At 28.2% G+C, this 72,089-nt stretch overlaps 1 protein-coding gene across 1 annotated transcript; it reads right to left on the reverse strand.

Annotated features, from left to right (window-relative positions):
- Positions 1-12,126: 12,126 nt before the first annotated feature.
- On the reverse strand, positions 12,127-48,558 carry beat-IIa (beaten path IIa). Its single transcript, XM_088188636.1, has 6 exons — positions 48,187-48,558; positions 23,330-23,538; positions 18,039-18,174; positions 16,505-16,638; positions 13,205-13,406; positions 12,127-13,131 (listed from the first exon to the last, which is right to left on the reverse strand). Exons 1-6 carry the CDS (start codon positions 48,236-48,238, stop codon positions 13,031-13,033), a joined length of 834 nt encoding a protein of 277 aa, XP_088044762.1. The 5' UTR covers positions 48,239-48,558; the 3' UTR covers positions 12,127-13,030.
- Positions 48,559-72,089: the final 23,531 nt, after the last annotated feature.

The following is a 72,089-nucleotide window of genomic DNA, read 5'->3' on the forward strand; positions in this document are numbered from 1 at the left end:
TTTATTTACCTTTGTATGTGTTTTATTTTGTATATTATGTATTTTGTATAATTTGTTTTTCTCATCTGCTTCATTCTTTTCCAAATTTTTTTTTGGATTTTTTAAATTTGTAAAAGGTTTTATGTATTTTTCCTTTAATTTAGTATATTCTCGTATAATTTATTATTCTTTTTATGTTATTGTATAACTTAACAATTTGTAAACAATGTAAATGGTTATGAACCAGTATTGTGCATTTAATATATCTGTATGCTATTTTACCTATGTCTATTTAAGAAATAAACTTTTATAAAAAATAAAAAATAAATAGTTGCAAAATTGTTTAAATTGTTTCTGTACTGGAAATGTTTAAAACGAATTTAGTAATTAAAGTAACATGGTTATTTATTAAATTTGGAACAGAATTTTGATATAATAAAAAAAAATGTTTCTGTTTAGCAATTTTGACATACATACGTAAATGTATAGTATATATATTCAATATTTTTTAAAATACAATTTTATTGGGATCAAAACACTGTATCAATTTATTGTTTCTTGGTAAAATATTACTGTGTTGTTCTAAGCAATACCATGGAAGCACTCATTATTGCTTGTTCGTTTTTTTCTATGAGTTTATTAAATATTCTAATACGTATTTAACCACGTACAGTTTTAATCACTTGAAAGTGTATTAAAACTGTTGAAAGTTAAAAGACTCAAAAGGTATTAGATTACAACTTCTCAATATGCATATAAAAACTGTAATATGATTACTGTGTTTTATGTTAGTGTGTTTACGCACTATGTATGCAAAAGCGCCGAGTTGGAAATACATACTTCTCGCATCGTATTTAGTTTCTGGTAATAAATTTTCCTGGTGAACACGACCGCCCGACAACTTTGCAATAGCGAGTGATAACAACAAAACTATGGGAACACGAGCATTCCAGTGCCCAGTCAGTGCAGTCGGATCCAGTTATAGCCTTGAGACATTGTTTCTGTTTACCCAATGTTTCCACAAATCGGCATACTCGACAAAATTCTGCAAAATACGGGACAAGTCGTTAGCTAAAAAATATGATCGGTAATCCTTTTTATAATATAGCAAAAAGGCAAATAATTATTAGCTGATCTAAAAGACCACAATTTAGATTAAATTTATAAAAACAATAAAACGCATGTTCATTACAAACACAATTACTTTTAAACACAAAATTTATTTATGCAAAAGGAATAGCCATCATTAGAACATACTAAATTAGATCAAAATCCCTCTGGTAATCTCGTAATTCATAACGGAAAACAACTAAATTGTTTAAAAATAAGCAAACGGAAATTTCACTGTTAAAAACTGTAGTATCAAAGCTAGCACAGATCATGACAAGGCTAAGATGCTAGTTGACGCTTTTTCTACATCATATGAGCTCAATATTATTTCAACAATCGTCCGCCATAGGTTACGAACTGTCTACGATCGCTCAAATAATTCAAGAATAACCAAGTTAAATCATCTAAGCAACCGAAGTCTGAGAACGTTTCATTAATAACTTATAACAAACCTTGTCGAAGACCTTTTAAAAATCGATATTTACGACATCAAATTGTATTCCTGCGTCACGAGATTTTGTCACTATTTTGATATAGTCATCAGAAGGTTAATCAAAGCGGATTATGCGAAAAGAAACAAATTACATTGGTTCAACAAAACCTACCGATATAGTATATTTTTTGTAAAATTATTAATCGTATTGAAATGGACGTTTTAGAAAAGATACATCTCTCTGTGGCCGTATTCGCCGTTATTTTCGTTACCATCTATCTTCAAAGTTCAGTATTAATTACAGCGTATTAAGAGCTAACCCCATACTCAAGCTAATACAAAGTATTTTAAGGACCTGGTAATGATAATGAGGCTTGAAGAGCCAAAAGTAGGCAACTCTAGACATTTCAAAGTTCATGTCAATTTACATCCTACTCAATGATGCCACAAAAAATAATTTCAGGTGCGCTATTTATTTTTGCTTATCCTTGACGATATTGACTCGCTACATTTTTACTACAAAAGCACAGTTATACAAACCTATTTATTTAAATTAGGGTATCACTTAATAGTACAACAGCATCACGCCACTCACTGGTTTTGCTACCAGAGTAAGTGACGCTAACTGGCGAGCTCGTTACCGAGGATGTGGATGAGTCTGCTGCCACCTACTGGCATGTCCAATTACCGAAGGCTTTCGGTCTAAACTGAGCTTTGCATGCTTTCGCGTACACTACCACCATTCTGCCGAAGTGTAAATCTAGAACTCAATAACGTATAAGGGTCAAAAATTCGTTGAATTATTTGCCTTTTCAAACCTACGTAATTTACATTATATTTACTTTGCCAAAAAAAATGAAATAGCTATCCAATTTTGTTTATATGACCTACGATTAAAGGCTATATTAACAAACTAAACACTGGCCTTAATCAATATAAAAGTCTATTGTATAATGTAATGTTGATCTAACCTGATTTATAATCTAATGGACAAATAATAAGCTAACAGTTCTTAAGTACTGTAAAAATACTATCACAAAACAAACTAACCCTCACTGTTGCTAGCTCAATTATACTGCTTTGAATTGCGACCCACGAAAACCGTTCAATATTACATACACAATAAAGATATATATTTATGATCAATACTGGCTACTGATGCCATCGCAATCTTACTTAAATGTAAGCGTCTGACTTTTCGAAGAGTCTGTCACTCTTCATCCTCAGAGACTAAGACTAAGAGTTAGTCTCTGAGGATGAAGAGTTAATGACTCTTCTTAATGTGTAATTATGTATGTGTGTATATATATATACATATATAAATAAATATATACACACTCATATGTATATATTACACACATTAATAAATTAAAATTGAGTATCACAGTTTTCATTTAAATCACCAGGTTCAAAGTAATGTTTATTTTTAATTATAACTTGAACTTTCTCAAAAGTACATGATTAATATAATAGGATCCCGTTGCGAAACTCTGACATTAGCAAAACTTTTTTGTCAAAGGGATGCATTATGAAATTATCCTTTGACGCAATACGAAAACATATAATAAATTTATAAAAAAATCATTTGAAATTCCCTATATCAAAGTAAAGTTTCATCAGCACACAACTAATAATTTTAAAATAAAACAAATAAATCTTTCCTTCGATAGATTTCATTCAAACCCTTGTTATCTAACGTTTTCATCCCGCCGCAGCTGTATTTTATAGGGACCATTAATTCGCATTGAATATCGCACCTGGTGATAATAAAGTGCCATATCCGAAACCGACCAAAACTGATATTAAATCATTAAAAAATATATTTTTTACTTATTAAAACTTAAAAATCGTTGAGTCGGCCGAGGATTTGTATAGAATTTTTATGTGACCAAACAACCCTCGCGGGTACTTAAATTTATAGCCGTGAAATGCATTCGAGCACTGAACACGACGATAAAACACAAACGTGACGCGTTTTCTCTTCGTTCTCTATTCTTGTTTTTTTTTATTTCCTTCTTCCTCCAGCCGTTCTCCTTGGCTTGCGGAGGAATTTTCTTATATTAGCATCTTTGCGATTTCCAACGACGGTCACGCACGGTACGCACATGTCTGTAAAGTCGGGATGATAGCTACCTATGAAAATTAATTATGCCTTTCCCCAAAAAATATCCAAAGAAATTTCTCAAGAGCGCACATCGTTTAAGTATATTTATTTATAAGGGTTGTCGAATAAGAAAACTGCAGGACAATATATTTTCATATATTTTCTTAAATTGGTTAAGAAAACACCTGAATGAAAAACTGTATTTACAATACCATATTATAATACATACACCAGCATTTCGCATATTTAATTATAGATTCTCAGAAAATGGAACAAATAATAATTTTCACAATAAATAACATATTGTAAACCGTCCTCAAAAATTATCATTGCTTTTAAAATGTTAGCGATTTATTTTAATGCACGTTTTTCGTTGTAAGATTATTTTTTTTTCAAGCGTTTAAGTACAATAAAAAGGCTAGAAATATGTAATTATACATCACGTTATGATACCTAGGTGCTTTAAATATAAAACTTAAATTTAAAAACCCTATTAATTTGTAGTTTAGTAGCTAGTAGAACTCAATGTAATGAACAACTTTTCTGAACGAAGTTTGTAATCGTTCAGAAATTGCGAATTTTATTGACCGATTTAATAGCTCCTAGGCTAATTTCAACGTCAATAATTACTGTCGCAAAATCGGACATATAAGATTGTTTTAAAGCAATGCTGGTAGAATTTAGTATATATAATAAACAAATCTGCCTAAGTATGCAATCATTCAGAAATTGCGAATTTTATTGACCCGCTTAAATAGTAGTTTTGCGGTAAATAGATTAAATTAAAAAAAAACTATTTCATTATGTAATAATATGAATCGAAAACAAAAAGCATTTTAATCCTTTTAGTTGTACATTAGGTATATTTAAAAAATGTTATAATCGGTGACTTTCTCCCTAAGCGTATGAATTTATTTCGCATCCCTTAGACCGTTATGGCCTCGGGTCGCTTTGTTGTATGTGTTTTTATCGCTTTCGGGCCGTATACTAAGATGCGAAAAATAATACCATTAGCGATTATTACGGTAAAATGCTAAAAATTTGGGAATCTAGAATCTAGAATGATACAAACGCGCGTTTTCGCATCATTCGGCTTTATAATCGCGTTGGAGGTTTATTTTTTATTACATCCCTATCGGGAACGTATATGTAGTTACCTTTTTCGTCCCTGAAATTGGCTTGTTGACAAGGAAACGTTAGAGGAAAAATATTGTCGTTGTAAATCACCGGGCGGAAATCCTTAACCGACTCATCACTTCCGGCCTATAGGGCCGTAGCGTCCTCGGCCCAAAATCTAAATACAATGAGCTATATGAATAGAGGGCCCCACCTGCCCGACCTGACCAAAGATTATCCGACTGGACTACGCGGAAATTTTCCGAAACCATACACAAGAAAATTACTTTGCGGAAAAACGTCAAAATTTCCATTCGAATCCGACCCTCTTCGAAACGTCAATGTATCGTGTAAACATCCGAAAAGGCAAAAGTGAATCATCCGTTAGTTCAAATAGGATGTTTGCAAAATACATCTGATACTATTTATAAAACATATTTATAAAATAACATAAATGATGGTCTTATGGAAATAGTACCTAATACAAATAATATATATTCCAATTTATATCCTTTCCAATTATGTACTATGCATGTAATAAGGTAATAAAAAATAGGAATATTTCTGTTTTTGTTAGTTTTATATGTATATATATATATACATTTAACAGTTTTCGTTTATATTATGATTCTTAATACGAGACACTATCTCATATTCTTACTAAGATAAGGTCTCATATTAAGCTTATCTTTGCTTTACGGATATTTGAAACAACATGACTTAGAACTTGCTTGTAACAATCTATATACTCGTGTCATTATGTTACAAATACAAAAGACTTTACGGTAGTGGATGTTTCTACCCCTTAATATGTTATACCTTCTAGTTTTACCTTAACTATACACAGGCCAAGTGGCACAACATCCGTGTATTTACGCCACGCTTTGGTCAAGCATTACAGGCTTATTTTTTTATTTCAATGCAGCGATTCTTAACCATTTTATCAAAAATAATATTCAAATTGTTTTTGTTTGTATAAAATATGGATCAGAATAACATTCAGTAAAACAATGCGATAAAAGAGATAATTGTGTAAATTGTTGTGGGGCAAATAAAACCTTATATTTAAATTTAAATGTTCACCATAATTCGATGGTTCGAAATTATTTCATATATAAAAAACTTGCACAAAATTATTATAACAAAATACAATACAATATACAGCAACTAAATAATTTAATTTTACATGAGAAACACAAGTCTGTAACCATGATAATAATTAATGCATAGGGCTATTTAACACATACAGAAGAGAGAATTACTTGTTTTCGAAACATAGACATAAGAATAATTTTGAAGTAATTAGAAAATATCACTTAAGATGTTTCAATAATTATTTTTAAAAAAAATGTCAAAAATATAAAATAATTTATGCGTATTCCTAAGAGAAAATAATACATAATGGGGTCTGAATTGGGACCATGGCTGTTTATATTATAAATGAATGATATAATCAATAATATAAAAAAATGTAAAGTACTTCTGTTTGCGGACGACACTTTAATATTATATATATACATATATTGCATAGGTGTATTAATAAATATTGCAAATATTAGTCAGAATGAAGGTAAGTTCATTTGAAATATAACCAAAATTAAAAAAAAAACATCCCTTATTTCCTTCTCTCGCCTTTCGATCTTAAGACCAGCTACCGCCGTCGGAGACGTGAAATATAATAATGAATAAAAAAGGCTGTGAAGTTTAATTAAAATCAAGTCTACAATATTGAAGCCGCGGTGGAGTCTGTAATTAAAATTCAGAGTAAATTATGAGCTAATAATAGGATGCAAATATGTAAGAGTGGAATTCTCTTTAATAATATATAAACATGAAAACCTGGAAGCTTTATTAAAAAAAACGTTAATTTCTTACTTAATAACTTTTTCAAATACTATCTGAAAAATCAAAATTATTATTTACAATGGATTGTGTTTTCTAAAATTTTACTGGGCTTTTTGAACATATTATACAATAATTTACTTGATTTGCACTAGTACACTATATTTTAAAGAATCACAATAGCACAATACTTAAAATTGTCTTTGTATTTCTATAAAGACACACAGGCTATTTTTACTTCTGTTTTTGCTAACGTTCGCATGACTGTGGTACAGTGTGTATTTAAAATGGTTGTGTAGATATTTTATCCCGCTAAGTTCAAACTTCTTTTAGCAATATGTTTTTATATATGTAACTGATATTTTAAACAGGCAAAATAGTGTGCAAAAAAATAAAGAAAATTGGAAATGGCTATTCGTTTTCACTAATGATTTCATAAAGATGTTTAAAAATAATTTGTTTTTATAAATTATTAGAATTAAAAAAATAAAATAAATGTTACTAAAAAATATATATATTACTATTTAGTATGATATAATTAATTAAATTAAATAATAGACTATCGGAAATAAACTTTTTAAGTATCAGTATAAGTATTATAAGCTAATCCTAAAATAAAATGCTGTTTAATGTGTTATGTACGTGAATTATTGCGCTCGTATGCTGAGAGGACTATTTTCAAAAGTTCCCTAATTCTCTCCAATTAAATAAATTCGTTCTCTTCTCTATTCCATTGTGGTCCAATTCAATAAAAAGTTGTTTCTTTCTCGGGGCATAATTTGAAACCGGCTCCTTGCGCTTGTCTCCTGTGCAATTTGTTGCACCTGGCGCGAGAAAAATCACCGCCAGATCTTAAATTCGTTTTCTACGTTCCAAACTCGTATTTACGTTTTGTTAAAGCGCTCAATTTAACAAGTTTCTAATATTTTACCCTCGTTTATCATAGCGAGCTTTGCCGACCTGGGTACGAAACGGAGCTTAAAGTTTCCATTGTAATGAAAATATCGAATCTCTGTTTTGCTAGCTGTAATATTGCAGTAAAGACTTTTTTATTAAAAACATGTATGCGTAAATTGTTTTATGAATTAGTTTTTATATATACCATACAACATACATAAATATAATTTTCTTTTATATTTAAATGCTTAATTGCTACTAGTGAAAAATAAAGTAGCGATATAAACATAAGGCCAAAACATAAGATATGTATGGTAGGACTTTTTTATTTATTAAATTTTTCACTACTGTGTATTGTCTATATCATTTTTTCTTAGCCTGGAATCTGTAGAAACTTTCTGGTTGAAGCAAATATTTGTTAAAACCTTTTTAATACCTTCTTGTTATATTTCCTCACCAATTTATTGTGTCATTATGCTGAAAATTTTTACCCCCTAATAAATGAAGATAAAGAAAAACAAAAACAGCCTTTAACCATTCTTTAACAACAAAGTCAGGAGAAGAGTAGTGAAGAACAAAACCAAAAAAATAAATATAAACATTGCTAAAAATTTATATAATGAAAAGTACTTCAAGTTTAATTTCGCTTTAGCTCCTGGATGTGAACTATCTTTAAGACCCTGTGCGTAATATGTTACGAAAACTCTATCTATCTATATGAAATCTTTAAACCTTTTCCTTTATGTAGAAACAGTCATATTATTATTTGTTCTTCATGAAATATTAATTTTGCTGAACGATTATTGTTCGAATAGCTGGAGATTTTCCAATGATGTAACCTTAGCGCTTGTATGTGCATTTGATTTAATTGTATTGGTAGTGTATTTTTTTATTTAGATTTATTAAAAAAACTAGTCGACAAACCTTTTCATTAACGAAATATCGAAAGAATAGTGTATATCTCTAAAATTAACAAGTTCAAAGATTGTGTTTTGTATTTTTAATTATAAAACTTTTATAGTAAAATATTGTTTATAAAAGAATGATGATACAGTATTTAGTAATAATGTGACTTTAACTTACAACACAAGCAGTGTTTTTATACAACAAACCCTTCAAAGTATGAGCTCGACCTTCTTAGAAAAACTTTACAGTGTGTCCTTATACCCGTACTAAAAGCTAAGAGGTAATCTCTTAAAGTATAACCTTTTTTGTTGCATTATAAAATCATTATCTAATTATTATTTACACATTCTTACACTGCACTTCCGTTGCTCTCTTGCGCCCCGTACAATTAGTAGGCGTTAAACATTAAAGCTAATGAACATTATTAAAAAATAAGTCTCGGCAAGATTCTCTAAATTTTACAGGTCGTTCGCGTTTCGGAAACTTGGCACTCAGCAAACTTTCGCGAAGCAGCAGTCACTTACTTTATACACGCGGCTTTTCCTTTAAAATTAACTGAATTCAGCCTTTCAGGATTATTTCATTCAGCCACGCCACTCGGTTTTGCATAACTCGCTTCGAACTCGAGCAGCCCAAATAAACGGTTCCCAAACTTGACCGCAAACTTCTTTACAAAGAGTCATTAGGTGGTTGGTGGCGAAAATTGAGTAAAATAACCGACGGAAGGTTTTAAGCGCAAAATAAAATTTCTTCCGGCTGTTTTTTTTTCTTTACTCCATCTCTTATCCTGGAGTAAGAAAAAAAGTTTCCCATTCAAATTACACGTAATCCTCATTTGAATAAACTTTAGAGGACTTTTTTGAAACGTCTGCGTTGGTGGATTTATTGCCGATTAAATTCAATTGATCGCTTCGACGAAAACCTACGTAAATTTGCCGAAATCAATCACGTTGTTTTATTTTAGGATTTCATTTTTTACCTTAATCAAACCTTCCATTTTCCAATAAAATAATAAAAATGTTCATATTTCTTACTTTTACCTGATATTACTATTAATTATTATTTACAATAAATATTACTGTTTTTCTTATTTGTGTAGCCAAAGAATTAATATATCATTGTGGATATTCAACAAAAATATAAAAAATCAAGAGGTAAAAATTGGCAAATCCAATACGTAAATCTCCCTAACTCCCACCCACTCAATAACCCGAAGTTAATGGATGGTGATTAGACCCATAAGTTTAGTTCAGGGATGACCACACTTTTGGGCTTCGCGGGCGACTCGCTATTGAAATTTGTGAAAGCCGTCTATTAGTAGCGAAATTTTTTGCACTAATTTTTAGATAAGCGTTACATTCTGTAAATAATATTATAAAAAAACTGTGCTTATTTATACACTTTAAAATATTAAATCATTATGATTTATTTTCCTGAAAAAAAATTACTGAATTTATACGATCTTGAGAAGTTTCTGGATCACGTATGTATTGACACTGATAATAGACTGCTGCTCCAAACGTCATAAAGCCGCAAATCATCTTAGTCTTCTATTAACTTATTTTTAATCCCTTATGACTGCTTGGGTCTAAATAGGACGCGAAGATCGATATCGGAATGCAGCCTAAGCCCGAATATTATTTTTAGTCTGGTTAATTGTCTTTTATATCTTAAATCTTACCTAGATATTTCTACTGTGTTTTTCTTTATTTGCATCCAGAGTTCCATTTGTAAAAAAACATGTTTACTCTGGCAGCTGGAATGCGTAGAGGTTATAATAACTAATACAATCCATTTGTCGGCGTCTTTTCAATTAAATTTGCTTAAGAATGTGCACTTGACAAAGTGACATTAACTGTTTGATTCAGATCGACGGTTTCTTCAATCTGTCTGTTTGATGTTTGTAGATAAATTTTTCTCATCTTTTGAGTGACTGTTAAATAATTTCTATAACTAAAACCTTTTTTTCATATTTTTTTTTGGGTTTTACATAAAAAATTAGATTGTGATTTTTCTTTTAAATGCTAATTTGTTAGTATGTTTCGAGAACATTTGAGATATTAAACGTAGACAGTATTAATTTTTTACCTTATATAAATTACTTTTTTTTTAATGAACTTTAGTGTTTTACGAAATCAGAAATTTTATTCAAATTAAAATCATTTTATTAAAAGAAACATATAATATTCATAGTCGGTTATCGTATTTAGACCATTTCAGAATAATATTATTACGTCAGACCTAAATAATATATATAATATGTGACCACTCAGAATAGGCCTAGACAAAACAGAAAATCATTGTTATGTAGCTTGCAGAATGCAAAATAGTGACAATATAACTATGACTAGCTTTCGCTCCTTCTTGTCTTCTACATAAGCCACAGCATCATACATTCACTATGATAATACAATGAAATTGTATGTTTAAAAACTTATCTTAAAAATTAAAACATGAAAAAAATTTGCATTGGGATATTTATCGAAAAACATATACACTTTTTATTTGATAAACATTTTTTTATTACCTGCAATACTATTTTATTTAGAACGTTATACATATTGTGCTATTCTGATGACACAATTGACTTACTTAATTATCGATAAATAAAATAAAGCCAACGCTAATCTTTTTTAATATTAGTTTTAGGTTATGTGATAAAATCTATTGTTTAATCTTTTAAAATCATGTGAGTTCGCCGAGGCGCGAGCTACGAGGCATGGTATCTAGGGGCGCAGACCTTCAGCGACGCGCCATCTAGATAGGTGTTTGGCGAGGCACGCTCTGGTTTCGTCGTCCCTATATCTCAAACTTATTTGGGCTTAATAGGCACCTGTAAAAACCGATTGCAGCTTTCAAAAGATCTTAAAACTCATTTTATGTTATGCAAAAGATATTAACTTTAAAATAAATACAAAATTCTAAAAACATTTTCTCACAACAAATTTTGTCCACATCTGTTTGCCTTCTATGGCTCCTTAATCGCACACTAAATTCTCCAGAGCCAGCATCGTCCACTGATATTCCTCTATTGCCTATTAGTGGGCGATATTACTCACCTTGAGAACCTATGCCATAGAAAGAAGTAGCGCGGATTCTTAGCATACCTTCAAAAGGAGCCTATTTGCAGATGCAACTCTGAAATTGCCGATGGACGTCCCTTTCTGGAGGATGCCTGACAGAACAAAGGTGAAGCTTCGAGATTAAGCCATCTGTGGGTTGTGTTTATTGGAATGGGGGCTAACCTACCATAGGAAAAAAACTCGGAGGCGGCAGCATCTATGCTATCCAATAAAGCAAAGACAAAAATGGCGTAGCCCTTCTCAAAAGGGCACGGTACTTCTATTGTCTGAAATGTGACTCAAATCTGTTGATATTTCTGGTATCTGGCGGAAAAGAGAAGTTTCTTGGGAGCAAGAAACAGACCAAATTTCTTACGAAAATCATGCTATATATCTTTCTTAGAAAGCAATTTCAATCTAGTTCCAATAAAGGTATAGAATCTTTCGTGTTGAGAAAACGCGTATACCTAGAAAAACATTACCACAAGCTTTAATAAAAGATTTTGCATAAGTTTTAGGTGACGTCTTTTATTATTTATTTTCTGTGTTCTATTTTATATTTTATTTTTCAAAATGTATACTTTTATTGTTTAATTTAATTTTTATATTCACATAACTATATATTTATTTATGCAATTAAATAGTATAATATGATGTATTAAATTGAAACACAAAAGTTGGCTTACATACATGGGTAACTTTATTGCGGTTTATTTCTTTACAATTTCAGGTAACATTATTTTTTGTACAAAAATATTCTAGTAACTTATCGATTAAAATAATAAATTCTATATCAACATTAAAATATGAATAAACGCACACGCGCATGAGAATATTACAATACAATATTTTTATAGTAATATGAAAAAAAATACATCTCAGCTTATTTATAGATTAAAATGGCGAATGCTTTCTTGTCCTTAAATAATTCGATCAGTACATTGAGTTTGTTTTACGTATTTATTATGAATTTAATATAATAATAAAATATTTTTGATCAATAAAAATAACTAGAAACATAATTTTGACATGATCATGTTATAATAAAATGAATGATTGCTTTAATTAATTATTAAATAATTAACCAAAAAATCATCCAAAATTAAATCACAACCGACCTTTGAAATTTCGTTCATAAATTCATCATCTTTCACTTTTTTAATATTCAGCTAAACTAATAATCTATTCGAACATGCTTATTGTTATTAATGCGGAATAAATACATATGTGTATATATTTATGTTTTTCATCATATTGACATTTAAAATATTGAGTTTTACTTATGTAAAAGTAATAATACGTCGTTCGGACAGTTATCCATTTTAATTACATATATTTATACTTCAGTTATTTATAACATCCTTCGATTCGATTTTATATAAAAATATTTTACAATTCAAATCAAAACAACACAATTGTATTAAACTAAAAACTTTAAAAATATTATATACATACGTTTCGACAGTAAACTGTAACATAGTTTAACATACATATTTCATTTATATTTTCTTATGTATCACTTTTTATTTACTTACGTCTAAATCACATAGAATATATATGTATATTATATATAGATTTATTTTATGTTACATATTCAATGTTGCATAAACGGAGTATAAATCCGACTATTATAATTATGGTATTTATATTCACAGAATTGATGCTACTGTTGTTCGATGTCACTGTAAGGAAATAAATCAATATTTATACACAAAATAGAATTAAATCCATTTAAAATTGTGATTAATAACTAACCTCTTCCGATCCTAGGAGGTCCGTCACTCTCCCTCAATGGAAGCTCAGCAATTTGATTGTAAAGATCTAAAACCCTGGCTAAGCACCTCAAAATTGGCGGACCATCAGCAAAATGCTCGTTCAATAGTAATAATGATATCGATAGTTCCGCCTTGTATAGGCCATCTTCGACCGGCTGATGCCTTAAAAGTCCTGGACTTATCTATAAAAAAATTTAATTGAATTTTAATATTTTTTATAGTCAATTAAATATTTATTCCAGTCTTAACGACTTTTCGGAATTTCTTTAATAATGCTTAAATTGTTTTCGTGAAAATTTAGAAAAGTGCTAAGGCAACTTTATGTAATCGTGTACAAATATGCGTTTTATATTTATATCTATACAAGATTTTTATATTTTAATTATAAATGTGAGAAATAATCGATTCATAAGAGGAGTTACAGTAGGAGTAAACCACTTTTCAATCAATTTATTTTTATTTTGTACACATATATTCTTGTCAAGCCTGATTTTTCATAATACTACAATAATTTATAAGAATGCTTTATTTTTTAATTAACTAAATTAAGCTCATTTCAAATTCTATAAAAAAAGAATATAAAATATATTTAACTATTATCTTTATTGTTAAGATACCTAAAATATTATTAAAATAGACGATTGATAAAGCCAAGCGAACAACGAATTTATAATGACAAGGACGCTGTTTTGTGATACCGGAAAATGTGGGGATGGAAGAATCAACCGGATGTCTTTAAATGGCGTAGCTGTTATATCTGGTAATCTAGAAGAACAAAGTAGGCATTTTTCTTTCCGAGAAAAGTAATAATAATGTCTTTGGATTCAACCTACTATTTTTTAACTGTAAACTGAAAAAATATTTTTTAATAAAGGTTTTATTAATAATATGTATGCTTTATTCGTACATTTCGTTTTCGTCGCTTTTTATTCTCGTTCTCATTGCTGTTAACAATTTCACGAAGACATTTCTTATTATATGTAAAAATTATGGGTAACCATTTTTCTTGGATTTTGCTTTAGGTGTTAAAAATATCCCTGTAGTATAAGTGCAACAGATGCTTAAGATAATCAATTGCACGTGCATGTGTTACTATTTGACATTTCAGCCTACTTGCTTTTTTTTAATAGTTGAAAAAGTGATAAATTCAATACCGGGTTCTTAATATAAATATCTCGATATTCCAAACACTTGTGGTATTTTTAAATTTTATTTTTAGCTACCTGAAATACTTAAATATTTTTTTTTAAATGTGTATTTTTTTGCCCAAGTCCATTTTTTTTGTAAACAGCGAGATTTAGAAATTTTAAATAAGGGTCTATTAAATCTAAATATTACAAATACAGATCAAAATGTGTATATTTTTATGGTGTCTTTGTAAAATATATTTGTTAAATGTAATCAAGTTATAAAAAATGCGCAAAATATATTTGAGTCTATATATTAAAAATCAGTACAAAGACGTTGCAAGTAAATATTGAAATATTGAGGTCTCTAAACAAAAAAGTTTGCAAGAATTTTTAATGTTTTATACCTGATCTTTGACTTACTTTTTGCTAAGGATTTAAATTTTATTATAAATAAATAACACATATTTTTTAATGTATTCTAAAATGGGAAACTAATGATTATGGTGATTTAATATAAGGAAATATATTAAAAGACAGATATTTTAATTTATTTTTACTTGATACATTATCGTTATTCTTTTTATTTTATAAATATATTTTATGATATTCTCTGTAAATTAAAGTAACTCATTATTAGGGAATTGATTATACCTTATATTTATGACCCATCAGGATATTTATCTGTGAGATTATGAAAATCTAAGAAAACCTAATGCAAATAAGGGTTTAATTCTTAATAACTTGACTCATCATATTAAGGTTTTCATCATGGGACTCAAAAATTACTTGAAAATTTTAAATCCATTAGTTTGGTATCCAGATATTATTTTAAAAGTGCCTAGTGATTCAAGATCTTAAGCAAATTTAAATTTATTTTATTTCAGGATAATAAAATCATTTTAAAATGCAAACAACAGATAAACAATTGTTTTAATACATATATGATATTCTTTATGAGCTGAAGTAGCTCAATATTGGACAATTTTTGATACCTATTATGTATGACCTAGATTTATTTAATCCTCACGAGAAATTTTTATCTTTTTTTTAATCCAAGAAAACTTAATCTATGTTGACATATAATTATATAATAATCACTAACTCATATCTTAGAGTTACGATAAAAATGTATAAAACACACAGGCTTATATAAGATTTGAAACCAGATCTTTCGGGTATGAGACGTTGACTATATCCCTGATCTATCGTACTTGTTGAACTATAAAGTTTTCAACTGAGCTTTATTGTATTAAATAATAAAAATCATAAAAAATTTAATTACTTGAAAAATAATTTTTAAAGAATACTATTTTACGAAATGTGGGAAGAACAAGTTTATTATCGAACTTACTCGTAGTTTCATCTTAAAACTTTAATAGTCGGTACTTCAAACCTAACACGGATCTTTTATCCAGTACAATATTTTTAATATCAGAATATTTTTTGAACCTTTTATGTTGGTATGATTAGATAGCTCTAGTGTGGTTTAGTTTTGAGGATACATGTAAGCAGACAAAGTAGGTAAATATTTTAATAAGGATTATATTTAGAAATCAATAAGGCATACAATAACAAATAATAAAAGGATTTGTATTTTAATTTAGCGAATCTTTGTTTTTATTAGTATATGACATTTCCAAAAAAAAATTGTCCGAAATCAATATTTATACCATTTTTTTTTTAATTTTGTATTAAATGTATGACTGAATATGTACTTGTCGTTTATAATATTTCGAGATATTGGTGTCACTAGTATTTTAACGTTACCTTACAAAATTAATAAATAGAATGTTTTAAAAACTGCTGTAAAAACCTTTTAAACTAGATGTTGAGCACCGATTATTTACATACACAAGTTGTAAGATTGCACTAACAAGTCAAGTCCTTTAAATTACTGACAACCAGCGGTAAAAGACAAATTGCCAAATTGTGTACACGTGCGGCTATTCCCATGACTATTCTTATATTTGCAAATAACAGTTTTTGGGAAAATACAACAGACAGAAACACTTATTTTATGTATGTGCTCTCTGTGATCTGACTTACAAAAACAACCTTGAAACTGAATTATTTTGAATACATATAAACATATTATGTATGTGTTTTACTCCCACCCGCATTTCATTACTTAACAATCTAGTAATACTTACTTGCATATTATTAATGTAAAATGTTAAATTGACTAATGGTCGAGATGGTGGCGCCGTACAATTTGCCTTCAATATCTCTGCGGCATCATATTGTGACTTTTCAGTCACAATAACAGGCTGGCCTTCAGGCAGAGCTGCAACAAGCAAATGTCAATATTACAATTAAAAATCGGTTGCCAAAATCAAGCCAACAGGTTACATGTAATAAGTTATGTATGCATCGTACTAAATATAAGCACATACGCCTACACTCTCCCTTAAACGAATTACGAGGGTGTAGCCCATCCCTAAAGTATGCCGAAAGTCATTTTCGCCAGGAATGCCCGTTGGGCTAGCAACATGGCGGCCAAATGTGTCAAACTAGACCGGCTTGTTAGTGGATAATTTGGTTAGGGGCCGCAATGTCTTAAGGTCTGCGTAGCAGGAAACGCTATTTGCTCAGATGGCTTCGCTGGCTGAGGCTTTAGGCAACTTCCTGTTTACCTGTCGTTATTTTCCTCAAGCGCTGCAGAGTAAAAATTACCTAAGGAGCAGAGTGGAGCGGTTCAAATTACAAGTTAGGCCCGGAAGTTTCTAAAATATGGGATCATATTATTCACAACAAAATAAAGATGCTCCACGAATATGGTCATACATAAAGGAATAATCATCCATGTATATTTTTAATAATTTGTTTCAGATACCAATAAACTTTTATAATGTAATCACTGTCATTAATTTGATTCGAATATTACTTAAGTAATATTTTTTTAATAAGTCGTATACTTTATGGAAACTGTGATATCAAATATAAACGGTCTATCCATAATATGATATATTAAAGTAAAAGGACAAACCAGGTATTATAAATATAGCCCCGAACTGCCTTGTGAACCATTTTTTTTAATTTAAAAAAAATTGTAATATTTCTCCCCTTTAAACTAGTTTATTTTAAATAGCTAATGCTATTAAAAATAAAAAAATATGCAAAAAAACACTTTCTGTCTTAAAAAATATAAGATATAGACCGATGAAAGGTAAAAAATCCACAATTTTGGTTGAGATAATATTATGGCCAGGTGCTGTAAATACCCTGATTCCCTTTATTTAGTCAGATTTAACACCAATATAATTTTAAACTGTAAGAGATACCATGGAGATTTTTTGTTGGTATTGTTGAATAAAATCCACGTAAAATAATAATAATAAACTCATATGCTAGGCTACTTTATAAATTTTCAATTATTATTGTACCTTGTGTTTGTATTGATTTGTTCCATCCTATTATTTTTACTAACTAATTAATTATTGAACAATAATTGCTGACTCACTTTTACATTTATATATACTTTACGTATACTCACAAATACATTCATACATTATATTATATTGTAACTATGAGAGTGATAAAGAGTTATGCATTGAAAACATTTATAGTATAACTGCGCATATTTTATAAATACAATAATTGTCATATATTATTCAGAATGTATTTTTTTAAAACTAAGCATGTTTATCTGGCAAAATTTAGATAAGAATCAATAAATTCACTCACCCACTACTTCCATGTGCGCTGAACCTACAGCAGTTGAAAATTTCGGTGCATCAGCTGAAACCTCGCAACTGAAGTTGCCCGATAAGGCGAAGCCAACTCTTTGCAGCATCACTTGAGTCGAATTGGATTCGGATAACTAAAGCGAAAGAGAAAAAAGAAACGTCGTTGAAATATAAAACAGCGGTTCGAATACACACGAGGGAAATGGCAACATTTATTATAATCTACGTTTGTGTATGTGGTATGTGTGCTATATGTATGTATATGTATGAATTCGTGTTTTCTACATCGGCATAATTTATTTGCTATGATAATTTCTTATCTAAAAAAATAATAGCGTAACCTTTAAATTTGCAGATCTCGGCATAAAATAATATAGCGAATAACTAACACAAACTTTATAAATTATAAATATTAAAAAAAAATATTTCACATATATTTTTAGTGTGCGTCGTTTTTCAATGGTTGTATATATCATATGTATCTATGTATATATGTGTATTTCAATATATAATATAATATGCATGCAAGTTTGTATACACACACATTCCATATGTATATGAAATGTGTGTGTAAATGTGATGTAATATAAATACTACATAGGTTATCATATTAATAAATAAATTACTACACACTCATTTATGTTATATGATGTTTACTATTTTCTTGTATTATTTTATTTTATCTTTATATACAACATACGTAAGTATTTTATTAAAGACTACAGCAAATATTACAGGCGTACATATTCATTTTATCGCTAAATATCTTAATCATAACTAAGGATATTTGGAAAAAATGAAAATGTTATGCCTTTAATTTGTTGATAATAACAATCAAGAGCATTTTAATGTATTTGTATTTATTTTAGCCTGAAATCTAGTTTAAATTGGGTACTAAATAAGTAACCTGTGTATTAAAAATGTTCGGATATTGAAAATCCTTACTTCTAATGCAGTCATAATATTTTTAATGTTTTTCCTTTATTTTAAAATGCATTTCCTATTTGTTGTATTTTCGTATGTTTTGATAGATTTTCGTTAGGGTTTCAATTAAATATAAAAAAATAAATTTCATAACCTTTGTTTAAATAAAATATTTTATTGCACTGTTTAAGTGTTACATTTACTGCTAAGCTGTATTATCAGATGCAGTTATTAAATAATCTGTGATTTTAAAAAGTAACGTAGATAAACATAAAAACTAGTTTAACTTACATTTATATTTCACAATAGATTTATTATTTTTATTACCCAACATTTTTTTGGTTATTACCTATATATTCAATTTTGGCATTTCGAGCTAAATACATATGAGTTTTAATAATTTCTTTTAAATAAAATTTAAGGCTAATGATTGTTAGACAAATATATTATTTAACCTAGCCCTCGACCAAAATTCGCGCTCATATAATACAAATTACATTTATTAAACCGCAGCGTACCATAAAACCGGAAAAGCAAAATTTCCCTCAGCATTTTCTAGCTCCTACATTATTAAGTCCCCAGTTCGGATCCGCGCTCCGACACACAGACCTTCGAAAGGGTCCCCAAAGTGACACAGTGGAGGGTCCATCGAGGCGACTCTCGCGATTTAATTCATAACGTTATCTCGTTACTTTGCTCAGACACCGTACAGGCCGCAAAACGAGCGTAAAGGTCTATTTTATTGCGCGCGTTTCGCACGCAGTCTCTTTGCGACAGATTTTCCCGCGAGGGGAACGATTTTCCGTCGTTCGGGGGAAAATGCGAAAATTATTCCCGGCCAAAAGTGTTCTTGTTTCGCCCGTGTAAACGATACGTAATGCGATGATGTGGCCGTATATCAAACGCGCGAGCACGTATTTTATGTACGTGTTAAAATACACTCCTGTGCCCCGAGGCGTGTAGGCGAAATTGTTTTATGCATCAATAAAACTGAATGTTTTATTACCTTTTTTATAAAACGCCTTGGAGTATGTGTGTGTGCGTTTGGGATATAATGAAAAAGCTCCGCTCCGCGGCGGCGAAGCGGTTAAGCCGTGGGATTTTTTATTCAGGTGCGCCGAGGGAGCAAAGAGCTATCGGGATATTTTTTATCTGACGGAATTTTGAGATTATGGAAATGTGCTTATAAACTGTTATTGTGGCTTGTGTTTACTGAGCTATATACAGAGTGATGCGATATTTATAAAGAACTGAAGAGTTTACTTTTATAAATACACGTGATCAAAGGTAATCATTTTCATATGTTGCGTAAAAAACTATTGTATTTGTCTTATCTGTAAACATTTGTCAATTTCTTAATTTTTTTTAAATTCTATCATATTAAAGATTTTATTATGGTATACAAAAATTAGGCTCTTAGTTTATGTAATAAATATTTATTTACATAAAACTTACCTCGAGATTCAAGATATGTATATAGACAAATTTAAATTTAATTGTACACCTAATTTGTTTTTATTTCAAAAAAATGTTCTTAAAAAAAAAACTGTAGAACCAAGTTTCAATAAATTAAAACTAAATTTTAAAACAGACATAACAACCGCTACAGATAGAGAAAAAGTATAGAAAACATTCTGATGCAAAATTATAAAATTCAATATGAGATTGGTCATTATAATGGAATCTCTTTTCTATTATTATCAATTTATTATTATTAATTACGAATTACAAAATCCATATCTAATTAACAATTGTAATGGTCAATTTAAAAATATTAAAAATCTAATAATAAAAACCTTAATTGATTCCAGCAATTACATATATCGATGTATCAACTAAAACTTCCCATCTGATTTTAAAATAATAAAGTAAATTTTAATTTATTGATTCTTTTTCTATATAATTTTAATGATTGATTTGCACTTAATATAGTAAACAAATAGCTAAAAAGAATTATTTAAAAAGCTCTTACTTTAACGTAAATTGTATTTAAAGCAGAGTTAGTCATTTATATTATTTATTAGTATTATAAAGGCTGTATTATTTAAATTACTATAATTGGTAAAATAATAAATATTATAGCAAAAATATCATTACTGATTTTTAATACTAATGAATACATTTCTAGATACCGTTAAAAATATCAATCAAAGAACTGTCGCTATGATTCTTTACATCAAGCCAAAAATATTTTTAATACAGTGATTTATGAATTATTTATGAAAGCCCTAAGTGAACAAATTTACCGACTGTTAAAAAGATACATTATATAATTCTTTGTCAAACTGTAGTTAGGTCAAAAAAAAAAAAAAAATATTTTTAAATATAAACAAAGCACAAAGTCTAATTTACACTAAAATAAAATCAAAATTTAAATGAAAAGATATTAAAGTAAAAATTAAATTAAAAACTATTTTTATTTGGTCAGTATTATTGCTTAATTTTGCACAGTAACTTAATCAAACAATCAGTAGTTTTAATAAATGATCAGTACCCTAGTGGTCAATATTAGACTGGTCTATCAGAAATGTTACTACTATAATATAATAAAAGGTCAGTTTTTATATTAAGTAATTAGTAATTAAAATAAAAGACTATAAAATGATTATAAACCAGTAGCTTGTACCAAATGTTACTGTAGATATTTTTTAGTATTCTTAATTTTGTGAAAAAAGTTTATATGTAAAAAAGACAAATAAAAGGAATATATATAATAAAATATAAAAAAACTCAATTAAATAACCGTTATGTAGAAAGAATATATTAAAATAATGATTAATATTTTCGAAAAATTAGTGATAAAAAAATCTTAAAATATGTTTTAAATGACTCCTCAAAAATCTTGGTTACAATAAAACAATTTATATCATTCGATTGAAAAATAAGATGTGAATATTAAAATGTATATTGATTACTACTCTCAAAAACATACATAAAATTAAATGTACATAACATCTAGTCATTGTATAATAAATAATAATAACAAAAAAATATTAAACAATAGTTAACAAAAATTAAATAAGGTAGATAAAAACTTATTAAAAATAATAAACATGTTTTTAGTTTTCTTTGTAAAAAATAAAATGAAATTTTAAAATACAATTCATACAAAACTAACTTATTGAACATAGTGTATACTCATAGAAAGAATATCTTATCTATATTTCAACAGTTCAAACAATCCATTGCATGTACATATATACATATGTACATACACATAACAACACTTGAAAATTCAATTTTCTACCACACGTTTCTATAAATACATTAATATATAATATACATATATATGGAGTAAGAATTATTTATTAAAAATTTGTATTGTTGAAAATTCTTAAAACCAATTTTCGCCCTGAAAAAAATTAGTTATGACAATCAAAAAGCTTTACGCTATCGATATTATTAAATTTCATGATAGTTTTTAATTAATTAGCTTCTCTTTAATGTTATTAAAATCCATTTATAATGAATCTTTAATATATGTATATATATAAATCTATCTGATAAAGAGTATATTGGTATATTATTCATAAGTTCTGAATAAAATAGGAAATGTTGAAAGCTTTAGTATTTAAATAGAACGCGTATTTGCATTTTAATATTCTTATTAAATAAAGTAATATTGCATAAACTTGTAAAGATATTGCAATATTTATTATTTTAATATTTGCTATCGTTTGATAAGAAATAAATTATATGATATATAATATTTATGGACCCTGAAAGTGGCGTACCGAGGTGTTTTTAAAATGTATTATGTTGGTTTTTTTTTTTGTATCTGGAAAAAGAAGCCGAAAGTTAATTTCCGTTCAATTCTATTATTTACCACCCAACCATTATATGGGCAGATTGAAGATAGATATAAACACTCTTTGACATTTTCCATTATTCGCTTTTGCGCTTTCGTGATTTTGAAGATTAATAACGAATTTGACAAAACGAGGTCAAACTGTGATTTATTATACAATTTAACTATTTAATTATTCAATCATTTGATTGTGTAAAATTTAACAAGATTTTTTTAATGATTCAGAATTTTTGCTAATCTAATTAATCTTTTGTAAATAAAATTAGAAATATTAAATACGATAATTGAAACCATGTTCAATATATTAAATATGTTTTGTATAACACAAAAACATTAAAATAATAAAACTAATAATTATCAAAGAATAATAAATAACCTAAATATTACAAAAGACGTAATAAAAATATATAGTTATAAAAGCACATACAAGTTATTTAACAAAAATCTATTAAGTAACTATAATACTTGACTTTGCTCAATACAATAATAGTCCTATAAGTTTACTTAATTAATCCTTAGACAAATTTTTATCAGTAATGTTCATTTTTAGTACTCACGTCAACATTGATTCCCGTGAAGGGAAATATCCTGGCGTTTGGTCTGTCACCAGGGGAGTATCTGTAGAACTCGTGCCTTCCTCTGTACCATTTTACACAGTACAGAGGAGCTGTTTGCAGCTCATACAGACACTGGAGAGCAGCTCGCCCTCCGCGCTGAACAGCCGGTGGTAAAATTCGCAGCTCTGCTACCCGCAAACAGGACATATCTGTAAGAAAATAAAAAAAAAACATAATTTAGACTAAAATATTTAGCATCGCTAGTCGAAAGACTACTCTCACCACTAGCAACTTAACGAGCTCACCAAACACGAATATGTTTTCCGCGTTAGCAACGAAGAGTTGCTGCGATTAATATGAAGTGGTGCATATATTTAATAAATATGGGAATATATAAATTTGGGCATTAATTATCTCAAAAATCATATAAAAAAAGTATTTATTAATAATAGCATTATGAATATTTATTATATACCCGGTTATTAAAATTTTTATTATTGATAGAATATATGTTAAAGGTAAAAAATGTATTAAAGAACATATTTTGTATAGAAATTCATTTTTTAATATAGCAACTAAATAACTTTATTTAAAAAATGTTTTAATTAGAGTATGTCTTTGAGTAGCAAAGTTTAATTTCGCTACAGACTAAAATTGCATCAAACACTTTTACTTAATTAAAAGAAGTAATTATCTACGGCGTAAAACTTTGACTATGCTATTATTTAAATAATAATTATTATAAATACATAATTATAAAGTTTGTCTTTTAATTCTAGCTGTTGAACTATTTTTTTTTATATTAAGTGACATTTTGCCATTTTTTTCTAGAATCAAACTGGCAATGATTTTTTTTATTATTCCGTTGTCTCTCCAGATCTCTAGAATTCACGAAATATTCTACTAGAGATTATGGTTATTTTGTAATATTTATACAGTAACCTATAAGATAAACACTAAATGACGCGAAAAATCATTATAAATGGTATCCAATAAAAATATGTTTAATTATTTGTTTTCTGTAATATGTATGTGAATAATATATGTATAATATTAAAAACATTAAGATACACTCAATAACTTGAATTCAAATACCAAAGTTCTGAAGACATAAATAAATACATCAGTCGTTAAACGTTAAAATGTCATTTTGCATTAAAAAGTGATTTAATTACAACATCCTATTTAAATCTCAGCTAAATGCTTACGTAAATTTTCTAGGAATTTACTTATAAACAAATATTTTATAGAGAACAATGGGTAGTTTTTTTACATAGTTAACTCTACTTAGGTAATAATTATAGATAGCCACTTTTGCTAAGATACGGCTTTGTCATACCAACAATATTACATAGAATCGCATTGTGTTATTTAGCAATTATTTCCGCGAAACATATTTAGAATTCACTAGTATAATACATCAAGTTTAGTTATTACCTAAATGGCTAGATTAATATTTCCCATTTATCTAATATTCATTTTACTATTCGTAGCGTATATGGTTTAAACGAGTGTTACACATTAATATTTTAGTGCAGGGCGGTTTGAGCTCGGACATTTATGTGAAAATTGGCCCATTTCACGCGGTAACCTTTTCAAATGCATGCATTTAAAATTTAATTGTGATGAATTATTAAAAAATGTTAATTTTTAAATTTTTCATTTCCTTTAATTTTCCTTAACGTATATATATTATGTTTAATTGCCGTAACTCAAAGGTTTAGAATATTTTGTTAAAAAAGACGTAAAATTTTTAATAAAAGCGCACTTTTTTTTAATATTATTTAAAAGTAAAATGTTTAAGTTAGCAACATATTAACATTCGCCTGTGCAAGGCTATTGTGTATATTTTACTAGTTAATGTTTTAACAGCAATAAATTATGGTATTTTCAACTTAATACAATATTCATTTTATTGCAAATCTATTCCAATAAGAAACAAATATGTTGAGTAAAATTATTAACAATTTTCTTTTCACATAAATCACTTAATGCTTAATAGTTTGACAAAGCATATTTTAAAATTAATTTTTTTGCAGTATATGCCGTATAATATTTGATATAGAAAAATGTGTCTCATAAAAGATTGATTCACAATTTATATGAATATAAGACCCTGAACATCTGATTTATTAATTACGCTCAAACCTGAGAGGTAAAAGCTATGCTATTTTCCTAAATAATTAACACTCGCTTTTTCATAAAATCTCAGTTTAAATTTCACAGGGAAGTTTACTCGGAGCGTATATCTGAACTTTTTATATAAATGATAAAATGTATATAAATATTTCGAGAGGATAACATATAAAATTAATATTAATAAAATATACAATACTGCTTTTACTACTTTTGTAATATGTTATAATATTCAATACTACTTTTTCACTGCTTAAATGAAATAAACACATATCGAAACTTTACTCTTAAGGGCTCTCTCTATATTTAACAATACACCTATTATTTATAATATTTTTTATATATTTATAATAATATTTTTCGAGACAAATGAGCTATTGGGTGCTCTTTGCAATATATTATATTAATAATTCAATTGTTTGTTCGCAAGATCTCTCTTTCATTGTTGTGTAAAATACTGTGTATATCCTTATTTTCGATGCGTGTTTTAGTTTGTTCTAAATTATAACAAATTGGGCAAGTTGCTCAAACCTCTACAAAACTATAAAGTCAATGGATTTGTAACGAATGCTAGAAAAATCTATATTAAAAGTTACAATGAATATATAAAACATAATTTAATCGACCTAGTTTTAATTTGAAGTATATGTATTACTATTTTTTTATGATTAACATAAGTGTGAATTCCTGCAACAAATTTATTTAATTAACTTAAGATAACTTCACTGCTGATAATGATATGTATGGACTATTAATTACCTTATTTCTTAGTACATAAAAGCATGTATTTATAATAAATTTATGAAAAGGTAATTTTAATCAAATATTAGCAAAGATTGAATTGTTACGTATACATTTTATTATTTCATTTACCGATTTCAATTATCTTTGGAAATGTTTGAGGTTATTATGAAATAAATATATAACTGAACGAATCAGCAACTTAAAATAAGCTTGCAATTTTGATGTTATTGCGTACAGAATACTACGATATGCTATTAGAATTTATTATTATAATTTTCTCCGACAACATTATTTACATTAATTTTTCTTTAAATATGTAATATAGTATAAGCTCCTAAAATACATATATTACATAAATTTATAATAAAAACAAATCATTTTCTTTTAATTTAGCAATTGCTAAAATAAACCTGTAACAAATAATTAAATTTAAATGGAAACAAATACTGCGCAGCTTACATTTACGTTTTGAGAAATTGGAGAGAGGAATCCTTATAAATACGTATCGAAAAACTTAATTTACGGGTAGGTACATTTCTATTTTTAATTTATTAATTCTATATGGCTTGAATAATATGTTACTAATTTTATAAAGTAAACTTTTCCTTTTGATGTCATTTAATTATATTACAAAATACACAATAACATTTTCATATTGTTTTGAGATACAATTTCGTTTGTATGTTGACTCAATGTTGAAATTTCCTGTATGTCATATAATATATGCGTTGATCCATTATCATATTTCATACGGTTCTGGATGACGCTAATGAGCATTCATAAATGTAACTATAACGGAATGTCCATTAGTACAACGAAGCTACATTAAGTGAATGCATTCGAACATTTATTTCATATGTTTATAGAATAACATGTCACGTTATACAATGCAACTTTTTTTAATCGTTTAAAATATAACTGATAACAATACAGCCAGTTTTGGTTATGCAATAAATATATATTTATTCTATGCTGATTTTTTTATGAATTTCTGGCGCAGTTCCAAAATCGTCTACTGTATACTTTGTCATTTCTATTTTAAAAACGATTATTTATGTATGGGACGCCAGCTTACAAAATTGTTTCAGCTGACAACAAACTATCAATTTTGCTAATTTGGCGATGGTTTCCATAGAAAAAATGGTGAAATTGAATGTGCTTACTATAGGATGATGCACTAGAAATTTTATATTTAAAATATATGTATATATATTTTTTTTTATATAATAATAAATATTTTAAACCATTTATATTTTTAAATTATGTATTATTAATTCGGAAGAATAATAAATGTAGTTCAATACCTCACAATGTAAGGCATTTAATTAATATCTTTAGGTGAAGCTTAGATGACTATCTTCTATGTAAAATTACTTTGAAATTTCAGCTATTCGCATTCTTTTATTATTAAAAATCGAAGCTAACTTGTTATTGAAATTCATTCGCAAAAGTTTAGCAAAAAAATGTTTTATAATCATGAGTCTGTATGTTAATTTAATTTAAAATACACTTTCACATTCGATTATCTTGAGCCTGAATAAGTTAAAGTTTAAATCTTTGACAATCGGACAATCGGGTACCGAGCGGAAACTTTCGCTCGGTACCCGATTGTCCTTGTACTACTAGCTTCCATACTGCGTGGATGCGGTGGTTAGCCTACAAATAATACCAAAAAGTAAAACCATTTTAAGTGCATTTTTTAGTCCTTCTAGCCCCAGTAAGACGGCTTTTTTGTGGTAAGGTCACATGCGTAAGAAAAAAGTTAAACAATACTACTGTAATAATTAATATACAAAAAAATACCCAACCATGTCCGAGAAAAGATAGCATAACTTATTTTTATTTTTAATGGAAAATGGTGAATAGACGAACTGAAGACAGCACTTACGTCTCATTCTTCAAGCTACATTTAAAATCAAGTAATCGAGGTAATTTTGAAAAAGGCATTATACAAATAGTAAGAAATTTCAAGGACAAAGTATAGAGTCTATTTTGCTTTCCTATTACAATAATAACTGAATGTTTATTTTTTTATGCATACTTATCTTGTTTTATGAAGAAATTCAATCTCCGAATTTTAAACAGCAGACCTTATAACCCAAATATAACACTACAATCAAAATAACTATGGTTATCGTGTATAAACATATTCGCATAAATAAATCTCATTGATTACCCCAAAGCATTTCGGTGCATATACCACTTGGGACACCTATGGGCATCCACAAAGATCGGAGCTTTTATAACTACGCCAATTCACAGCATCACTCACCAGAGGGGTAGCGCACCTTAGCTACTGCGCCCTAATAATTTAATTTTGTATATACATAATCATAACCGATGAACCGTAATCAAAAAATTAATGCTTAATATGTATTTAAATTTATACTCAAATTTAAACTCAAAAATAAAAATCTCATATAATTATTAATATGAAAACTATGAAGTCAAAAACATACTATAGTATTGCATTTATATAATAAAATAAAATATTATACTCACAGAACAAGTAATATGGTTTATGTTTATACTATTCTTTAAAATGTTATTTTTAAGTATTCATAGTTATAATAGTCCACTAAATATAAATTATTAAATATACGTGTAACATTTTAAGTCGCCACCAAAAATAGCTGAACACGAAATACGAGGACAGTCCATCTTTTGTGATCTATTCTGATAATTCATGGAATTCTAAACATTTCACATCGGAGCGACATTCCATTCCTAGATTATGATCATACGCTTTAACAATTTACTTACAAGGATAAAATATTTGCTGAACATAAAATCGCCCATATTTTACAAGTTCGCGTCAAGGTGTTTACAAAAGTTAAATATAGGTATTGTTCAAAAGTTTTTTAAAAGCGAAACTTTTTAAAAAGGCTTAACTTAGTAAATGAAAACACAAAAGTTTTCATATACCTGCTGTATATATTTATCTTTAAACTTTATAGGTTTGATAAAATATAAGTACATATTAAAATATTTTATTCTATTCTGCAATGTGTTTATTAAATATTAAATTTCAAATAAATTTACAAAGACATTTAATAATTAGCAATAAATAAAATTTTACTAACTATATTTATCACTTTTAAGAGAAGAATATGTTCCTAACTACGTAATATATAACGACCTTAACATAGAATTCATAAAATACGAATTGACAAACAAATACACTACATAGAGAGACAGACTAAAACTCCACCCAAAGAAAATAGCAACCAAACTACTTGATTGTATGTGACGAAACCAGATGACTTAAACGATTTATGTAGACCATCTGACATACCTGACAAACGTGATAATATACTAAGTTTACAAATAATATTATTAGTATAAACAAATAAATTAGTAGTATTTAAAATAAATTAGATCTTGTTATAATAAATATTGAGAGGCATCCAATGGGATGTTTTGTTTACATGCCAATATCATAATATAAAAAATTACTTATTGTTAAAAAAGAGAAGAATATGTACATCTGAAAAGTGTGGAAGTACTATTTGATCTCGCTATTAACTTCTTTATGATTATATTCTAAGAAAAATAAAGTAGACAAATAGTAATAATAAAATAGTATTACCCAATAGTTTTAAATAATAAAGTCACATTGCTATAAAAACAAACTTATATATATTATATATGTCTGGTTTCGAATCAACATTTTAACTAAGTTAACTTTTTTTAATTAAACGCAACAGCTACATTATTGTTTCTACCGTATGTACTAACATCATACATTTCATACAAGCGCTTAATAAAAAAATCCCATCGTTCGTTTAATTAAATTCGTTTTCGTCGCATAACATGAATCAGATTACGCTTCGTTTAAACGATCTGGATTATTTTTATTTCTTTTTTCATCTCTGAAAAAAGGTTCTCATAACACACAGCATAAATAGCCGCCCTTTATGATTTCCGAGTGTCTAGGCCTTGGCTCGTAAATTGGAAGGGTAATATCATTAGGCGCATATGTGTCCCGTAGGCATTAAAGTTTCGGGAGCTTATTGGATCGTCGCTAGTCGAAAAGGGAATCGTATGTATAGTGCACTAGCCGCTAATTGCGTATGATCACACATGTTGGGTGTGATGCATTAACTCAATATGACACTTAACAAAATTTCCTTCAACTACACATATTGAAAGAAGCATTTCGAGTAGCGAATTAATTTTGAGTCGAGGGTGATAAATCGACCCGATCGGTCGCTGATGGATCGGATTACGTTGATGAAACGACCCTCGTGAATAATGCGACCGAAGGGTTGGACGATATTTAATATTGAGCACACAAACGGACGGGACGTGTACAAATATTTATAAGATAGCTTATCCGATATGGATAAGTGTGTTTAAAAAATATCATATATGATTTGTAGCATAACATAAAATATATTTTTGTATACCTATCGTGTGTGTACTTTAGAATTAATCCAATAAACTAAAACCAGCAGATAATTTATTATAGAAAAAAATTAAATCGCTTTAAATAAACACACAGAAATTACATCGTTAAATACTGTAAATAACATACCTAGCACGAATTAGGGATGTTAACTGACGTTTCTTTTGTATTGTAGAAACTTAAACTTAAACTTACTTTAAACACTAAATCTGAAGACGAAATAAATGAATTGATAAACTAAAAAAAGTATCTGCGATAGATAAGGATTCAATTTGCATAATTAGCTTACGAAGATTTTTTAATGTCATGGAATTGATTGATTAGATAACACGTTGATCTTACACCTTCCTGGGATTGCATTCTTTATATATTAACAAACATATTTAACGCCTGCTTATTTTTTGTGTAGTAAAATTTAAAATTTAAAATTTTTCCGATAAAAATTCCCGATAAGGATTCCACAATTCAGATTAATTATCTCCCTATTAGTTTATTACTTACATTTAGTAAAATACAGAGATACGGGTGGGACAAAAATAATAATATTGACTTATTAATAAATTAATTTTAAGAATTCCTATATTATAGCAATCTTAACATAATTTAATAATTTACTCAATATTATATTTTTTAAATTACATAAATAATTCCTGGAATATGTCCTTATCCCTTTACGAGTATATATTTAAAAATAATATTAGCAAACAATTACCAGGAAATATAAAAAAACTTTAAATATTTCAATTTAATATTTTAATACTGCTAATAATAGAATGTATTTTTGTATTACATAATATTTTATCATACAACATAATATAAAAGGTTAAGCTTACGCTTAGCTAAAGATCAACGTAATATGATACGACTCCGTTGTATAATTACAACGTAACATAATCATAGTAATTATTGTCATACATATATAATGAAGGTAATATGATATACGAATACAGATTTTCATAAAAAAACAACTTTTTTAATATTTTAAATTTAGTATTATATTTATTTAATTTATAAATATTATCATTAAAAGCATTGATCGATATTAAAGTATGTATATCAAAAATAATATACATGTTACGTTAAGCTACAAAGTATTAGTTCCCAGATGTTTCATGCCCATAAATTATATTTATTATATAAATGTGTCAAAAAATTTCAATCTCGAAGACGTGTAAAATGAATTAATAAATAAAAATATTTGGATAGTTCTGCTTTATAAATAAATAAATTTAAGCTTGTACCCAAATATTTTTTAAGTCGTTTATCAACGAATTAGTGAGTGTTGAAATTCGAAATACATACACAAGTAGTTTATGTATGGTATGTTCTTCCAAATGCAAACATGTGTTCCTTTAAATTCTATTTACATGATAATATATATCAGGTTATAATAATAGGAGTGTACTAGAAATAAATATATTGCAGTTTATATGATAAATTTTAAGTACTTTTTAATTTTATATGTTCGTTTAAATATGTTCTTTTTTAAATGAGATCCCCATGTTGTTTTAGGAAGAAAACATTAATATTCATTCGCCTTATATTTTTTTACACAAAATGATTTCTATCGATAAATTTAACCAATTTATTTGATAATTAACATACAATTCGGTAATTCAAATATCAGTTATTCTATACAACAAAATTTATATTTTTGACACAAATATTTTTTTTATTATAATTGATTATTCTATCACGGTGACTAGATTTTTAATCGGATTAAACATAACACTTTAAGTTTTATTAAGTAATACGACATAAAATACTGCACCATAGAAGTTAACAACAAAAATCATTATTATAATCAAAAATATATTTTTGTAAAAGAATTCAACTGGTATTTTTTGTAGCAATTTTCTTAAATAAAAAAATTGGTTTTTTGTAAATTTATTGTTTATTTTTATATTAGAGTCTATATTTAAAATATTAAAAATATTTGTTGTAGCATTTTTATTTTAAATATCTATAATAAAAAAAAAATTACATTTATAATAATTAATTACATGAAGAAATGTCTATAAAAAAACTTGAGAAAAATATTGATAGTCTATTTAAATAATAACATATTGGTAATATTATTATCACGCATTATAATTATTATTTAAAAAATTCACACCGTCCGTTTATTTTTATAAAACCCAAAGTTATTGATTTGTTATTATTTATTCTTATAATCGTTTCTAAAAATTGAGTCAAACTCTTGTATTTCGGACTTATCTAATTATTGTATTTTAATATCTGGACTAGGTTTGACATGAAATGGAAAGGGGTTGCTTCCTCGGTCTTTTTAAAGTCGTCTCAGTTTATACTTGGCGTAGCTCCTCTTGGTGCCTAGCTCGGATGAAATCTTGGAAGTCTCTTATGAAAGTTCCAGTTAAAAGTATATTTAGAAAAAGCATGTCTGAGTATGTTATGCTCTCAGTTATATATTTTTTGGTCTTCTCTTTCGACCCTCGGCCAATGCGATACTCGGGAGCCATAACAGACTGTTGTCTATTGCTTTTCGAATAAGACTATTATTTTAACAGTAGAGATTTGAACTTACTTAGGTATTTTTCTGTAGAGTGAAGTAGTATAAAAAGTAAGTTCTAACTTGTATTAGTTTTTGGTCGTTAAAAGCAGTCGGGTAAAAATATCTGATGGAAGTTCCAGATAGAAGTGTCGTGAGTACGCTATTTTATTTTTGATATAGTTTTTCCTACTCTTTAATTTTTAGTCAATACGATACTATAGTAGTTTAAATATAATAGTTATATCCCCTGAAACGTCACAGACGTGAATCACAAAACATTACATACATTTCAATAATCATAAGTATAACACATAAATAATAGAAGAAAGAACAGAAATCTTGCCGCTAACTTTAGTTTAATAATACGAGGTATAATAAGATATAATAATATTATTATTATACATTTAATGGTCTTTTTATAAGCAAAATTTTAATCGGTTCATGGACTTATTTAATTGTATAATTCTAGGTTTTCTGTTATTTTGAAGATATAAGATTCTCATAATATAATATCATACTTATCAGAATGTTAAAAGAAAAATGGCATTATTAAATATGTTTACTCAAAAGCAAAAACATGGTAAAAATACGTATTTGTAAATAAAAGGGTTCTCGTGAACTACAATTTTTTTTGCTTAAGTATACTTTTTAAAAATTAAACAGTTGTTATTTATCAGAAAAATTAACTTAGCAAAAAAAATGCGTTATCGTACAGCTTTTTATCCAGTTGTGTAATTGTATTTATAAAAAGCTAAAGTGTTTTTTTTTTATTTCCTAATTATTACCTAAAATATTAATTATTATATAGTTAATAACGAAATGTAAAAGTTTTCACTATTTTGTTATAACTTTAACTCATAAAGAACACCTAAATTTTAAAAAGCATGTCAATATTTGTATGCACAAAGATTTCTCAATAGGAAAAACAAGCTTTTTAGGGATTGAAACTTTCATTTTGACAAAGCGAATGGGTCACAAAAGTTCATTGTTCTAAAAAGTGGGTCACCGAACAAAACAATTTGAGAAACAAGTACTAACTAAATTATAAGGATTATAATACTTCACCAGATTGTCCGCCATCTAAATGTGAACACTCTCATCACAATCGTATATTATAATCGTCGTCTTCTCTCACCTAACCTACATCACAAATATAACACAGACGCACATCCGCACATCTGCAAATCACAAACAAATATACACATATTATATGTTATATAACACACAAGTATCTCGCATCTCTACGCCCAGCTGTCTCGCTTGTCATTTTATTACAGACAAACGAAGCACAAATTCGCGACTGCGTTTACCTTCCAATTATCTTAGCGCTACTGGAAATTTCGTCGAAGTCTAATTTGATTCCATAAATTAAGCGCGCGTTTAATTACCAATTTTCCCCTTATGACTTTCGGCGGAAATCGGAGCAGGCTTAACTAGAGAAATTTTCATTGTTTGATCACATATTGTTAATTGGAGACGTAACGTTTCTACGACTATCTACATATATGTAAATAAAAGCTATTCATTGGTAAATGTAGTAGAGATTCTTAAATCGTAATACAAATTTAGAGCACCCTTAAAGGTTATCAAAATATATATTAACTCAAAAATATATTACGGTACTCCCATAAGTCTTTTATATGTGAATTATTAACATATTTTATGAGAGGTGTGTTTATTTAATTAATAATTATTAATTAAGTATAAGTATTTGATAATATTAAGCTACCTTAGCTCAAAGAAAATATATTATATGTATTCAACAGAACAAATGATGTTTCTTACTGTATAAAAACTTTGAGACCCATACTTTCGTCGAGTCGTTGGCTTATCTTGCAAATATATTCTCATCATATTATTTGCATTTTAAGGAGTTTAAAAACACGTGAAAAGCTTTCCGTCTTCAAGACAAAACTGTAACCTTTAAAAATATGTTAAGTGGAATGTAAACTTGACTTTTTCAACTTTGATATACATATGTAATTGGTAATGCAAAAAATAAACGTTTAATTTAACATGCTTATATTACTAGTATAATATTTTGAGCACCAGCTGCAATATCTCTTAGCTATACCAATATTATCCATTCAATTAATACACTGTCTAAATATTTCCAATTACATTCATTATATTTTATTTTTATATATATCTAAAATATACTTTAACTTTAATGAATTATATGTAGAAATATATACTCTATTCATGCACATATCGATTGTTGATTTTTTCCAAGTAAAGCACTATTTATCCGAGCTCTCTTTATCCAAAGGCTTGATCGCATAGCGATTGTCCTTTTTATTGTGCTCGCTACTAAGACGTGACTGCTGAAAAAGAACAGTGACTGATGATGTTCGCCCTGAGAACTCTTTCTTGCCGTGTTTGGTCGTAATTCAGTTCTCACACAAATCGAAGCGAGCGGCGCAAATAGAAAATCTTGAGCTCAAGTGCATTTGTTCGGATGTGATCTTTAAATATATTCAGTTACGTGTACGAGATGAACTGTAATCCTCGAGACAGTTTATGTAAGTACCAGATTAAAATGTTTATAAATAAATATGTATGTATATAAATTATATATTAGATTTTTTGATGCAGAAGTATGAAAATGTACTTAAGAATATTTTATTTTTAATATTCTATTACTATTATATATAGCATTATTTTTTTATCTACTCTTAATTTTCTCAATAAGCTACAGTTTAATTTTACCAATAAGCTACAAATATATATCAAAGCGTTGAAAATGAAAACTAAGGTAATGGGAATGTAAATTATTTTGAATGTATAACGCAATACAAGCTAATGAAAAACATATTTAACATTTTTTTCTTTTGGATTCGTGTGAATCAATATAATCTTTAAGCAGAAGCAACACCCAAATTGGTAGAACATTCAATGCAAATCAACTCTCGGGACCACCGACCGTAAGAAGAGAAAAAATATGTGGCAAATACGCACTGACCCTAAAAAAATACTTCCTAGAAATAAGCATCTTTAATGCCTCTACATAATAGAAAGATATTGCATTGACAAGTACAAAACTAGAAATACCTAATTTGTTATGATCGATCGAAAATAAAATTACAATATAGTCACTCATTCCGATTCCCCAGACATGGTTCATATGGAATTCGAACCCAGGTCTTTTGGGTATTAGTCACCGACTATACCAGTGTAAACTATAATTTCACATATTAAATTTTATTTATTTATTTTTTAAATCACACAACTATTTAAATATAGCATTAGTGCCTTATATAGTTGTTAATTTTAATAATACTATCAATTATATTAGGTTTAAAAATTGTTTTTTTTTTTAATTTTTTGAAAACCAAAAAATATATTTACTTACAATATTTAACAAGTAGCGATCTGACGAGCTACAGTTTTATTAATCCCTGTTCTGCTCTACAGCCGTGTCTTATATACTTGTAATATTTAGAGCTTTTAAGCAATCATAGTTTGATTTATTTTGAGCAAATCACGTCTGCATTGTTTACTTAATAAATCGACTTTCTGAATACAAAGCCATTGTTAGAAACCCATAGCCGTTTTTGGCAAATATCTCTTTTGTAATTATTTTTTACAGTCGTTTTAAAAAATATTTTCTTTGAATCCTAATTCAATGAATATTGTCTTTTACTTGTATTGATGATAGGCAAATCAGGTTTTGTCTTGTATATATTTATATGCTAAAAAGTTACATGTCACACATAGCTAAGATATCAAAAAATTTGCATATGTTATAAAAATATTTCAAATAAATTCAAAATAATTATTACCTGCCATAAATGAAAATGTTCAGGCAAAAGATATATATTTTTTTAATCTATTACATAAAAATATTCGCGTAAGCATATACTTTTCTTCGTCGCGTTTATTCATCCACGTTCAAAAGAATTTATTGAATTGTTATGAATACGGTGTATGTGGTATAAAAGATATCAAAATTTGCCAAATTCAAAGCACGTAACGCGCTCCACGTGGCGACTTTGACAACGGCATATTAAGGCGTTTGTTTCGCTTTAATTTCCCATTAAATGCGTGCGGATTTTCTTTTTCTTCATCCTTCAAATGAAAAAAGTTTTAGTCGACGCTTACGAAAATTTGAATAAACGCTCCACGACGTCGATAACCTCTTCGTTAAATATTAAAATTTAATCCGGATTTTGACTTTTCGAAAAGTCCGCGGGCCTAATGAAAACTTTGTTTGCGGATCTATGTATGTATGTATGTATGGATATAGAAAATAAAAACTCGCAGCTCCACGAAAGCCACTAAAACGTGAAATTATTGCTTTCGGAAACGATTATAACTTTCGCGAGCTTTTGAAGTTTAGCGGTTAACGCGCGCGCGCTTCTTTAACCAAAAATTCCAAGGTTCAAAGCTCACCAAGGGAAATCAGTTCGTTGTTTATCGTTTGTTTGTATTATGTGTGAAAAGCAATTTTTAATACCTAATATTCCATAATGAATCGTTGTATGTATTGTGGCGATGAGTTCTAAAAAATATTTTTTAGCCGCTAAATAATCATCCACAACACAACAGACGTTTAAGTGTTTATTTATAAAAAGAAATCTTTATCAAAATTGATCGAAACACCGTTTGTCCGAATGACTAAAATCTCGATAATATTATTTTGATACAATTTTTTGTATTATTAATTGCAATAAGCAAATTTTCTATTTTGCCTGCAAAGTCACACCCCTTCGGCCTTAAAATCCGAAAGCCAGTGTCTTTTTGGTATTCATATAATTTTCTATCATGTTATTTTACTTATTTTATTGAGATTTTTTTCTGGTCTAAAGAGGTGCATTTAAAAAATAGTAAATTTAATTGTCAATATTCTGAAAATTTTGACAAGTGTTTTTTGGAAATTGATGTATATGTATTAAGTGATATTTACCCATTTCTAGCGTTTCTTACTATTTTTGGTAACTTCTAAAACGAGTATTTTGTATACTTTTGATCCATTGTGATGTTAATAAAATAATGTTACTTTTTCTTTTTATTTGTAATTCATCAATTTCTATTTTTTATTTATGTGTATGTACCTATTTGTTTGCGTATATATTTTTAATTTCATATTATTTTTAATATCTGTTTTATGTGCTCAATCAATTAATTATTTTCACAATGGCTACCTGACTAATTTAATTTTAGTTTGGTAAATATTTATTAAAATATCTATGTGGTTTATATTTAAACCAATGCTAATAATTCATCCAAGCAAATCCTTGATTAATACCTTTTGATTACTCAATAAAGCTTTTGTTGAAAATTTTATTGAAGTTTGGTATTCAAAATTAAAAGCTTGATTTTTTCCTCAAGAGAAAAATTTAATTTATATACATTGTTGAAAAATATTTTAAGTTTAAACAAAAAGTGAAAATAAAGATCTGGTTTTTGTCATGAAAAAAGAGGCGAAGTTTTACATTTATATTTAATATGTTCGGAAAAAATTATAATTATGATACAGTATAAATTTGTATATTAAACTCTAGATGCACAAAATATTAAATAAAAATAATAATATATTTATTATTAATAACTAATTGAGACACAAGCAATAGATAAGAATAATTTAATATTGATATTTTTTAAATAATGATATATTTTGAACAATAATACTATTATACTTATATGTCTTATAAATTTATAGCATTTAATACTGTAAAATTAACAAAATTATTTAATTAATAAACAACTATAATATTATTTTAATTGAATATACATATTATATATTGGTTGGTGAAAAAGTAGAATCTTTTTTAGTATTTTTAATATTTCTTGTTAGTGGTTAAAACTTTCTTTAATCTGTTTAAAAGCTTTATTATGCCAATAAAAAAAAATTCTGTAACATTTATATAAAGTAAAAAAGCTTTTTACCTGTTCTTTTTATTCAAAATAAAAATATCTCTTTTTATCAATCAATTAATAATAAATTATAATAAAATAAAACTTATAATAAATAATATATTTAAACCGTTTTGAATAAATTTCCGATAGTTTCAATGTAGTAATACTAGTAATACCAAGAAATCAGTATTCAATATATACTAATATTTAGAGCGCCTATTGCAACGGTACGATTTAAACGTGGAATGAATCTTTATCGATTTCATTACAGTCGTTCCGTCATCAAAGCTACATGCGCAATTTTCGTATAATTCGCTACAATTGAATTTCGCATTTACGTCTGTAATCCCAAAACGGGCAGCGCCCCCGCAAAACGGGAAGCATCGCTCTGCAAAACACGTCATTGTCGCAAAACTCAGAGACGTGCCGCCATTTTGCTGAATTTATGAAATTTGTCCCTTTTATGCTTGATTCAAAACGTTTCGGCCATTTTTTAAGCCCTAAGTATCGTGCGTCTTGTTAAATTAAATTAATATCCTTTGTCGAATGTTGAGTGTAAATGTTTTAGGCAGCAAACCCTTCTCAGTTATATTAAATTTGCTATGACGTTTTCAGTGAATGATCAGTGTTTGCGTTAATTACAATAATGTGAGATAGTATTTATTTAGAGTGTTTCTTTTATAATATTAGTACTTAAATAAAAACTCAGTAAAAAAAAAACATAATACGTATTATAAAACACTTAATTGGAAACTTACCTTGAAATCCTAATTCCAGTTTAATTAAGCCTAAAGAATGAGTTGCCTATGTAGATAGTCTGAATGTTACACAGGAGATAAAAATCATTTTAAATGCAGCTTTGCTTAGCTCCTTTTATATTTTTTTTTAATGTGAAAAGTACATAAAATTTTGCTTAAATCTATATTTTTTTAAATAAATTTAATAAAAACAATACATGCTTTTAAAAATAAACAGAGAATGATAAAGCGATCTTAAAATCTTTCTTATATATTCTATTATATTATTTATTTGTTAGAATTGATTTTTTCAAAGCATCAAAGCGGGTACATGGCGTGAAAATCCAGCGTTATTTGCAAATATTTACGCATGCTTGGATGGCGTACGCTTATAACAAAATTGCGTTTTATTTCGCAGCTTTAGCGTTATTTGCCAACGACGGTCCTCAATTTTCCTTATATTGTGAAAATATAAATATATGGTTGAATTACCGATATCCTTTGACTGTATATTTTTTTATGTTTACGTTGCACTCGATTAATTTTAGTTCCAGTTAAGTCCGTAAGATCATAATTCCTAGCAGAAAATAATAATTAATTTGCAGTGTGTTAGTGAATAGTTAGTGAATTTTCAAATCGCAAAGTCTAAACAATTATTTTATTAGCTGAATGAATTCTCCGTCTATGTGCAATAACTGATGATAAAGATACATTTTGTTAAATATTGTAAAAATTATTTACAGAAGTTCAGCAAATATTGTGAATTAAATCAGTTCTAGCTTAGTGATGGCGAATCTATGATACGCGTGTCAAATGTGACACACCAACATATTTTGGGTGACACGCATCGTTTACGGAAGGTCTTCGCCCAAGGATAATCTGTTGCACTATCCGTTAGAATGTATTGAGTACCAAGACAGGGTTAACAATATTAAATGATTTAATTACAATTGTAACAAAAATAGCTATTTAAGTCCTTCACAAGCAAGAACTTTCCACGCTTTTACAGGAAGTTGATTAACACACAGTAGACTGCTGATGTTCAATACTGTGGGATGGCTGAGTCGAAGAAAAGTACTTGAGCGATTTGCTAAATATTTTGTAGACATTAAGGTGTTTCTTGAGAATAATAATCTAGCAAACTTTCCTCAGCTCAATTGATCTAAAGAAAATTTGTTATAACATTGCTGTATTTTTACAGATTTCCCTGTTCATATGAATTAACCAGAACCTTTATTACAAAATATTATAAAGCTCAGCAAAAGAATTAATAGTTATATTTTGTTACATAAAAGCCTTTGAATATAAACCTATTTTTAAACAAGATGTAGTTGTACTAAAACTAAGTAATTTTCTTTAATAAAAAAGTATTTTGTAAAGGCCACAACTCTACAAAATAAAATGGTACCAGCATATCGCAAACTAGTTACTTGACCATTTCGGCGAAAGATTTTTATTAAAGCAATATAGAAGCATGGAACATTTAACTAGATCAGTGATGGCGAACTTTTTGAGCTCAATGTGTGAAAATTCTGAAAATGTGTGTGTATATAAAAACGATATCTTAAAGAAATTAAACCAATGTATAATTTAAAAATCAGAGAATTGTGAAAAATATATGAAGACACGTACATATTTGCTGTGTTTTACGGTCCCTGTTTATAGTCAACTTACAAGGTAAGATTTTAAAACTCTACTAATCGAACATTGAAAAATATAAACAAATTTATTTTTTATATACATACACATATTTATATATTTATTTATAAGACAATAAATAAATAATTACATCATATAATACTTAAAGGCGTATTCGAAACACGATCGTAAAAACCACATACATTACATTCCACGGCAAAAATATTTATTTTCCTACACGTGTCCATAAAATACTGAATATGTTTATGCTTGTTTACGTACATATCATATTTCCACCAGTCATTGTTCCATGCTGCCTTTCATATTCGCCGATCCGAATATACCAGTACGTCCCGGTCATATCCCCTGTTTATGTAACGTCATATAAGTAAGATAAGTGTGTTCGAGTATTTGCGAGTCAGGGATTTTCGATTGGCTTTATCTCATCGGCTCGAGGAAGCTGTAAAGGGTGGCTTTCGGTTTATTTCTTCTTCGACTCTTGGAGAAGTTTCAAAGGGTTCACTTTATTGTCTACAATATGTTCTTATGTACGATTATTTAAATACAGTTGTGAGAATAAGATTTGTTTTATACAATCCTTAATTATGGTTGTACAAGTTCATATTTATTTACTATAATACTAAACAGACCAGCCCAAAAATTGTTTTATCTCGTAATATATTTTTTTAAATATGAAATAAGCTTTCGCCACTGCAACTTTTAAGGTTGTACTTTCCATGAAAAGATAATATTTTGACTTTTAAGTAATTTCAAGAACTGCTACGGTAAAAAAACATTAATAAAAGCTCATTTTAAATACTTTATTCAATCGAATCACGCATTAAAGCAGGACTACTTTTTAAAACGTAACCAATAAGAAAAGTATTTTAATAATATCTTTAAATAAATGCTTATTTTACTTTATCTGGCCCAAACAGTATAATACATATTATTAATAAAAAACAGTATTAGGAGTAAAATTGGAATACTTAACTAAACCAACCATTCAGAATATTAAAATTATTTTTCTAATTAATTATAAAAAATACTTTAAATACCAACAGTTAAAAATTTGTTCACAAGTTGTATTACATCATAAGATTAAACTAGATAATAAGAACCTAACTAACAATATAAATCTATAAATTACACAAAACAAATAATTAAAAATATAATAAAAAATACCCGTAAACTTATTTTTTTATTGAAAGGAAACATTTATTTTTAAAACAATTATTTTTAAAATATAATAAATGTCTGTTAAAATAGAATGTGTCTTTTCGAGCTTAATAACTTATCCTTCATCGATTTTTGTTAAATTATATGCTTTCATTTATGACAATGTGACATTAAATTGATACTATCAGAAAATTTTTTAGGAAAATTTTAATTTAAAAACCTATTTAATAATATTTTTTTAATAATAATTGACCTTAAAATTTGCTAAGTAATTTTTTTAAAAGATTATTTATTTTCAATATTTCATGTGCAAGCTTTTTATAAATAAAATAAATATAATAACAATATTAACATACAGATATTTTGCCGAAGATTATATTGATTTATTTAGAGACAATCTTGTGGAACTATAATAATTAGGTCTAACTTTACAATTGTCAATGTAATGAATAAAAATATCTCATTAGGAACTGAGTAATTGCTACTTTAATATAACCGTTATGGAGCTCATATTTATTATAGAATGTTAACACTTTGACAATATTTTTTATTGTAATTAAAATAGATCTAAGTCACATAATTATTATTATTACAGCTAGTTCAAATTTATATTAAATATAAATTTGTTTCACCTTACATTCAATAAAATTGTAAATATTTGCATATTTCAAAATCTTATTAAAAATTAAATTTTACGGGAAAGCAAAAATTAATAAATTTTCTTCTATAATTTAAATTTAGTGTTTTACTTCGTTGTTTATTTATATGACATAATATAAGAACAGTACAAAAATAAAAATAGATCAATGGTTGTAAACAAACAGTTGACAAGAATTGCTTATTACATAGATCAGGGCTTCTTAAACTTTTTTCATTCACGACCCCATTTTATGATTGTGGGTTTCTTCGTGACCCCAGATAAATAAAATATAATGACATATAAATATTTTGTGCTGATTTATAGATAAGGTAACAATATACATACATATGAAAAAATATAGTTTTAGAATTTGCTTAGAAACATAAAAAAATATAAAATAATTAAAAATTGCACAAAAATTTCTAAAATTGTATTTATTATAGTTACAAAAATTATATGCCGTATTTTTCATCAAACCTGCATTTTTGCAATAACATAAATAAAAGAGAATATTGAGCAAAATATATCGTCGCTGGTATATATTGAAGCCCGGGCATTTTGGTCGTCTTAGTCCGTTCGAATATATTCGAGCGCAGTCGTAAAGTGGTTAAGTACACAAAAATTAAAGGTAAAAATCGTTTTTTAATGAGATGGATGTGCTTGTAAATAAAAATAAAAAATGAAAAAAAAAATTAAAAATGTGTAAAAAGTTACTGCATAACAAATTAAATCTTGGTGCAATATTTGACACTGCTGTAGGTAAAATCTACCAATGAACGATATTGGGATTTAATATGTGTTAAAGCTGAAAATGTAATTTCACATAAATATGTGGTGTTCAATGGCAGAAGAACCCTTAATGGCATATCGGAGATTGTGGGAAAATCAGTTTTAGTTCCGATCCAGAATTCAGTCAAGGGCTTTTTTGGAAAATCTAGTTTTAAGTTTGAGACACTCGAAAGCTCAGCAAATTCCTCTTGAGCTTTATATATCAGGTGATCAATCTCACTTAAGCCAATAAAAATGGTTTTTGAATCCAAAATAACTTTTTGAAATCAATATTTGATATAAAATATTTACGAAACTGTGTTTCTAGCGCTTTTAAGTGACCTATAATAATTTTTGCGATAAAAGTTTTACAATGATTTTTCTCGATTATAAAATTGTCGATACTAAAAAACATTTCGAACGAATCCTTTTCTACCCTACTTTTCCAAATGTTGATCTCAGCTTGAATAGCCATAGGTAATTTTGAAAAAATAGCAGTAAGATCACATTTTTGTTCGGTTAAAAATATGTTGATTTCGTCCTTTAATAACAACAATCTTTCAATCAACTTTGACCTTTTGATATCCATCTGCATGTAATAATAAATTTGTATAGTTGAAATCCGTATTCTTACAGAGATTTAAAAATAAGCTGCTATTAAGGGCATGGCTCTTAATAAAATTTATAATCTTAACAGCATCCTGAAGCACATTGTTCAATTCTGGTGCTATTTTTTTTGCTGCAAGGGCCTCTCGACCAATAAGGCAGTAAGTATAAGTTATATGATCATAATGAGCAACTTGAAAAAAATGATTTAAAACATGTAATTTTAATTTATGTATTTATATATTTTACAATAAAATCTCGCGACCCCATTTGGGGTCGCTTATCGAAATATAGTTTAACCTATAGCTTAAGAAGCCCTGACATAGATTAATCCATAATAAAAGTGATGTTTATTACTGCTTGATATTTTTTAGTTGTGTTTGATGTATTTTTAGCTATTAGTACTTTTTTAAAATCATAAAAAATATTCAAATGATTTTTAGTATTTAATATATTATAACATTGAATTGTAGATTAAGCTTTACGTAATAAGTAAGGTAGTAGCAAATGATCTAAGGAAATAAATATATATTAAGAAAAAAACATCGCGAATAATTTTATAAAACAATATTAACAAAATATTCTAAATTTAATGATTTGTGATTACCCATAACTTGAAATATCAATTTAAAGTAAAATGTATAAGTATATGTGTGTTTTAATACTGATTACATTTACATATATACATATCGTAGATTTTTTCTAATGCTTCATCGCATATGTCACAATATTTTTTAGCTCAAATAATAATAATCAAATGACGCTCGTCGCTGTTGAAAATAACACTAACGAGCGAAACTACGAAGCTTTTCTCATAGCTTTATAAAATTGAAAAAATTACATAGTACACATAACGAATGTAAAAAAACTTAAATTTAAATTATTACACTAAATTCGTGAGCGTAGACATAGCCGAGCTCGACGAGGAAAATTAATCTGGGGAAAACTCCGGATCGGACACACCGCACCCCGGCCACGTTTCCTAACTAAGGAAATTATTTTTTTCGATACCGGAAAACTCCCCGTTAAGGGAAAGCAGAAAAGTGGAAAAAGTATAGGTATCACGGCGGGCCATATATCAAACGGCGAAATTAGATTACGGTCGCGGTTCACCGTTCGAACGGCGGCAATTAGAATAAGAAGCCACCGCCAAAGATTGATAACTCTGACCACGTATATATTTCACTTTAATGGTCTTTTCTCCAAAGCCATTAAACGATATCATCTCCGTTATCTGGCCGGATGGTTATATTCTTTGGCCTTACGCCTCCGTTAGATACGCTTCGTTCGGCACTGAGACGAGAAAGAACCCCATACCCTTAATATTGTACAGTACATACATTTTCTTATATATACACATATATATATATAAGAAAATAAATATCTATTATGATATTTGCGCATGACTGAAAAATTGTGAAAAGCATATATTTAGCCACTTAATGAACAATATGATAATTACAATGGAATGGAAGGATATTTAAAAATCACGCTCTCCTGTATATTCTAAAATAATCTTGATTTATAAATATTCAACTTGTATATTGAAAGATTAATATTCTATAGTACTAGATTTACGTGTATATTAACTAACTACACGATGATCAACATAAAAAAGTAGACAAATTCGTAAAAAAACCTTTGGATTTATCTTCCGTTTTTTTAATAAGCAAAATGTTTAATAAGACATATAATTATTATATATACTTCTATTGCTGTCTGTAAAATTTATTTTTATTTATTTTAAAATATCAATATCTTTCTATTTTTCATTACGATGAAAGCAGCGACAAAAAAAAGGAATTTTAACTCAGTTCACACTTAATATAATAATATAATATATTTTAATGTCAATGTGTTTATTTTTAACCAAAAGTCACCATGCAAAGGTTAAGCTGTGATATAACAAGTAACAATTATAAAAATCTATATCAGTCCCATATCATAAATTGTATTAATTATAAAAAAACTGTAACGGGTTTTCTAAATGGAATTAAAAAACACATTCGTGCATAAAAAAATAAATTATAAAATTGCGTCTTTTTTAATTTCTGTTTATAGTTTATGTATGTTTAATTAAAATTTGTTTGATTAAAAATTAAGCTATCAATTAATATAATAAAAAACTAATATTACAGCTTACATTTCGACTTTATATATTTTTCACGAAATTTATGCGTAAGATTTAAAAAATCAAAATAAAACTATTTCATGATTATTTATCAGATAATCATATTCCGATCCTTCATTAAACGACAAAAATTGGAAAATACTAATTTGAACCCATATCTTTCAGGTATTAGTCTCCGATTATTACGACTGGACAGTTGTGCTAATTTTAAAATATGTCATATTTAACCATCAAAAATCACATTTATAATTTTTATAAAAATCCTACGAATTAATATACTTAGAGGGTCTACAATAAAGACATGTTTTCTTAAAATACTTTATGTAAGAAGCAGATTTATCTCAAAGTCAATATAATGTTTATAAACTAAACGGTATATTAAAAAATAATACTTTTCTTAACATAAAGATTATTTCGAATTAATAAATTAAAAATATTAGAATATTTTTATTTTTGGAATATTAATATTTTATTATACTATCTTTAATTTCTTTGACCAAACTTAATTTATAATAGCAACTTATTACTAAAAAATATACTGCCAGTATTATTAATTAGTCTTGATATTATTGTTTATCATTTAATATCATATTTTATTTTTATTTAAATTGAATGTAAAAATATTACACATTGTTTGTTTTTGTATTAAGATAAAATAACTATTGCGTCGTAACATTTTTATGTTAATTTATAATAAACACCTTTTTATTTTTAAAGCTATAAAAATATATATATTATTATTTGCGTCTAAAAAATATTTTAAAATCTCAGTTTATATATAAAATATATATATTATGCAATATTTTATTGTTAGTTTTTTATCATATTTCACATAAAAGTTATTTTTAAATATTTTTTTTACTAACTCAACATATAAATATAGACAGCATATTATATTATAATACCTAAAACATTTACTAAAATTTAATTAGCTTTTAGAACCTATACATTTATTACCTATTTAATCACTCTATATATTATTAGTATGAATATTTTAAGCATTGCAAAATTATTTATTAAGCGCATTAATTGAAATTGTAGATACACTGAACCGTGAATTATTTAATTAAACCTAGTAGAGAGTATTTTAAGTTTACTCAGACTGTACATTTCATATAATAATACTATTTATTTAATCGAAATAACATTCTTGTTTATAATTATTTTGTTTAATTATACATAAGTAATTATTTTAAAGGTGTGTCTTAATCACAGTATATTAAATAACACACATATAAATTGCGCATTTGATCCAAAATACACATAATTAAAATATTTATATTTTATTTATAAATGTTGATAAATTGCTGTATACTTTTATTGCGGTCATATCAATCTTCGCCAATTGTCATTGTTAATATAATAGACTTTAGCTCTATTATGAAACGAAATATTGCGACGAGAAACGCTCAAATGTTACTGATAGTTCAATAGTAAAAATCAAAACTATCGCTTTAGAACTTTATGATTTATTCACAAAGATAATAGATTATACTTACTAGATATCAACGAAAGCAGTGCGAGAAGTGCATAGATTAGATGAGAACACATTTCTGACAGCAGTCATTTCCAACACACAAGCATATGAATAATATTAACGCACATTTGTATATAAACAACAATTGCAACTATTTTGTCAACTGACAGTTTCACTCATCATATTTGGTTTATTTTACTTATTATTTTTTTTTATAATTACAAAAATTTGTTTTAAAACACTTCACATGTCAACTTATCAGCACTCTATCTTGGCATTTTTAAATCGGCGCGAATTTACGAACTCTTGAACTCTCAACGGTACGAACTCGCGTATGTCGATTTTACTGCGTCAGGCAAACGCGTCCTAAACCCCGAGCGGTTCAGTGAAAACTGAAATCGGGAGAAAGAGATGAGCGATAGAGACGGCGAGCGACTGGTGGGGGTCGGTTCGCCGCGTGGTGGGGGCGACTGCCAAAATGTACTGCGAGATGTAAAAAAGGCACTCGGGTTATTTTAAAATACGACTGACAACGGACAAGTTATTTCCGTACAAACGCATTCAAAACGAGTGTGCAGCCGTAAATCAAGGGGCCCTCAAGAAAAGGGACACTTGTCGTTAAGGGAATTACGTGGGCACGCGCTCCAATTGGACACACTTTGATTAATTCAGGATGAGTCGAATTTTTAAGCAAATTACTTTAGAATAATGTGATTTTAACCTTTTTCGGATATAGGGATTATATTTATGTCCTAGATAAATTATAAATCAGAAAAATATGTATATAACTCCGCTTTTTATTTTTTTAACGCATAGTTTCTACATGAAATGCAAATTGTAGAATATATTTTTGTCTATATATATATAAATACATACAGTATCAGTATTGTTGGGATCCAACCAACTGCACCGTTAACGCCGAAGTCATTCAAACGACCATTTCAAATATGATTAAAAGGAAATAACTTACTCGCCAGACAAAAGGCCTTTCAATAAACGAGAATAATCAATACCACGATTGCGTAATAAATAGATAATATATATTATGGATATATGGATATTATTATAGCGCCATGAAAACAAACATTTTGTAGGTAAAGAACCACATTAGAAAATGCGTCTAGCCTGCATAAAAACCGCTATTGTAATTTACTTCTTGCATTAACAAATTTTGAAAATTTCATTTCAATGCATATTTATTTAGGCGTAACATATTTCGTTAATTAAAAAACCATTATATATGCAATTGACTCAACAATATCCACAACTTTAATTCGCCAGAGAAATCACAAAACAAGAGTATAAAATATGTGACACATTTTACCATTGGCAGACGATCAAACGATTTGATTCGTTACTACCGAAATATCAAACAGTAAGTTCCAATCGCGATTAATCCCGAGATTTAAATAATAATCATACTCCCAAACCTCTAAGAATCATATGAACGAATATTTAGTGAATATGAATAATTTAATCTTACTTGTACACAATTGCAATTATTATAAATGAGACTTAATAAAGTAATAATTTCATAATAAAAATCTGTATATTTAATGGATTTTTACTACAATTAAATTCAGGGTATGCAATTTTTCATTAATAGTTACAAATGATTATGAACTAGCAAACTAAATATTGAATTTTATTGTTTAGTTTTATGCATATGATTGTACATACATTCGTATAATATATGTATTTAATATATTATACATATACACTACTGAAAAATTTTCAGGATACATTTATGCTGTTTATAACTCGTATATTCGAATTTATACAATGTTAAAAGTTAAGCAAATAAAACAAAAACTTTTTGTGATGTAATAAAAATCCTGTGGAATTTTTATACGAATTTATTATATCTGAATTCACAAAGCTCTTTATTTTCTGGCAAATTTTTCTAATTAAAAAAATGTTAATAATTACGGCCACCTCATAATAATATTTTTTCGATATCCAGTTAAGAGTAACCACAATGCAAGATGTTAATAAAAAAAACGTGAAATATTCCTACCTTAATTATTATTAATATATTTACAGACCGCTTAACAACTGACCATATATTAACACTACTAACCGTTTAATTAAATTACTGGTTTGATAAATACAAACTTAATTTTGAATCATTTACTTAAATTTGTATGTGAATTTATAATATATTTTCAGATTAATTGTATTTCATTTTCAATATTTAATACCATGAAAATTTATATCTAACTGTATTATAAGTTATAACGAACTAATTTCGTTCAACTTTTTCTTATACAAAATACATTTATCATATGCTTTTGACATCTTTGATTTATTCTTATAGCAGAATCGTATTTGTTCATTACCCAACCTTGCCAAATTATGAACTACTACACCACTTCTTAATCGGCATCTACAACGTATATATTTGGAAAGACATTCAAAAGATCAGATTTTGACGAAGCAATTAACTCAATAAATCCAAGCATTAATCAAATATGAATTCTCTTACTATTTATTATAACCTGCTAATAAAAAAATCTAATTTATTTTTAAATAATTTTTATAAGCAATTTCATTATAATTTTATAACGAAATTTAATTACTCGTCTAATACATGATGATATTCTTTGATTTTTTCATCAATCTAATTAATCGTTTTTGATCTCCTGAAATAGAGGGTAAAATAGAATGAGTGAGTTCAGCCAGGAACCATTTAACGGCCACTCATTAAATTAAACTTTCCGGTTTCGGCCGCCGTAAAGCGCGTCCGGACTTACGGCCGCGTTTTACATACGTGTACGTCATTCGAGGGCCGATCGTAAAGCAACAGGATCGTTCGCCTAAATCACACGGAGAAGACACGCGAAACGTTTTAATCATAACTGCGCGCGTAAAACCTTCATGAGGCTAACCGCCATTGGATTAAAGTTCCAATGTAAACTTTAACTCTCTCAGCAAACCGCCGCCTGCCCTTCTGGTATTAAATTTAACTTTACGCCTGGAATGTGTCTGAAATATTGTTATTGTGCGTTTTAAATTGAATGTGCACCGAGACGAGATGCTAACGTCGACATAAACGCTAAAAGCGGATTAAATTAAATTATACAAACTTGCATTTCTGCATAAGAATCCATAATTTAACTTAAAGTGTATTTTAGATCAGAAATCTTTATAAAAATATATAATAATATTTTTATTATGAATATACATAAATTTGTGTATGACCTAAAAGCTTACCACAAATTCATATAACAACTATTTACATAGTATTTTGTTATGGAATCTTTTTGCAATTGTCGGATTCATTAATTAAACCACCTTTTCATTTACCAATTTGACTTATATATAAAGGTAATGCGATTTTACTAACATTCGTAAACATGTCTGCATCTTTTAAATATATTTTATCAAGCTTTATTATTTAAATAATGATATTTTCTCATATCATTTATATTTTTGTGAAAATGCGAATAATAAATAATAAATTATTAAAAAAAACTTTATACGTTATTCAACTACGGCGGAGTTTTTGATATTCGCAATCGAAGGGTGAATAGTTCATTGACGTGATTACTTTGACAGTTTGGATGACATGGAAGAAGTACTTAAAAACTTTACGAATTAATGTTCATATCACGAATGGGAATGACGACAGTATTACCACTTAAAACTTTTCCTATTGGGTAAAGTAAAAGGGGTTATACGTGTTATTTTTTTTCAGCATTAATTTTACTTTATTTGTAATGTATGTATGTATACACAAGAAATATAGTCTTAATGAATAGTAAAAAAGCATTAAAAATTCATTGCTATTTTTAATATAGTCACAAATTTACGATACCGTGGAATTCACCTCGGTATTTTTAAAGTCCAGATCCAGAGCGGAATCATTTCTTAAGATTCCTTGCTATAATATAGCAGAAACAAGTATAGCAGTTTTTTACATATATTAAAAGAGTAATTTATATAACTTTTTATTTTATTAAATTAAAAATTGCTAGAAGTACAACGTTGCATGGACTAATACCTGGTTTAATTTGCTATGTTACGTGGTTTCTAGTGTAAACAACAAGGTTTCCTACAGAGTTTAAAAAGCTTAAAAGCTCTTTTATCATTACCTTTCTATTATATCTTGTATAAATGTTTGTATATACACATAAGTATAATAATACCAAATATAATCTGGCATAATTTTAACAACGTCTTGGAATGATACAAAGAAATGGTAACAACCAAGTATGAAACTGCGAAAATCTTCCGCAGTTACGACGTTGTGGAAGCTTAAAGCTCAGGAAGCAGGAAGGATGTTATTGTTTCATTTTATGAGCGTATTCGGTCGACTTTTTCATTAAAAAAATCCAGTACTACATATATAAAAATGAAACAAAACGAAAAACAAAACGACCCGACTTCCTTTTGCGCTTTACGAATGCATAAATCAGCAGATAAGCAAACGTGAGCGAGCAACAATATGAAAATAGATAAAGAGACCTTATCTGTATGTTTGTTTTTATTTATAGATATTTTTTATACGAACAAGAAAATATGTATGTATTGTGTTGTGAACTGCATTGAAACAAGTTTCAACATTCCCCGGACCTCCGGCGTTTTCTTATGACAAACTTTTCAGTTTGTAATGCGGCGAATTTTTTATTTGGAACACAAATCTCAAAGTTTTTTTATCTGAGCGCTGCTTTATTGTCACATAAATAAAGTGAAGAAAATGTATGAAACGTCTCTGATGGAGCAAGTTTACTGTGCAATTGAATTCGAGTGCTTTACGAGAAGATTAGTAGCTAATTAACACGTAAAATATAGACGAGGAGACGCGGTGCTATATTTAAATGTTTGAGGATAGGAATGCTTAACTAAAATGCTTTAATTTTAGACTCGTATATACTTTTCTCATATATAGACGTAATTACATGTATGTATATTATTTTTTTTAAATGTTTTTTTCATTTAAATATGTATTTTTTACCTTTAATTACTTCATAAAAAATATTTATTTATAAGACATTAGCAATTTTTGGAATTCGTAATAACTATCGATAATTTCTGATGTCTGTATATGTGTACTAAAACAACTTTTGATTTATGTACTTATATCGAGTATATTTACGACGATCTAGAATATGGTTTAATTTAATAGCTTTTAAAATAAACAATTACCCCATTTTTGTCCCACAAAAAATCAATATAAAGTCTAACATATTCTAATTTCATTTCTCTACAAAACTAATATTGCCTATTAATTTAATTCACTACCCTACGCAAAGTATAATTTATTGATTAATGCGATAAAATAAATTAATCCGATAATGCACTGCTTTTCTTTGTATACAACCAATTTGAGCGTAACTGATAATGGAGTTTTAAAGTTAAAATGAGAATTCTGAACGGTTATGTACCGTTCAACAAACAGATCGTTATTTTGGTCCTAGCGAGAGAAAGCAACAGAGTTAACAAAATATAATGATTTAGCGACTTCATCGCATTTATATACGTCGAGAAATGCACATTAGGAACTATGAAACACAATAATGTTCCATGATACACTTTATTTTGCTACAATCCATTTTCGTTTAGTATATAAAAAATATTGCGATAAATGTATCGCTATATATAAAACATCAAAATACAAATATTTATAAATAAATCAAATTAAAAATATATTCAACTAAAAAGTTCTATATTAGTATGTATCGCAAAATACTATTTATTAAACCACTTTCACCTACAAAATAAATGTAAAATAATATATATATATATATATATATATATATATATATATATATATATATATATATATATATATATATATATATATATATATATATATATATATATATATATATATATATATTTATATATATATTTTAATTAAAGTCACCCTTATTTGATTACTTAAAAAAACGTTAAAACGATATAGGACTATCTATTTAGATCAAATCCGACACTCGCGCGCACAAAAGCAAAGCTTTCGTTATTCCAATCAATCAATTTGCGATCGAGCTGTTTCGATACGTCGAAGGTTATTTCCCTTGAAGTCTTCATAAAGTCAAGTCAATTTTCTCACATTCAAGCGAGATCTTTATTTGTGTCATTAGGTATTTATGCGGCCCTTGAGGGGGATGGGACCCCAGGCCAGAAGTCCCTTGATAGATTCGCGCAAACGGGGGATGGCGCTCCCACCCGCCCACCAATTCACGTTTCGGGGCCTGGATGATAAATGATTTGTGTGGCAGGTAAACAAGCAGATTTGATAACGAACATTCCTTTGATTTATTAGACACGATTCATTACGCCATTATTTATCGCTTTCCGCTCAACTTTCTCGGCGCACCCATCTTGTTGTGATCATCTTGACTTGATATCGCGAGCACTGATTCCCATCCAAAGAGTTAAATGTATATTCATGGGTGTTTCCATGTATGTGTAGCAGTTTAATATTAATCAGTTTACGCGATTCACTACTATATATAACCGTTAAATGAAATAATTAAGGGAGCGGAATATCGCAGAAAGGAAATTCACCCTCCGAGTAACGACGATAAATAATTGCTTTTAATAAATTATATTATAATAAATGTATTTTTAATTTAATTATGATTGAACTTTATTATTGTACATTTTAGTACGAAAATAGAAAGATAAAGTTTATTATCCCTTACATATGTATTATAATAATAACTAATTTATGTTGAAACATTTTTTAAATGCCATATTGAAACCATATTAATTTAAAATTTGCAGCATACAAAGGGTATTTTATTTTTTCGATTAACATTATGACAACTGGGGATCTGAAATTTACTTCTTATTAATTTAAGAAAATAAATCATAAGAATAAACTTAAGATGCAACCATAGTTCAGCAGCCTATAAATTTCTATCAGCGCTAACTATCTACGTGAATTATTTACTATTTCAGAAATGTAAAAACGATCACAGGTGTGCTTTGGATAATTCATGAGGCTGCGCTTCTCAAAGGCTGTGTAAGGGGTTTTGGTTTTATGTGTTACATGGGGATAATGGGTGTTTGTCACATTTGTCTAGCTTCGAAACGTTCTTTATGCTTTAACAGGCAATGGAATGTTCTATCTTTAAAATGTGCATATTCAATAAAAACGAGTAGTTGAAAATAACAGTATAACACAATTTAATAACTAACAAATATAATAAATTTATTAATTTCATCGAATAAAAATTCATAAAATATTTTTTTTACACTTCTAATTACTAGTCTTTAAATAGTTTTCATTTACCTTTTAAAATTAATCATTAGCTGTTTGCTTGTTTATATGCAGTCATTAAAATACTTACTACTTAAGTGAAGACTAAATCTTAGTAAATTGTGAATTTACTAAGATTTTTTCAGAAAGTAACATGCTTTTTGAATATTAAATCTGCTTAAATACATAAAGCTAGTTCTTGATTCAAACGTAGATATATTTCTACACTTATGATTTATTATTCAATGTTGAATATCTTAACAACGTTTCCTATTAAAAAGAGAGATTGACTTTTACACACAAAATATAGTTTTAATCAAATAAAGGTTTCGTAAGTTGTTGGGATTCAAAGAAAATATTTAAAACTACCCTCTGTTTACATTCATTAAAATGTCCAATTGAACGTAAATATTTGCAACGTGACCACAGCGCCAAATTTATGCCAACCTTATTCGGATCATTAAAAGGGTCATAATCATAAATCAGGTTTATGCGGCATACGTTACGTGCTCTGCCGGTTTGCTAGCAAATATTTGGATTTTTTCGCGCCTGTGGACGCTGTTATTCGCACCCGGTTAACAGTATTTCTTTATTCATGCTTCCTTAATTAAGTTTTATTTCATGAAATTAACGAGCGCTTATGTAAAGGCCACAATTTTATATGCCATTACGCTTGAAGCACAAACTCTTTTCCATTGAAATATTATAAAATTTTAAGCAATTGATTATTTTAATTGAAAACCATTTAACATTTTTTGAATTAATACATGTTAACGCAAATGTATGTCTTACCTGTATATAATATTAATTTATTAAATTAAATACAACAAAATTATTTTTATTACAGTAACGTTTTAGTCATTGGTATTCTTATATCAAAACAATAAAAAAATAGACATATATGTATATTTCGTTTTCCGTTTTAAAGTTTGAATTATTTCCAAATGTTCATTCGTTAAGCTTTCTGTTATCTACAAATTTAGTTGCTGTGCAATTAAAAAATATTCTTACCTAAATATGTTATAATTTGTTCTGCACAATATTTATCTTCAACAGAATCATAAATATTTTAGCTGTGTCAAAAATTATATTAAACAATTCTTAATATATAAAATCTAAGCCATTTTAAAATATTCATAAAAATTTAATATTTCAAAAAATACTATGAGAATTCGGGAAAAGCCTTAAAACTTTTATATAACTAAAAAATATTTTGCGTTTTACTTTCCGGTAATAAATTCTTGGGAAGGGATATTAATTTTTCACAATATACACACTAGAGTCTCCAATTCGAGTAATCGAGTACTCGATACTCGAGTATTTTTGTCTATTTTTCAAGTACTTGATAATCGACTATTTTGAAAATTACTCGATTAATACTCGAAATTAAATTTTTTTTAAATATTTCAAAAACAAAAATAACTTTAACTCGGTCCGGTAAAGGTTAACGTCTTGCTTTTATTTGGCGTTTATGCCCGAAGTCCCGAGTTAGAGCGGTTACTATCAGGTATAATTTTTTCATAGTTCCATAGTTGCATAGTTCCGGTCGTCGGCTATGCTTGTGGGTACGACGGAGTAATTTCTTTTGTGTTTTCTGTTCGACAGTCCCGACTTATCTAATTTATGGCAATGAAAAATATGAAATATCAACAAAAAACATTTTTAGGTTTTATGACTATGCAGTTATAGCGTAAAGTGTTGTAAATTGTTTATACTCATCCCTCAGCTTAAAATATAAATCAAAACAATTGTGTGTTGTAAAGGCATTTAAAGTAAAGTCAGTTCTTTGCGAACCGTTTAGCTCTAGAGTGAAAGGGATTCACCCAAATACATCTTCGAAGGATATAGATTTAAATTCTTCGCATTAATCAGAAGGAGTAGAATATTGTATATTGTTAAGAAAAAAAATCTATTCAAGAAGAATTACAAAATGCTATTTTGTCAATAGTCGAAGGAAATAAGAGAAAAGCAGAGAAGGGAATGAAAGAAGAGAACATAAAAAGAGAGTTCAAAAAATTTTATATATATAAAAAGCGAACAGATATAAATTAGAAGCCTTATCCAACGCGTTAATGACAATAAGACCAACATCAACAGCAACGGATAGGGTTTTTTCCATAACGGGAATAATAAAACCAAAGGTTAGCAGTAATATTCGAGAATAATAAAACCAAAGGTTAGCAGTAATATTCGAGACACTTTTTGCATTATTGTTTTTAAAAAGTATGTTCGTGAAAATAAAATAATTGTAAAAATTAACATACTAAGTATTTTATTTATTTATTTATATGTGCACGAATTTGAATAATAGCTATTTTGGTACATTTGGTAAATACTCGAAAGTACTCGAGTACTCGAGTATTTTAAAATTTTAATATTCGATACTCGAGTAGTTGATGGTTCGAGTAATTGGAGACTCTAATACACACTCTTACAATTAGGCTGATTTAAGACACAAAAAAAGACCACCTGAATTTAGACTTTGTGGGAAAATTATGTCCTTAATATTCTGTGAATATATCTCACAAATGTTATATGTTCTTGTAGTGCATATTTGTATTATAATATTTTTTATATAACTATAAAAAAGTAGATATTTTTTAAGATTGCTAATATTTTTTTTAACTAAAAAACATAACAATTGCCATTTAAAAAAATATAGCATCCCATAACCTAATATAATATATCTTCTCATATTTCCAAACTTTTAAAGCTCTTAAAATAATATTTAAATCTGAAATATATTTATAAGAAAAGCGTTTTTTGTATTCCACTCACTTGATCTTAAACTTTATTTTGTGTTCGTTTATCCTTTTCCTCTCGTCTAAAATTTTCAGCTGGCGTTTCGCAATTTTCCAGCAACCGTGACAAATCTGAGTCAATTTTTTCCCGCCGCAGATACGACCCGTCAAAAAGTTTGAGAACTGCATTGCGGTTAAAAGCCACACAGTCACTATATCTAAAGTGTCTTTGAACGTGTCAGAAGCGACTTTACTTAAACCAAATTATCACCCGGTGAAAAATGTATTCTGTTTTACAGCCGACGTGCGGGCCAACCGAAAACTAAATGCGAAGTGTGAAGTGTTTTTCCTGGTTTATTTAGTGTATGACCATTACGGTTCAGAAAGGTAGTCCCTTTACAATAAAACAAAATAAATCCAGGGGCAATAAAGCGGCGGATCGCGGGCGCCCACCTCCGAAGGGAAATATCCACTTGGTGTGTTTGTTTCCTTGGTGTCACGACCAAAGGGGTCGTTCACCATCTTTATTCTCCGAATCCTTCGGTTTGTTAAAGACGTTTATGTTTGGTTTAGGTTTGACTTTGGTAGTTACTGAAAGATAAATAACAAAGCACAATCGCGATTTATAAACGTAAAATTTGCTAGTGACATGGCAATGAATTTATTTTTTAAATGATAAATTGCGTATCTAATAAATCTAAAACAACATAATATTATTTGCATTAAAAATGCATATAGATAATCTGAAGTTGTTTAAATAAACAACTCTAATACTTATAAAACAAAGAATTACTATAATATCCCATATGAGATATTATAATAATTCTATAAAAATTGGAAATAAATTAATGATGAAATAATGTATTTCTATGCTTTAATAAATGTTCAATTATTCTTTGCGATTGTTTATATTTTAATTAATAATTTTAATATAATTTAATTGCATAACTATTGACCAAAATCGTTAAGTGGCGGGTCTTGAAAGTCGGAAAGTCTTCACTGGCATGTCGAGTTGTATTATTGTGATTTCGGTAGAGCAGCTGATATTGTCGTGATGTGTTCTCGCGATACTCTCTGGATGATCTGCTGATGTCTCTTGCCTTGACCTTGCTAGTGTGATTCCGTGGGGTCTATTTTCGTCTGTCTTCTGAGTCTCTCAGTGCACTTCTCTCTTTTTTCTCTCACTCATATTATTGAATAATTTAAAAACAAGACAACTCTGCCGAATCGCAGATGAGAATGTTTTTTAGTTAATTGTATTGCTTCTTGGACACACCCACAAAATGTGTTCGCGCCTTAAAATATAAACAGGCAAGTTGGTCATTCCAGAATAGTAATATGCGCAGGGCATAATGTATTGTCTAGTTAGCGTGCGTCCTTTCCAAATAAAGAGTAGTTTTCGGTGGTTCTTATTTGTAATTAACGTCTCAGGACGGATGTGCTATTATTACATATTAGGTGGTTTGTGTAATTTTTAAAATTTCTAAAGCAATTGGTTTATCACAATATACAAAAAATACTGTGTACTTTCGATACGTGTTTTCGTTTGTTTGATTGGTCGTTAGAATAACCTATGAATTATAAAAAAAAATGAAAGTAGTTACAACCCTCACAATATAAATACATACTCTATATTACATATATTTTTTCATATATTCAAATATTTCGATAATTCCTGATAAGAAACGCTAGTAACACGTAATTAAACGAGGGGGAAATTTTATTTGAGAAAATGTATTTTCTGCTCGTTTAACATATAATGATATTTAAAAACAGTGATTGGTAAGCGCTGGTCGTCACAAAATAATATTGTGATGACTAGATAAAAAAATATCGTTTTAATTTTTTTCAGCCAACTATAATCTGAAATGCAAAAATAAATCTTGATTATGTAAATTATAACTCAATTTCTTGGAAGTGAATGTATATAATGTAAATTTGATCGTTTTTATAACGTCAAAAATTAAATAATTTCTACGACTCTTTAATACACTCCAGTTTTACAAGCATTGATGTATAAGAATATAAAAATATATGAATTTTATAGAGAGATATAGTGTGTATTATTATATTATATACATTGGTGTTTTCCAGTGTTCTCATTGATCACGTTTTCTTACACATGGGACACGAATGTGGTGTTTCCTCTATAGTGGCTCTGGAATAATTCCCAGGTGACCAGAAGTAATCAAGGAGCGAAGTGCCGAGGTGGAGACTCCACCTCCGTGTCAATGTAACCTTAGACACGACAAAGTAAATCGAAGAGGCAAATACGAAGGACAAGGGGCTTCATAAAACTAAGCCACACACACACACAAATCAACAATGAAGGCAAGCGTGTCAAATTTCCTCACCTCACACTTTCACTTTTATCTTCACACAATATTTTCACAACATTTTAGCGGGTGTTTGTTGTTTAATAATAAATTTACAAACAATCCTGAATTACGACGGGAAAAAATCCCTCGCGTGTTTTGCGTTAATATCGCGAGATCTCTCGTGACGTATGCGTACGTGAAAATAATTTGTTTGACAAGTGTAATCTTTCGTAAATCATGAGCTTTGTTTGTGTTAACGCGTTCTATAATTTACAAATATTAACGTCATGATAAGTATGTGAATATAATTATGAATTAATAACAAAAAATAATTAATTGCCCATTATTACGTATATGAAATAATTTTAAAACTATGTATATGCATATGTACATTATTAATATTTAAGACAAACTTATGTAAAAATATTAGAAACAAACATTTATCATTGAAACTTATTCTTTACATCGCTACCTCACTGCTGTTCGTCACCAACCTCATGCAGAATGCTCTTTCGGTTTTTCCTCAATTCCACTGCTCGATTCTTGATTTGGCCAAAACTTACTTATATTCAAAAAGAATACAAGCAGACTCCACTTAATAATTGCGTTTAAGCTGGTTATTTTTATAAAATATTTTTATTTCCTATTCATGCTGATAGAAGATATAAAAATTTATTTTTATTTTGATACTAGGTTCTCTGTAATGTCATAATATAGTATGAGAAATGCCGCATTTAAACGATAAACTACAATAAAAAAATGATTTGAATAAAAAATTTAATTACCAATTGAATTAAACATATCTTGCGATATCTGAAAAACAATAATAAGGATTAATTTATTGATTTTGCATCGAGATGACTCCTCCATTGTCACAGAGCGTTTTAGTCGACTACGCATCAACAAAAGATACGACAATCGTTCACGTGAAAATTATGCAAATTTGCTTTAGGACCAAAGTGGCGGTTCTTTGCGAGTAAACCGCTCTAGCTCTCAAAGAAATGTGCTTACAAAAGTGGCTGATACACACACAAACACACACGTACGTAGTTACGACGCACATACGGGATAGGGTGAAATTTACATTGTTAATTGGGGCACGTAGTGTTTGCTTCCCTCTCGCCCGCAAAAGGGTAAAAGATCCGGAGCTTTTAATAACCATACCAATTTTTGGGGCTGTGCTAATCTCATTAGAGGCGATTTTGAATTCCCGCTGCATTTGTTGCTGTTGTTCTTTGGTGGTTAAGTGCGAACATGTGACATTGTAATATCATGTTTTCGATTTTAATATAAAAGGATAATTGTATTACATGAAAATGAACCAAAACGGGACAAAGGGTTAAGAATATTGGTAAATAAAATAAAAATCTTATGTGTAATAGCAAACCAACGCTTATTTTTCGATACCAAAATACTTGTATTAGTTTAATAAGAATATCAATATTTTGATAATAACTGTGTAAATGAACAATAGTTTTTTTTAACAAGTCGTTATGTGCTTATTAATTTATAAAATACGAAAGAATATTGTTTTTATCCTAATTGTACGTGATAACATAAAACTACTCAACATTTCAAAAAATTCCGTAAAAACTTTTAAACAACCCTTTTTAAACTATCCAATAAACAGTTTTCGATTGAAAATATTGCACGTTTTAATACCAATCAATTGAAAATAAAAAATCTCGAGCATAAATTGATTGTCGACAGCATCGTTAAGTAGTTAGAAAAAATGCTTAGCGACTTCCAACTTTCTACGAGAACTCAGAGAATCATATATATAGAGTGTCGTATTTTTTCCTAATTTCCTAATAACAAACTTTATGGAATGACATCCGTATATACAACGTCTATTTGAATTCTTGTATCGAGAAATTTTTTCACTGTTTTGTTGAAAGACAGAAGGTTGGAAACATTGGAACGGAAAGGACTGAACCCATGCTGTTAATCTGACAGCACTGACTATTCTATAGTTCTTTATGCACAATCTGTCAGCCTTTTTATAAATTGAAGTGACTTTTGCACATTTGCAAGGATCAGGAAATTATAACGCCTTGAGATTCAGATCAAAAATTTTGGAGGAGCAGCGAGACTGACTTCACAACCCTTCAAAATGAAATCAGGCCCATACATTACAAGTACAAGAAGAAAAGAGGGACTGAGCGGAAAGCAAAAAATATTCTTTAAAAACTAACACAACTACTCTTATAATGCAAACTGATTGTTATAAATGAGTATTAAAATCTAGATATTAATTTTATATTTTGTCAAAAGCAAATGCTTTATCTTTATATTGAATTATTACATATATTCGTCCCGTAGTTTAATGTGAAATAAGCTAAATTATTACTCTTTAATTAAATTCTTGAAATCTTTACAAATGAAACATATTAATTAATTTAATATATTATATTTAATATTTATTTGTAATTTATTATCAGTTAAAATATGAGCAATATCTCTATATTAAATATTTTCAGTTGTAAATTTTCATTTTCTTTATATTACTGTTATTATTATTATTTCACAATTAATTAGCACAAAGGTTTATTTATATCTTTAAATAATCCAAAACACAAGATATAAATCTGCCTAAGCGTATCTTCTTCGCCAAATAAGATTAAACTTTTCCCTTTTTTAATTAATCGAGCTTTTCTTGCAAGAAACGTAGACATTAATTACTTAAACCTAAGTTGAAAAAGGTAAAATGGGTTGCGGACCACACAAAGGTTAAGCCATTTCTCAGATTCGGGTCCGGGTATCTAGAAATGGATGGCCATTTTGAAACAGTTAAAAGATCAACGAGTGAACAACATATATTTATTTATTTTGAAAATATATCGCACACCTTAACTGAAGAATACCATACTTTAAAAATATGAGCGTTTTAAAATTATTTTTAGATATTTACATTAATAATAAAAACAAATACAATAAAACCTAAGTACTGTTAGTTTCCGGATAAAAAAAAACTGTACTCAAATAATTTAACTTTTAATTACGTAATATCCATAAAGAATTTATTTTATATGCATGTTCGTGTTACAACATACCTTGAAAAAAATGTGAATGTAAAACTATATTTGTGAAAAGCTTGATTGCTTTTAATTTATCTATATTGTTATATTTGTATAATAGTTCGTGATAGTTATTAAAACCCAAACTCTTATCAGCTGTTTGCAAATGCGCGTTTTTAGGTAGACGCATAAAAGTGACTTTTGTCTTAAAACACTTTAAATGTTTTAAAAAACACTTTATTAGACGCTTATCACAGATTTTTGTGCAGATTTTTGGTCCAACTCAGCTGACAATTCAATCGAGTTAAAATAGCTTTCGAACTTTTGCTATAGCTAAGCCTTAATTTTTTGCAATAATAAACCTCATATTTCCCAATCAACCCACGATATATTAAATAAATATTTTTTCATGCAATCAGGGACTATTTCCACGATTTTAACGGTCGTGTGTTAAGGAGATCTTCAAACACACCTCGCCCCTTTTAAAGACCGTGCCGCCCTTCAAATTACCGGCCCCCTCAATACGTTTCGCACATCTTTCCTGCGATTTTCAGCCGTTTCAGCAAACGTAATCCGTTTAAAGCAAAGTTTGTCGTGCGGCAGGCAGCAATAGGAGAGTGTATGGAACATGAGGAATTCCGTTCGTTTGTCTTTCGCCCGTTTTTGGGCACATGTAGTCTTAAGGTGGCTTTTTCATGTACACTTTCACGACCTTATTTCATTGTCTCTAGCGCCAAATTTGAATAAACTAATTCTTGTTGAAGCAATATGTACACAGGGCGTTTACCTTTTCTTTCTGTTTTTATTATGACCCGGCTTTCCACGCGAGACTGTATTGTTCTCCCCAGAGTGTCGTATTTTTTTCCATCCCTATCCAAACCATCTGCAATCTTATAATATTTCGCTTTATTAACCGTATAATTATTCAAAAACGCACACGCTCTGAAACCGAGCACGCATACAAGGTACGACTTGAAAGTTTCTTGACGCTTGAATACAAGTTAATATAAAATATTTTATTAAATATTTAGTATCTTAAAAATATAATCAAAACACAAGGAGCGCTGTATAAACAATTTTAGTTAATATTTACAAAAACAATACGGTCAGACTCTAATGTATGAGTTATATATTCAATGTTCAATAAAGAATTAAACAAATATTGGCTCATTTTATTGTTTAAAATTGCTTTGAAAAACTGTTTTTTTAATAAATTAACGTTTGCAGGAATGAGAATCAATTATATTAAAATATAAAATTCCATATCATTCAAGGATACCTTTTCTTTATAGTATGTTTTTTGTCTGGATAAATCTTTGACTGCAGGTAAAAATTCGATTGAAATGTTCAAAGATTCTTGATCCATAGATTTCTTGCCAATTGTAGCTTAAGGGTATGCTTGTTCTAAGATAATGGGTCAACAGAAAGTCTTATGTTGTTTCTATGTCGCACTATTTTGTATGCCAAGGTTTTCTCTTTGGTTGCTTCTTGGCATTCTACATTAAACTATAATTTTTTTCAATCTTTGACATGTACTCTATTACATTTTCTGCTACTGATTTAATAATATGTTTGCATTGTTTCCAATATAGGTCAAGGTCTTCTTCTGGTGTTATGTTTATTAACACAATATATAAAAACGTTCACGTTTTTTTACATTGTGTTGTTACAACTCTATTTTTTTTATTTTTTCTTAGAGTTAGATATAGGAACTTATATTTTTCTATAGTTAGGTAATGATTGAATTAACATTGCCCCTATAATATGACCTGTGTTGTATTAAATTGTATACATGTCTCATCGATCAAAACATGGACAATTTGATTGACATGTTTTCCATCAGCCATTCTCGAGGTGCCTTTGTCCTTGAGTGGGAAAAGTGTACCACCAATAGTCATATTTTTTATGGTTTCAAAATTTACTAGCCTTATGGTATTTCTCATTACATACGTCATAAAGACTGTGCTCGCTGGTTTTTAGAGTATAGATAGATTTTATTTCCTACTTTAGCATTTACATAACTCATAACAATTTTGCTATTATTTCTCAGGCAAATATTGTATATTATTAGTTGTCATAAAAGTATTCTTTCGATGTATTGTCTTTGTCTTATATAATGGTTGTCCTATGTTTTGCAAAATATGTGAACGCTTTGAGCTCTGTAGAGGTATTACTGGTAACCACGTAAAATTATACCATTTTAACATGTACTTTTAAATTATAAATGGTGCTAATCAATACATGTATGAAAAACTCTCGCAAATCATGTAATGGATTAGATATAAAAATTTTTACAACATTTTTTAAAAATAAATTTTAAGTTCTTCAAAATGCTACGATTATCGCTTATGTTAAATACGATAATGGTATTTTTATTTTATAGTCTATGAACTTTTGTGTTCCATCACGTATATAAGCCAACGACGAAATTACACGCTCCGTCGCGGGGTGAATTTAAAATTGTTTCAGCAAGTTTTTTCTGTCTTCCCTCTTCGTAATCTGGCCGCGGGAAGTTTAGGAGGCACTCGTGGTTAACACAAGAGCAAATCTGTTCCTCCAGAACACCCCTGCACCATACTATAAGTTTGATTCCATATTTCAGCGCCAGTCACGTCTGTGCCATTAAACGGCGGCTAATTCGATTTGAAACTCGCGCCGGTTTAATGGCCTTTCATATTTTGTCAAATAATTTTACGCTCGACAAAACCGTTTCACTTCAACAAATATAATTAATTATCCATTAACAATTCGCTGCCAAAGGCGAACTCTTTTTCTCTCTCTTTTTCTGTTTCATATTTTTTCATTATAAGCCTCGATAATTGTCCGATCGGCTAGGATTCTATATCGCCTTCGGACGACATTAGAAATTTTTCGATCAAAATAACGATCGTTTGTTATTTAATTATGTCATTTTTCACTTGGGTGACGCTTCATATAATTGACAAAGAATCAATAAAGTCAACTTTTGCGACAAACAAAACTTGCCGAAGAAAAGTTTTTTCATAATGTAATACAAGAAATAAGGTTAATGAATAGCTTTGTTTTGATGAAAGATGAAAAAAAAACACTTCAGAGTTTGTGATTTAATTGATCTGATTTTTTTTATTATTTTTAAATAAAATATAAATATAACTATATATACATAATTTTAATGAAAATATTGACAATTATTTTTCCATTTTCACGTAGAGGTAAATAGATGAGATAACTCGTTCAGGATGTAAAATGAAACACTGATTGCAAAGCATTGGAAATTTACTATGTATGGTAAATAATAGTTTAACCTTAAAAAAATAATAGTAATGCTTAAACAAGATAGTACAAGAGTATAGAAATGCATGTAAAAACAAGACAAAATTGTTTTGTAAGTACAAATTTATTTTTAATCCTGCCTATTTAGTTTTAATTTTAAAAAAACGAAGAATTTATTAAATATAATATTATACTACAAATCAATCTGGATTTCACATTGTGCACGAAAACAATTTGTTGATGAACAGCATGACGCATTTATATTGACAACTTTCGAAAACGAGGAACTGGTGTAATTATAATGCGATACTAAAACTCTAGTTTAATTTTGGTTGAAAGAAAGTGAATAGTTTTTGAGAGACTGTTAAGCAAAGCTATACAAGTGCTGTTAAAGTCTTGTAAAATCATATTTATGCAACATGAAATTTTGTTGTATTAGCTGCTATCAAATTTAAACATCGATTCCATTTTTTGGTTAAAAAATAACACCGAGTAGTACTTTCATCGATAACTCCACAGTTTGATAAGCTTTGTGTTGATAGACAGCTCATTCATTACATTATTTGTAAATCACATTTTTTTCTATATATAAATGTGCCTGAATTATTTTATAAAATCAGGAGAAATGCCACGATTTTTTTTGTTAAAATATGGGGCGTCACTTAAATATTTTTTAACCAAAACTTCCATAACCGTTTATTACTACTTCTAAAAAATGTATTGCTTTGATACAATAATTCCAATCTGTTGATTAAAACAATGCTTCATGTTTAAAAAACATTAGGCATTGTTTTAATCAACGAATATCTATTTTTATTTATGATATATTATGGTGATCAACAAGCTACCACAATGGTTTCATTTATGAGGGGGGCACACAGAAAAATATGAATGTTGCATTAGATAAGCATACTATTTATTAATGGTATTTTTTTTAATTGTACAGAGAGAGAAAAAAATATTTGGACATCCATTTTTATTTTTTTTATCTTTTTATAATTTGTTATTTTTTAACTTAATAGTAATTTAGTTATTTTCTTTATAATTATATAAGGTTATACATTTATCACTCGATTAATTAAAAAAGCAGTTGAAAAAAAAAATTAAATACTCAAAATCAAACATATGATGTACGAACGCATGGGTTTACTCTCACTACTTGCACTTGCCCTACATCTAGAACCTCTCCCACTGCCCATGTAGCGAGTTATGCTTTTTATTACACGCGTGACGCTGAATATTTTTTACGTATACTTTATAAGTTGAATGAATAGAATTCGATCAATACATTACAAACTTTGTTTTATGTCTTCATTTACCTGATATTTTCTGGAACGTATCTACCGCGTAAAGCAAATGATGAGTATAATATGATTTATATTATGTACCTACAATAAGCATTGGTATCAATCTGTAATGTTCTACTTAATAAATTAATAAATGTTAAGCTCCATGACCACTTTATGAACAAAACGTGCATTATTTGATTAGTTATATTTCCGTTTTTTGGATCCAACAATAATGATTCATAAAAAACTATAAAATTTAAATATAAAAAGCCACTATGTTTTTCATCCAATTTCATACAAAAGTCGGTCAATATATATTCACATAGAAACATATTTTTACGTCGTGCACTATGATAGTTTATCAACATCACTATTAGAGAAACAAGACGCATAAACGTCCACGACGGCGATCATAAAACGGACATAAAACGTCATATTGATTTATAACTCTTGTGTGTGTTTGTGTACGACTGACTATTCGACTATGAGTATTTCTTTTGCAAGAGCGCCCTGCCATTTTCAGCGCTAGTTTTTCCTCTAGTTTTTTTTCTCTGCCGATTTAATCGGCCCCAATAAAAACGTCACGAAAAATTTTTATACACAAACCGTGGAACGACGTCGGAGATTGGCTTTCTGTCCGTTGCCGGAACGGATTTTTTTTTATTATTTCTTTACGCAAATCATACAAAACAAAATCGGAAAACGATAAAAGCAAAATAAAACAAGCGGAGCGACTCATTATCGGTCATTTGGATCGATCTTTGGACATACTATAATATATAATACACACTCATTTTAAACGAATTTAGCTAATCTATAAAATTCAAAATATATTTAATATTATGACTAAATTATAATAATCCTAATTCGAGAAATGTGACTTATGAAGCTAGCTAGATGCTAACTAAAAAAGTTATTTGATATACAGTTCCATTTCAAAAATATAAATTACACTAATATAAGCAAGCGGCGGTATCAAAATTTACCATCAGCTATTTCTTGGAAAGTTAAGCAACATGCCTTTTTACAAGTTACCCAAGTCGCCGCCGTCAATATATATGCTATGGCAATCGTCGCTCCGATGAGTATTTCGTACATTCTGGAGTACCACAGAGATCCACTCTAGATCCTCTGCTACTTTTGCTTACATATACATGCGATAATTAAAAACTCTGTTTTTATTATATGCTGATAACCAAAAAAGGTATTCGCACAAGTTCAGATACACTCTCTGTACAGAAAAAATCTGGAGTCGCTGTAAAGGTAGTCGATTGGCAATCGATAATAAGTAAAATCAGTTAACTTTAATGGTTTTCGAAAGTCTGCGTGGCCATTGTATCACTCTTCACTTTTTAAAATCTTAGGTGAAATTATTTGAAATTCATATATTTATGGATTATACTACAATATTTCATTAGTATGTAGGCAAAGATATGAAAAAAAGTACTAAAAGTGCTGTATTATTTATTAGGTTTTAATATCAAACTAAATTATTGTTATTGAATAGTGTTAATATAAATCCAAAAACTCAAAAAAATAATATGTGATAACCGATTTCAATATCATTGGTGTTTAAATTTTAGATTTTAAATCGTACATCCAAAATAATGGATGTAATAAGATGATATATATCATTCTACGATAACCTGTGAAGCACGAGAGTTAATATTTTGTATTTTTTTGCTTACTCTGAGTTTTATATGACCTTGTATATAATTTTATTTTTGTAATTTGTGTTATATTTTAATTAATAGCATTATAAATAATCATGTGCATATTAAAAATTTTACTTAAAAACATTAACTTACGAACTTTTTTTTGTTATGAATCTTTTAATCATATGGTGATTCAAGACAATTAGATAAATATTATACAATATTTTCGCTTACCCAATACCTTTATTTTTCTAAATAGACTAATATTTTTCTCGCTTGCTTGCTCACTACCTTTATTTTTTTAAACAGACTATAACAATTTTAAGAGCATCATTTTAAACCAGCTCATGGTATGAGCCACATAGCTCACAACAGTAAATTTAAAAATGCGTGTAGCCATTCCTATATAAACACCATTGACTTGAGTTTCAATGTGAATCTGCTAAATAAAAAGTATTAAAAACATCTAACCAAAAAGTGTCACTCATAGGTGTAAATACAACAATGCCTCGCATTAGCCAATCATTTTTTTTAAGAAAACATATATCAATTTCTGATTCAATAGAAAGATTAATTTATCTTAAAATTCGTATTAATGTAAGTTTTGCTTTAATAATAATAAATAAAATACACTCTTAGGTGTATATATATATTTAAATAAACCCTATGGTGTGAATAATATATAACAATACGTCGACGAATGCTGGAGCACACAATTCACAGTACGACAACGGCAATAAAAACAACACGAATGAATATGCACTTCCTACAGGATGTAAAAGAGGAAGTAAGGAAATTGAGATGAGAAGATATTAGACAATGGTCTGACTTCCTTGAGAACTTGCGCGTCTGCTTTCTGTAAAGGACGGGTTGCACAAAGCGTCGCGAATTCGAGGTATGATTAAAAAGTTTTCATATCTATGTCTCTATGTATTTCTATCGCACGAAGCGAATTTTGCTATTTTATATATAAAACAAAATAAAAGTTTTTGTTACAATAAGCTTAAGAGCCGACCCAAATTTTCAACTCATATAGCACCACAATAAGGGCGTCAAGTTTCAAAATAAAACGTTCTAAATTAAATATTACAAATAATTAATAATTTTTCTGTTACATTATAAATAAACGTTGACTTGTATTAGTTATAAATTTATACTACAAAACAGAAAATATATAAAAAGTCTGTACGTCTGTCACAAGAACCTATTCCAAATGGTGAACGTGACATTTTCACATGTAATTCTGGTTGATATTTTTATCTCAACTATGCTATTTAGAACTTTTATCTTTAATCAATAAATAAAATGACATTCTACTGTAATAGATGCTAATGAAATTAAAAATAAACAACTTTTTCAAGCTAATATGTATTTTATAAAAATTATTTTGTTTTTCCAACAAGAAACACTATTAGTAAAAATATCAGTTTCATAGAAAGCATGTTTTATAGCTTAACGACTCAATTGTTAATGCAAATATAAGTGCATTTATTTTTTATGATTTATTTTCAAGCTTGATAGTCACAAGCGTTCCTTGTTTGGATTCCGCATACCGGTGCCTCTAAGGACGGTCAATTTATTAAATTTATCTCAAGAGTCACGCTCCTGCGCACACAGCTTTTAAAAGCATTGCGATATTGTAGTAAGGTTCACATAACAACACTTTCACAAACGTGAATTTAATTATTAGCATAATACGACTTTACAAAATAAATAAATATATAAAATAGCACACATTTCGTTAATATAAGAGGAAGTCGAAACGTAATTACCATTGTAAAGTTTTCAATGTGATAATATACATATGGTATGTGTGCGCGAATTCAAATAAGAGCAGACGGTATCGCAAACTTTTCTTGTTAACTCTTTTATCGCGATTCAAATTACGCAACGTTAATAAAGTCCCTCTATTTCTCGGAGCTTAATTAAAGGATGAAGTTTGTAATTATGTTTTTATCATTAATTAAGGGTTTCGGTGTACTTTTTTATTGCAGCGTCCCGCTTGATATACTAGAGGCCAATGCGGATTACTATGTAAATTAATACCTTACTTGAAAAATGTTTTTAAAAATATTATAGCATTTTGAATTTAATAAAAATGACATAGATATTAAATTTTGTAACATTTATTTTTTATTTCAAGGATAAAATCTAGAAATTTCGTAAAAATTAAATGATGGAATAAATACGTACAAAAAAATTATATCTTAATATATTTTTCAACAAAATTTGCCGTATATTAAAAATCATAAGATAATTAACCATTACCACGTTATGTACATCATATGATGTGCTCGTAAAACCGCATGTTTTTAACAAAATTGTAAAGATATAGTTGTCCATATAAGCTTTAAAAAACAACTTATTGGTAACCCATTTCAGGTAAAGAAATGAAAAGAATTAAAGTTAAGTAAAACATTATCCTTCGAATTTCGAGCGTCAT

Source organism: Plectrocnemia conspersa, unplaced genomic scaffold, assembly GCF_051122295.1.
Source record: "Plectrocnemia conspersa isolate PC_06_02 unplaced genomic scaffold, ASM5112229v1 ptg000007l, whole genome shotgun sequence".
In the NCBI taxonomy this organism is placed as follows: Eukaryota; Metazoa; Arthropoda; class Insecta; order Trichoptera; family Polycentropodidae; genus Plectrocnemia; species Plectrocnemia conspersa.

What these genes read in the sequence shown, in the direction of transcription:
- beat-IIa (XM_088188636.1), bottom strand. Translation starts at nt 48,238, where the DNA reads ATGTGTTCTCATCTAATCTATGCACTTCTCGCACTGCTTTCGTTGATA. An exon ending in AGCGCACATGGAAGTAGTGG is followed by an intron (nt 16,639 to 18,038) that starts GTGAGTGAATTT and finishes TGCTTGTTGCAG; the next exon opens with CTCTGCCTGAAGGCCAGCCT. An exon ending in TTTACATTAATAATATGCAA is followed by an intron (nt 13,407 to 16,504) that starts GTAAGTATTACT and finishes ATTTTTTTATAG; the next exon opens with ATAAGTCCAGGACTTTTAAG.